This window comes from Euphorbia lathyris, chromosome 2, assembly GCF_963576675.1.
Source record: "Euphorbia lathyris chromosome 2, ddEupLath1.1, whole genome shotgun sequence".
Classification (NCBI taxonomy): Eukaryota; Viridiplantae; Streptophyta; class Magnoliopsida; order Malpighiales; family Euphorbiaceae; genus Euphorbia; species Euphorbia lathyris.
The window spans coordinates 111,947-184,035 of NC_088911.1; the positions used below are offsets into that span (position 1 = coordinate 111,947).

The window sequence follows — 72,089 nt, forward strand, 5'->3', positions numbered from 1 at the left end:
TGTACACCAACCAAGTGTGTACTTTGGTTGATCCACCCGAAGGGATAAAACCCATTGGGTGCAGGTGGATCTTTAAAAAGAAGACTGACATGGATGGAAAGGTTAGCACCTACAAAGCTAGGTTAGTAGCGAAAGGATATCGTCAGAAGCAAGGAATTGATTATGACGAAACTTTCTCTCTTGTGGCTATGTCCAAATCAATTAGAATCATGCTTGCTATTGCCGCTCACTACGATTACGAGATTTGGCAAATGGATGTGAAAACAGCTTTCCTAAACGGAAACCTGCTTGAGGATGTATATATGATGCAACCTGAAGGTTTCATATCAAAGGATGCAAACAAAGTTTGCAAACTTCAGAGATCCATTTATGGACTCAAGCACGCATCAAGAAGCTGGAATAAGCGTTTTGACGAAACCATAAAACAATTTGGTTTCGAACAAAATTGCGAAGAAGCTTGCATTTACAAGAAAGCAAGTGGGAGCTCTGTAGCATTTCTAATATTATATGTGGACGATATATTACTAATGGGAAATGACATAGCTCTGCTACAGTCGGTAAAAGTATGGTTATCTGGTAACTTCTCAATGAAAGACCTTGGTGAAGCAGCTTATATACTTGGTATAAAGATCTACAGAGATAGATCAAGAAGACTGCTTGGTCTTTCACAGGCTACATATATCGAAAAGGTGCTAAAGCGGTTTAGCATGATTGAATCGAAACGAGGTAACTTACCCATGCTACATGGAGTAAAGTTAAACAATCATCAATGTCCTAAAACCGATGATGATAAGAAGCGCATGGCTGTAGTCCCGTACGCCAGTGCAATCGGTTCGATTATGTATGTTATGCTATGCACTAGACCTGACATAGCGTTCGCGTTATCTGTAACGATTCATCACCAAGGAAATCCGGGAGACGAGCACTGGATTGCCGTCAAGAACATTCTTAAGTACTTGAGAAGAACTAAAGATATGTTCCTAGTGTACGGAGAAGGGGATCTGAAAATAGAAGGATTTTCAGATGCAAGTCATCTCACAGATGAGAACGATTTTAAATACCAATCAGGATACCTGTTTATCTTGAATGGGGGCGCGGTCAGTTGGAAGAGTTCCAAGCAGGGAAGCGTAGCTTTCTCTACAACCGAGTCAGAGTATATCGCCGCTGCGGAAGCAGTAAAGGAAGAGGTTTGGATTAGAAAGTTCATTTCAGAACTTGGTGTGGTGCCTGACATTGTAAATCCCATTACACTGTATTGTGATAACGATGGAGCCATTGCGCAAGCAAAGGAACCACGGGCTCATAATGCATCCAAGCATTACCTTAAGCGATACCACATTATAAGAGAAATTGTGGCAAGAGGAGATGTGAGAATAGAAAGAGTACCTACAGAGGACAACGTTGCAGATCCGTTGACAAAGCCCTTAACCCAGAAAGCACATGATCGTCATCTAACTTCTACTAGGATAAGTTATAGAAACAATTGGCTTTAGTCCAAGTGGGAGTATGTTGGGGTTTAGTGTCCTATAGACAATTGTTCTAGGATACAAACTTAATATAAATGAATTGTTCTTTATATCATTTGTTTTAATGAGATATATGTTTTATAACTATATAAAGGCAATCCCTTTTAAGCACTAAATAAAGTCTGATAAAAGGAAATCCGTAAGTTTGTTTTAAAGTGATTATAAAGTGTTCATACCAGCATGAAGTGAGACAAAACTTTGTAATAAACTAATAAACTTAAAACCACCCCAAGTCAAGTGATATGTTTAGGATTGATATATCACTGTTGAGACTTGCATGTAACAATGTCTTCTGTCCGACAGAAAGCTGATCTCACAAGCTTCATATATACAGATATCTGGACAGTTACATGGATCCGATGAAAAGTAGTTCATTAGGATTGGGGACCCGACTTGAGATAACAGGATGGGTAGATTCATCCTTGTCACCTGTTAATCTCATTGGTATTAATATGTGTAAATAATCCTCAGACTCAAAGGAATGTTAACTGGTATTCTGGATTACGGCATGTGACGCTTTGACTCTGGTGTAACACGATCCTTAACAGAGATGACTCTAGGGTGTGAACAGCAGATGTTGGGTATCACAAGAAGTGATTGCGGGATCGTTATATATTGGATTGAGCATTTATCACTCCCGATAAATGGGAGATATGTCCATGGATCGCTTGTGGAAGACTCGACTCTAAATCCTTGCAAGGTGATAGCTTAAGACTTGAAATATAGATTTCACTTAACCTATCTATTTGAGTTGACTCGGCCTGTACAAGTAAAACGAACATCTCGCTATATGTGACTTGACATTACCTATAGTCATAAGATTCAGTTCAAGGACGTAGTTGATAAAGGATCGAATTATACCGTAACTAATACTGAAAGGTCAACGACAGAATCAACTTGTCTTCTTATAGCTCTAGGGGAATGATTACGGACTTGCTAATCACATACTCTGTACATCATTCCGTTATGCAAAGATTAAATATAATTCTTTGAAAATTAATTTTAATAGTTGCATACGGCTAGAAGCAATAAGAACCTAATGGGTCACACATAAGACTTGGAACCCAAAAGAGAGACAAATGTTAATTAATTGATGGAAGCCCAACTGAGCCCAGTAAGGCCCAGTAATAGAGGGGGTCGAAATTTATGTATATAAATACATAAATAATTAATTTGATTTTATCTATTCTAATTAGATTAGGATTATGAATTAAATTAAGGGTAAATTCCAAAAAAAACCCCTGTGGTTTGATGTTGTTCCAAAAAAACCCTTGTGGTTTGTTTTTACAAAAAAAAAGGACCGTGGTTTCACCGTTACCCGAAAAACGGAAAATGACTTAACACCGTTAAAAATGCTGACGTGGCAAGAAGTAGAGTTGGAAAATTATTTTTTTTTAATTTTTTTTTCTTTTTCTTCTTCTCCTTCTTCATCTCCTCCTCTTCTTCTTCTTCTTCTTCTTCTTCTCCTTCTTCCTCTCCTTCCTCCTCCTCCTCCTCCTCTTTTTCTTTTTCTTTTCTCTTTTTCTTCTCTTCTTCTTCCTCCTCTCCTCTTCTTCTTTTTCTTTTTTTAAATTTCTAAAATCCAGACGTTACGTCTGAAATTCAGACGTTGAACGTCTGGATTTCAGACGTTCAATGTTTGAAACCCAGACGTTAACGTATGGTTTTCAGACGTTCAACGTCTGGATTTCAGACATTGAACGTATGAAATCCAGACGTTCTTAAGAATGTCTGGATTTCAGACGTCCAGAATTCTGGAATTTTCCAAAAATTCTGGAAATTTTCCAGAATTCTGGAATTTTTTCAGAATTCTAGAATTTTCCAGAATTTCTGGAAAATTCTAGAATTATGGAAAATTCCAGAATTCTGGAATTTTTCTAGAATTCTGGAAATTAAAAAAAAGGAAAAAAATATGAAAAAAGAAGAAGAGAAGAGAGAGAGGAAGAAGAAGAAAAAAGAAGAAAAAGAGAAGAAAGAGAAGAAGAAGAAGAAGAAGAAGAAGAAGAAGAAGAAGAAGAAGAAGAAGAAGAAGAAGAAGAAGAAGAAGAAGAAGAAGAAGAAAAGGAGGAGGAGAGGAAGAAGAAGAAAAAGAAAAAGAAAAAAGAAAAATTAAAAAAAAAATAAAAAAATATTTTTCCAACTCTACCCATTGCCACGTCAGCACTTTTAACGGTGTTAAGTCATTTTCCGTTTTTAGGGTAACGGTGAAACCACGGTCCTTTTTTTGTAAAAACAAACCACAGGGGTTTTTTTGGAACAACATCAAACCATATGAGTTTTTTTTGGAATTTACCCTTAAATTAATTAAAGGATAAATAAGTTAGGAGTTTTAATTAGATTAAATTACTCCTATTATTATCCAATAAGGTTATTATTATTATCCTTTATATATTAGATATATTAATGGATAATGATTATGAATTCTATTCCGAATTGAATTCTTATTTCAATAACCTAATTCTATCTAACTAGGGATTAGATACAAGAGATTATAAATAACCCCCTCTATAGGATTTTCGAAATCCATCTAAGCAAATCCCTACTGGAATTTTCGAAATACACAGTGCAACCGGGAGAGAGAATTTCGACACCCCTTGTTGAGGACGAAACAATCCACCGCTTCCTACCGATTCAATTGATTTCATCTTTCTTTCTTTATCCTTGATCTTGTGTTGATTAATTAGAGGCAATCTACTTTGGTTGCTATTCAACGGTTGATTCTAACTTGATCTTATATTTGTTTTGTTCTGTGCTCGGGAACTCGAAGTAAGAGTTGTGGGAACTTCGTTTACAACGGTAGATAGAACATCAAAATGTATTTCTTCTTATCCCTCTTTATATGAAATAACGGTTAACGGATCTTATGGTTTATGGAAATAGGTTAAAATTTTTATATTTCCGCTGCTATACGTTAGCCTATTTTTCCAACAGAAACTTTCCCAGTTCAAAGACGCAACCGTACAGGCTTACTACGAAGAGCTGGCTAAGCTTGAATTCGGACCCATCCGAACAGTTTGTTGGGAAACCCTAAGGCGGCTAAAGCTTGATGCTCGTGTGCGCGCACTCATGGAGGCATGCCACTTTGGATGCTTCTTTCAGATGAAGGAACCTACCTATCGGGAACTGACACTCGAGTTCTTGGCCACTTTTAAGCACAACGTGGAGATAACCGATCCTGAGGAAGAGGGAAAGTTCAGCTTCCGACTCATGGGTCACTCCCAGAGGCCTTCGCTCAACTTGTTCAACCAGATGTTAGGTGCTGCCGATGATGATGACCTTAAATCTGAAAGCTACAAAAAAGCATTCACCAAGATGCCAGATGTCTTTGACCCTACGGCTTTCTGGGAGTCGATTTCGGGACAGAAATACTATGACGGTAGCGTGTCTAAGGCTTCTAATGTTGATGACTATGCAATCCGCTATTTGCACAAGCTAATTTCCGGCACAATATTTTCCCGAGAAAATCAAGCCACCATGCCACATGCAGATCTCACCGCTTTGTGGAGTATGGCAGTTGGGCCAAGAATGAATCTAGGCTACTGGTTCGGAGAATACATCAGCGCTTTCTACAAGAAGAACTCTTCACTCATCTGCTGTGGGAGCATCGTCACCAGGATTGCTGAATCTATCAGAGTTTTTAAACCCGAAGACCACTCTCGTCTCACGATTGTGAACCACCCGGACCAGATTGACCTCCGGAGCCTACAGAAGATGCTTTTCGAAAAGATGGTAAATGGGAAGTGGATGTGGATGTCGGACTTTGTTACATCAAGGCGAACAGAAAGCCGTAAAAGGAAAAGAGAACCAATAGTGTCGGTCTCATCGGATTCGGAACAGGTCGAGAAACCAAAGGACCTGGCCTTCTATCAGAAGTGTGCAAAGCTTTCCAGTGAGGATATAATGGATCGATTCAATGCCCTGTTTGCCCAAAATCAGGAAAACCGCGAAAAGATATTCGCCCTAGAGCAAAAATACGAGTCACAACAGGGGGTCGATCGACATGCTCAAAACCATTTGTATTGAGGAGCATGGCAAGGAAAGTCCTTCTGGTTTTTCTGAAAAGAGTCTGGTAAGAAAAATGCCTGAAACACCTGCTAGTGCTAATGTTAATGCTAATGCTGGTACGTCCTCGAAAGAGGAGGGCATTCCTGCCACTGTGGATAGAGAGGTTAACTCCTCTCTCTCCCAACCCGCCTGATTTGTCCAGATAGTCGCTATCCTAGCATCTAGTAACTTCTAACACCCTTACTTTATCATGTTATGATCTGCCTGTATTATTATGCTTTCATTTATCTACAATCTGCTGCCGTGTTAATAACATTGAGGACAATGTTTTGTTTTCATTTGGGGGTGGGGATTGTGTATCACAATTTATGCGGGCATGACATGATAAATGCTTTAAATTCTGTTTGTTTAAATTAGTGATTTGATGTAGAACAAATATCCCTTGAGAATCTCTGTTGCATATGTCCTTGGTAATTATTGTGATGTTCATTTTCATTTTCTCTCCCACCTGTTCATTCACCATCTAGTGAATTTTTTTGTGTTCAGTGGGAATCAAAGTACAGACTGTGCATGTTTTGATGTAGTGGTTTAGTGTTACTTGCTTGTTTGCATTTTATATCCCCAAATCAGGAAGTTCCAAAAATTTTCAAATTTTTAATTCCTCTTTCAAATTTAGTAACCCTTGCCTTACTGCATTTTTCCCAAATATAGTGAGAACTTGAGCCTAAGAATGCATCTATGGTATGCATTGTTTCTTTTCTGAGTGGGCCAGCGCTCACTATCTTTAGGGAGAATTTGCCTTGGTGCCCTGTTGAAATGGTGATTGGTTCTGACTTTCATAGGAGGAAAAAGGCATTTAGTTACCCTCTCCGCTACACAAAAAGACACATGTGCTTTGCACCCCAATGATTAGGATAACCAAGTCAAGCCATGACATGCTCTTTCTGAAAAACCACGAATGATAGCCCTCTCCCTTCACTTATAACTCTAAAACACCCTAAGTTCTGTCTTGTGCTTCAAAAAGCCAATTGTTTAAAATAAAATCACGTGCTTAAGTTATGCAAATATAAGCGGTTGAGCAAATATTGCTTAGGAAAAGACTGAAAGGACTTGGGAATATAATGTGGGGAGGAAGGAACCTTAATGACTGTTCAAAAATAATAAAAAAGAGTATTGGGTTATGAGGAAACAGGTTGTGTAGATAAGCAAAAAGGGTGAATAACAGTAATCATTGTAGGCTGTGTAGGTTAAATAAATTGCAAAAAGACAGAGTTCATACACGGAAATAGCCTTTCACTGTCAAACCAGAACCTAAGCCCAACATTACAACCTTTATAAAGTCCTTTGGACTATGTCTGGAGGAACTTTGACCATTAGATTTGGGACCAATAGGCAAACTCGCACCCTAAGGGTGTGGTGTCTGAGCTGAGGAGTGAAATCACATTCTTTTTTCCTATGGTAAGTAAATGCCATGCGAGAGTGAGTGAATTATTCCATTCCTTAGTGAGGCATGTTTGGCAAGTAGGTAACTCCTTATGAAAGAGGAAGTCTAAATTTTAAGATTTAAGGAAGTTCTCGAGCAAAAAGGACACAATGTTTAAAGACAAGCTTTAACTCTTCGATGAAATCTTAGCATGCATCTGTTCATTTCCTCATTATGCCAAACAATCTTTGTTCCCCTTTCTCATTCTCTGAAACAAATTTCATTCCTAACTCTTTTTCTGATTCCTTCTTACAATTTGTTGCTTGAGGACAAGCAAATGTTCAATTTGGGGGTATTTGTTAGGCATGAAATTGACTAAGTTTAACATGATATTTATAAGGGAATTTGGGTGTTATTTATGCTATATTGCAAAGAATAAGGACTGATTAGTGTCTTTATGCAGATTAGTAAAGATAAATGCTAAACACGTTGGAAACAGCTTGTTTCGCTACTGCCAAAAGAGGAGTGGAGCCTTTCTTAAGTCCAGCGGTCAAACGCCGGATTATCCAATGACGGACAACGACAGATCAGAGGTGGCAGAGGCAGAGACAAGGCAGCAGGTGGAGAAGTGTAGAGGTGGCATTACTCAAAGAAGCATGATGACATGAAATATCGACCCTTTAGTGTTCAAGGGTCAAAAAGGATCTTTAATCATTTCAGTTTATTTTGTTTTAGTTTTTAGTTGACTTAATTTCTGAAAGGGTACTCGGGTTGTACCAATTTTGTCCCTGTCTTTCTCCTTTAAGTAGGCATAGCAAAGGAAAGATAGAGAGTTCAGAACTTTAGTAGTTTTAGAGATAGAATAGTTGTTTTAGAAAGGAAGAAAAAAGAGAGCTCGAATGGAGTCTCTGAAGGTTTCAAGAACGACCGATTACTCACTGCTCGGTACGAGTGAGTAGTTCATTTTGAATGGGCACGGCCAGGCCGAGCCGGTAATGTAAGTTTTATATCATTTTTAATGAATATTTAGTATTTTGCCAATGCTCTGATTGAAGAGGATTTAACTTTCATGCCTCGAAATTTATGCATGTGTTAGATGGATGTTAGGACACTGCTTGCATCTTCACCGATATCTCTATTAATCTCCCAACCTCGAAGCTGGCCAGTTAGATGGTTGTGTCAAGGGTTTTCTTAATCAGAAATGTAGTTCGTTCTTAATGCAAGAAAGAACTTATCTTTAGGACGCTAAAGGTTCTAGTAAATCTTAGGAACTTAAGAACACACGAAAGTTGACCTAAGCTCGCATTAAAACTAATACTTTGGCTTCATTGGCATTATCTTGTATTCATTGGAATGTTGTAAGGCTTAGCACAACCTGTTCGGCAGTGTCGAGCCTGTTCTATCTTCTAAATCATTACCAAGTTATCATATTTCTTACTGCGTTAGATCTCTTTTATCTTACGTAACCAACATCACACAATCAAATTAAAAAGGAGAAACATGTTTGACCCACACGTTGTTTAGCAAAAATTTCTGATATAGATTTGAATCTCAATCCCTGTGGAGACGATACTTAACTTATCACTTTATTACTTGTATCTAGTGCACTTGCTAGAGTCTCATTTGAGGACAACATATGCTATGTCTTCCTCATATTCGCTTGAGCTTCAATGAAACAGATAAAGAACACGTCGTGACGCCTCTAGGAAGAAATGAGATTCCCAGCACATGCACATTAGGAATGAACCAAGCCTCTCACTTGGTAAATTCGGAACTTGCTATTTTGTTCTTGATTGAGATGCATGTGTTGGGATATATGTTATGTTTGTTGAGGGGACATCAACCATATGAGGAGTCAATGAGGAGTGATGTGATGATGAAGAGAGTGAGCTTCAAAGAGTATTTGGTGAATGGGAATGGTCGTCCGGATGATGTAGAGAGAATGGAAGAGATTCTAGAATGGTGGGATAGTGGCCAAGTTAGTGATGAGGCGACTCGAGAAGCCGCGAGATTGTTGACCCAACACAAAGAAGGAGTCAATATAAGTGTTCTTGGGATCACTGCGAAGTGGGTTGACAAGTGTCGTCGGGACATCCCATTTGATGTCGGCTATGAGCGGAATAAAGTTGTGATTAATGTCTATGTTCGTGAAGTGGAGAAAGAGGAGATCCGGGGTTGGTCGATTAGACATGTCGTGGGAGTGTGGAGGAGCTTCCAAGACATTGAGACGGATTGGTTTGATCAATTTCATCGAGATATTCTGTTTGATGTCAGTCGGATATTGAGGCGAGTCTTATAGGGGATGAGCACCGAGGGCAAGACACGAGTTGAGGTGTGGGAGGAGTTCATAAAGAGAAGGAGAAGCCGAAAATATATGGGGTGGCTAACCCCTACCGAGCACAAGTCTTGTTCTATAGTTGAGTTGGGGGCCAACTCTTTTGAAGAAGAGGAGTATGATGAGGGCATCTTGTCCCCGGACGCGGGGCGTGAGAGAGAACACGCGGAGCGTGAATCCGGAGCTAAGAGAGAGAAAGAAAACCACGCGAAAGAGGGATCACTAGGGCATTCCACGCGAAGCGTGTCGTCTGGTGCGCGGGGCGTGGATCAAACTTTCAAAGAGAACCAGTCCAGGAGCTTATGGACGCGGAACATGCCTCCTCATATGCGGGGCGTAATACCAGGGACACCACGCGTTGACCCTCATCAACGAGACGCATCAAGTTCAGGAGTTTCACCACGCGGGGCGTAACCAGGCCTACGCGGGGCGTGTCACGACTATAGAATACTTCTTCACCAAGTTCTCTATGTTTGGGGACCACTCCTTAATTACACCTTTGCCACTCCCTAATTACAACTCTACCACTCCTTATTTACAACCATGCCACCCCTTTACCATTAACCCAATTTACCCTTTAGATTTGTATTTTAATTAGTAGATAGTTTACCCTTTTTGTAATTTGGCAATTAAGTTTTTGAGATGATATAAATTCATCTCTTTCTCTTGTAATAGGTTAACGTTTTTATCAATCAATATTATATCTTCTTCCTTGTGAAGTTTGTTAAGGTTTTCACCTTCAACAATGGGGATTTCACTATTCTTATGGATTTAGTCCATGAAACTTGGGATTCACTCCTTCTAGTTTAGCTAGAGAAGTTGGTATTCTTTGTAAGTTTACGATTAAAACTTTCAGTGGAAACCGATCTATATCACCTTGTGGTGGTGTGTGGAAGTTTGAGATTTTTTATATAGAATTGAGTTGCCTCTTTTTTATTTAGATTGATTCACTTGTAGTGGTGTGCGGAAGTTTGAGGTGTCTTGATTGACAAATATGAATCACTTATTGCTTTGCAGCACTCATAACAAAATTTTAGTGTGTTACTAAAATAACTAGAAATAATTAGACATGTCCACGGATCCGGGTACCCGCTCGGTCCATCCAGATCCGTGTCTTTTGGGCCGGGCTTGGACAATAAAAAATGATCTTAGGCCCAGGCCCGCTAAAGTCCGCCTATTTTTTTGGCGGGTTTGGAATTAATAAAAATAAAACGGGCCGATCCAGTCCGGCCTACCTATAAATATTAATTAATAAATTTATAAATTTATATATTAAATATTTATTTTTAAATATAATGTTTATTTTTTATAATTAATAATTATATATATATATATATATATATATAAGTGAGTTTATATGGGTTGAGCTTGAGATTTGATTTTTAAGCTCGAGCCCAGCCCGGTCCGAGCCCATCTAAATTAATAGTAGGCTCGACTGGGCTTGGACTAAGCATTTTTACCTAAAAGCTCGATAGATCCGGTCCGAACCTGGCCCAACCCGACCCATGTACAGATCTAGAAATAATCAATAGATATTTAAAATATATGATATGCTAGTCAGATAACTTGATCCTAGAAATTTCTATTTTAGATTTATTGACCATTCAAATGAGTTTCTCAAAAAAAATTATAATAACACAACACTAAATCTTTTATTTTTTTTCTATTAACATTTTAAAATCATTTACTATTCTATTCTTGAATTATTTTAATTTATGCAATTTCTGTTATTTTTCAGTAGGTGGAATGCCGACTTATTTCCTTAATTATAATTTATTACAACCATAAAAGAAAATAATGAATGGCTGTGAAACAATATTGAGGAGGGTCTATGGAAATTTCATCACTTGTCAATTCACGAGAAAAATAGGCATAATGAATGGCTGTGAAACAATATCCTGAAATTATAGATTTCTTGGTATGGAATTGAGGGTCCATGTAAATCTTATCACTTGTCAATTCATGAGAAAAATATGCAAGTGTGAGTAATTGGGTACAAATTGACTACAATGAATCACTAATTACTATTATTTTGCAAGTAAAATGTGTTATTAAAAACGGGTTAATTATAAATTTGAGCCAGTTTAAAAGCTCATTTATATATTAAATCTAGTTCTCAAACTTCATACTAATCTAGACACTTTAACTCATTTGGACAAAAATATCCTCACCTTTAACGCGACAACGCAACATAGTTTAGCTTATGTTATCTGTGGTGTTATATGAAAACGTGACAACGCGACAAAGAATAGTTTATATAGTATGTCGTGTTATATGAAAACGCGACATCGTGACAACGCGACAATGCGACATAGTTTAGTTTATGTTATTTGTCGCGTTATATGAAAACGTGACAACGCAACAAAGAATAGTTTATATATTATGTCGCGTTATATGAAAATGCGACAACGCGCATTATATATGCAGTATGATCAGAAAGTAGCAGAAAAGAACAAAAAGAAACGAGAAGAGAAGCGGTAACTTGAGATACTTAACCAACATCATTGTTGTCGTAGCAAAAGCAAAGGACGCTTGTAAATCCATTGATTTCAACATATAGGCCTATATTTATAATTAACCCTTTTCACAATCACAAATTGAATATTTCAAAATCCCTTGAAATTAGAAGGAATATTTCAAAATCACCCAAAATCAAAAAGGAAATCAGTCCAAATCGAAACAGAATTCTTCGAAACACGAAGCCAGTCATAATCTAGTAGTTTTGGGCAGTTAACGACGAATGCGACAGTGTGTAAGGTTGGAGATAGTAATGTTATAGTTATGAAGAAAGTGATAGTATTTTGGTCTAAATCAAGTGAAAGTGTTTAGATTTGTAAGAAGTGAGAGAATTAGTCTTAATATGTAAATAGGCCCAGATTTGTAATTAAGTAATTAACAGAAAATGTACAAAACCACGTCAATTTGTCTATAAATTTGTTTGGAATGTCAGCTATGCTAATCAGATAATTGTCAAATCAGTCCGTTCAAACTTTCTATTAAATATGGATAAAATTGATGTTGCTTAAAAACTTTAGGGTTAAACTTATATAATTTCTTATGTTAGAGACAAACTTATACTCCTAGAGAACATTAGTGACACATATATCTGCTCATACATTAAGTATTTTGTAAATCATATTATCGTATCAAAAATTAGATTTTTTTTTATTTTTGGTGATATTAAGCTTAATTATATTTCTCGAATTAGCTAGTCGTGAACATAAGATTTGGTTAATAGATAACTACTACTCATTCAATCTATGTTTGAAATTATATATGTTTTACAGTTTAAAATAAAGTTTTATAGTTTTTCCATAACCATATCACATGTATAAAAAATTACTTTCGAATTACAAAAATACAAATTGTGAATGAAGGTGAAATGAATAAAGCTATATTGACCGAGTTCTATATTAAAAACTGATTTTTCTAGTCATCGATGATATAGTGTGTCCAAAAATAAAAGGTGAGATGACAAATTAATATTATGTGTGGAAATGATATAATGTATCCTGTTAATGCGTTGAAATGAGAAATTATGAGCTCAATACACTAAAATCGAAATAATGATTTTATAATAAATTATTTGTTGATTATATTTAAAAGGGTAAATAATTTATTAATTCTTTCCTTTTTATCTAACACACCGTTTAAGTCCCTATTTTGAAAAACACATTATAAGGTCCCTATCTTTTGTCAATATTAACATTTTGGTCCTTCTGTCTATTTTTTTAGATTTATAACCGTTGTATTTGGCATAAACAGACAGACAGAAAATACAGAGTAACATACTCATTTTGTATCGTACTATGGCAGTATTTAAAGCTAAGATATATTCGGTTAAAAATCCAAAAAATACAGATAAAGGGACTAAAGGGTTAATATTGATAAAAGATAGGGACCTTATAATGTGTTTTTCAAAATAGAAGGATTAAACAATGTGTTAGGTAAAAAGGTGGGGACTAATAAATTATTTACCCTATTTAAAATGGTAAATAATTTATTAGTCCCCATTTTGTTATGCAACACACTATTTAGTCCTTTTATAGTAAAAAAAACACACTTTAAAGTCTTTATCTTTTGTTAGTATTAACCATTTGGTCATTATTTAATTTTTTTAGATTTTTAACCAAACATATCTTAACTTTTAAGGCAGCTATAGTATAATACAAAATGACCATATTACTTTGTTATTGTCTGTTTGTCAGTTTATGCTAAATATAAGGATTAAAAATCTAAAAAAATAACAAAATGACCAAATGGTTAACATTGATAATGGATAGAAATTTTATAATATATTTTTCAAAATAAAAGACTAACCTCTAAAAACATAGAGGACTGATAAATTTATTCTAGATATTATATTTAAGAAATTAAAATCAATTTGTCTTCATGCACAGTTACAATGTATTATGCATATTCCAAACAATCCATAAATAAATGCTTGATATATTTAAATTAAATATTTTTAATTATTTTTATAGACTTTTTTTATTGGTCAAGTTTGCTCAAGCCGTGGGGTTAGGGAATAATTGAATTTTTAGACTAATACAGTGGCTATATATTTAGTTGCAAATGTTTTATTTATCACAATTCCTTAAAACTTTTCTTCAGATCAATGGAGAAAATAAATTCTTTCTTAGTGATAGTTATATTGTGTTTTATGTGTTTCCTCAAATGTTTAGATGAAATCAGAGCCATAAGTGATATTAATACGGATGGAGATGCATTGCTTGCCTTGAAAGCTCATATTATAAATGATCCAAAAAATTTGTTATCATCCAACTGGTCTAAGGATACATCAATCTGCAATTGGATTGGTATTACTTGTGGTATTCGTCATCACAGAGTTAGAGGCATTCGACTCACAAATATGTCTTTAACAGGGACCATTCCTCCACAAATTGGAAACCTTTCATTTCTAGTAAATTTTTCTCTACTCAATAACTCCTTTCATGGCTTTCTACCTATTGAACTTTCCAATTTACACCGATTGAAGTTCCTTAAATTGGGATTCAATTTTTTCAATGGAGTTATCCCTTCATGGATTGGATCTTTCTCCCAACTTCAATATCTTTCTCTCGACTTTAATAAGTTCAAAGGTTAATTTCTTCTTTCCTTTATTTTTACCTTTTTCTATGTTGTAAAAAAATTTCAATCTTTAAGTCTAACTTGGTGGATTTGGTCTCACGTACAAAACATTGCAAACCTATTTAATTTCAAGTTTCATTAATTGAAAATGTGTTTTTTTTAATATGTAATTTCATGTTCTGACCATCCTACAACATCTAACGTTCTCGCCATCCTATAAGGTATGAAATTGCATATCATCTATTAATGCAAAAAAATCATATGCCATTAACGAGGATTGAAATTACATTGTTTTATATATAGATGCTAAATTTATTCCCCAATAACCATAAAACTAAATCTGTTTTTTTTTTTCTAAACTAAGAATCACAAAAGAAATTAACACTTGAGTAATTTTATCTGATAAATTATAGTATATTTTTTAGAAGGCGGATGTTTAATTGTACTAAATTATTTGTCAAAAATCCGCATTATTTGCAGTTGAATTATTTGCAAAAATAATAAAATAAAATAAATACATACGCAGATAAAAATATTCTCAGTTTTAACATTATCTGAAAAAAAATGCTACCATAAAAAAACCACTCATATCATAATTGTCACAAAAACAATTCTACAATCCTCCAAATTTTAAAAGTGAAATCATAGTTGTTTTGATTTTTTTTTTTTAAATTTCCGTTGAAATAAATAAATATTAAACCATCATTTCATATGAGACTTAAACTAAAAATTTGGCTGTCAATTTATCCAAAATTTTATTATTGATTGGTGCAATTTCACCCAATTTAAATGGAGACTTAGCATAATTGTTATTTTATTAGCACGTGATAATATTTTGACACTTAAAATTGATAACGTTTAGTTTAGAGGTTTTTTCATTTATTTCTCTTTTTTAATCTAATTAATTATTTTGACATAAGAGAGTTTATGTTACAAATAAACTTCAAGACGTGTGACATGTCGAGCTCATATGTCAAAATATCATGGCAAAAAGCATCCTGAGGCCCCTGATCTTTCATTGTTTGGTGCATTAAGCCCTCGATCTTTTATTTAGACACATTGAGCCCCTGATCTTTCACCATTTGGTGCATTAAGCCCTCGATCTTTCATTTAGACACATTAAACCCTTGATCTTTCATATATGGGTGTATTAGGTCCTTTCATAAATCAATTAATATATAGGTTTATTAAGGGCATGTTTGGTGTGACAACAAATGATATTCTAAAAATAACAAATTCTAAAATAAAAAATATATTATACAAATTAATAAAAATAATTTAAATAAAAAATAAAAAATTTATTGAACACAATAAAACCTTGTTTTTCGATAATTATGTTCTAAAAATAAAAATAATGTTAAAATTGAAGCACATTTTGTGGAAATAAGAAGGGTAATTTTATCAATAATAAGTAACTACAAGCAACTGTTCATGAAAAGAGCTTTTCGTGAAAAGCTCCAAAATGTTGCAGTGTCCAGAGAAAATGCGAAACGCTACAGTTATATAAACCTAACCAAACATACCCTTAATAAACCTATATATTAATTGATTTACAGAAGGGCCTAATACACCCATATATAAAAGATCAAGGGCTCAATGTGTCTAAATGAAAGATCAAGGGCTTAATGCACCAAATGATGAAAGATCAGGGGCTTAATGTGTCTAAATAAAAGATCGAGGGCTTAATGCATCAAACAATGAAAGATCAGGGGCCTCAGGATGCTTTTTGCCAAATATCATTACATATAAGGGGTAATAAAGTTTTTGTCAAATTTCCATCTAAATTATGTGAAATTTCATCAATTGGGATATTTCATAGGCCAAATATGACCGAATAACATATAAGGGACCAAATGATAAAATTTTGAATAGGTCAGGAGCTTAATAACGCCTTAAGACTTTCATATATTAATTTTAATGCATTGATACAGGTGGAATTCCACTACAAATATGTAACTTAACAAATCTCCGTCGTCTTTACTTGGGAAGTAATAATCTTGAAGGTCAGTATGTCTAATATGAAATTATTATTTATATTACTCATAATTATTATCTTCACTTCGATTATTGGACTTTTTCATAAATGATCTAACATATGTAATCTTTCATCAAATATGTTTACTCGTATTCGTACTTTAGAATTCTTGTATTTGAGTGTCAACTCATTCACTGGTCCATGCTCATCACACCAATGACGAGATGTTGGGATCTAAACAGTCATTTGCCTTTGTATGTTGTACCTGTGTTGGAAGCACTGCTTAGGATACACTCTGACGGTCAAGTTAGTAATAAACTGGTATAAAGAGTATAGTAGTAAAGTAGAGGGAAAAAATCGGATCTTTTATTCTGAAGTAAGATTCTCTTATTTATATGACTAGAACAGGGACGAGAAAATTCCTTACTCTCCCTAGTCTTTCTCAGGCCTCGATCATGTTAGCTTGCCTCAAGGCGACTGCGTAAGATGCAAACTTTTACATATTTTAAGCTTGTTTTTCAAGCATTTTCAAAACTTATATTTTGGCTTTAACAATTTTAAAGGTAATTATAACATTATAGCATTCATTTTCTCTTAGAATTTGATCGAAGATAATTATTATGGAAAAAAACATCTTGAGGTTCCCAATCATTCTAATTTTGATGTACTAAGTTCTCAAACTTTTATTTTTGGTCATGTTAAGCCCTTGATAACCAAAAAGTCATCTTTTATATAAAACCCGATTAATGGAGCATTATTCAATTTATATGCATTCAAATTTTTATTTATAATAGTTCAAAGTTTTTTTATATGTGTGATGTGGTTGTAGAAAAACTATAAAGCTTTTATTTTAATTTGTAAAAAATATAATTTCAGACACAAATAATTAACTAATTTGACAACTAAGGGACTTAATGTGATTTTTTTTTCAAAAAATTGAGGGCTTAATGTGAAAAACTTAAAGGCAAGTTGACATACAATATGAATCTCCTTTAACGTTTTCTTATACATCAGTATATTAAAAATACACTAATTGGCCTAAAAAGATTTTGAATTTTTATTCAGAATCTAGAAAAGAAAATATAGCACATGAAGGGGAAATAGAAGCTAACTAAAGAAGCATATTCCATCAATATATATGTTATATTTGGTCTCTACAATTACCTTTTTTAGTTGACCATAGATTTCACTAAGCAAAATAATTAGACAAGGATATATATTTTATCTCCAACAAAAGTTTCTAAAGCGATAAAATGTTTTTGCAGAAATCAATAAAATTAAATTTCTATAGTCTTAAGAACTAAGAATGACTAATTTTAAATTTAATGGAATTGCATAAATTACTAAAGGAATCGGGTTCTCCAAAATAGAGGATTTTCTATACAAAAGTTGACATGTGCTGTATAGCTCACAACACATTGACAAGTTAAAAAATCATTTCATTTCATTTATTTATATATCAATTTTTATGTGGACGGTCCCTCATTTATGTTAGAAGACCCGATACCTTTAATAACTTATCATATAACAGAGTCAAATTTATCATATCAATTCTCTTATTTCATTACAAAAATATATACTCCCTCTATTCTAATTGTAATACACTCAGCTAAATGTGTTTTAGCAATATGCATATACTGTTTTTAGTACAAAATTGGATCCAACTATCAATCCACATGTGAAAGATTTGACTGACATGTTGTAGATAACATAGTTTCTATGACTATGAATAAAAAAAATTGAATAAATATTTTAAATTCATACATAAACTATAACTCCGCATATATATATATACACTTGCAGTTACATATTCTACTTACAATCACATATATTATTTAAATAAATGAATTAGACTAGTTAGTTATAAATTTATTCTTTGTTTCATTATTACAGGAGAAATTCCAAAATCCATTGGTAATCTTATAAATTTGGAGATATTATCTATAAGAAGAAATTTCATTGGTGGTAAAATTCCTTTATCTATTGGAAATCTTACCAAGCTAAGGGCTATTGACTTCGATGAAAACAAGTTGGCAGGTATATATTCATACTCATATGTTAAATTAGAATTAATCTAAATACAATCTTTACTATTTTTTCAATGCAAGAAATTTCTATTAGTAAAACTTGGCTATCAAATTACTATTTTATATCAAAGTATTAAATCTTCATACATACTTGCATTTACATACTTAAAAGGTTTCATACATCTTTAACCCTTTATACTTGTCCAAAAAAGTTAATTATCTCATGTACTTTGAAAAAAGTTCTATTTAATCTTTAAACTTGCTTAAAGTGAAAATTGACGCTCTGAAAATTACCTACTAGACTGCTAAACTTTCTTAAAATTATTTAAAGGTGCGTTCAACCAGTTGCTTTTGTGATTTACATTTTTTCAACACACACACACACACACATATATATATATATATATATAGGGGTGAGATCCAGTGAGACAATGAGTTGTGGTATGGCAAGGAATTTATGATGTGACTTAATAAAACTACGTAGTTTTTATGATAATTGAAAATGATAAGGTGTCAAATTTGTAAATAAAAAGAAACACAGGAGAGAGAAAATTATTTTATTTCTTTTCTTTAAAATATATTTTCCCAACCCTCCTAACATCGTTTTTCAAAAAATTTTATACTGTTAGACCCGTCTAAATTAGACGGTCATTTTGAGATCCCTGAAGCTCAGGTAAAAATATTTCCGGTGAACGGAATCTGACGATTAGGTGGCGTTTTTCGGTGAGAAAACAAAAAGTATCCAGAAAATTCTCAAAACGTTCCAAAAAATGCAAAACATTATTCTGAGAAACTTTAATTCTTGAGTCAACATGGGCTTTCCTACGGTTTAGTCCCAATAAAACGTTTTTCTTAATTTTATCCAATTTACATGTTTCAACAATTTATTGGGTCAAAACCGTAATGAATCTTGCTTTGAGCCAAGAATTAAAGTTTCTTAAAATTATGTTTTACATGTTTTCGAATTTTTTGATAATTTTATGGATAGGTATCTGGTCTTTCCTTTCAGTACTATGTGTTGGAAAAACCAGCACATACCGCTGGACGCCAGCACGTTGTTCTAAACCAGTGCACAAATTGTTCTAATTAGTGTACCAATTGTTTCAAATCAGTGTATCAATTGTTCCAATAAAATAATTATATTGTTCCAACAGAATTCTTAAATTATTCCAACAAAATACTTATATAGTTTCGACAGTGTACGAAATTGTTCCAAATCAGTATACCATTTATTTCAACATAATACTTATATTGTTCCAACAGAATAAATCAGGGTGTCAATTGTTCCAATAAAATAGTTATATTGTTCTATCATAATACTTATATTATTCCAAATCAATTTTATTATCTATTGTCTTCAATTTCATTTTTGTTTTTTAGTATTTAATATAGTATTTTCAAATTTATATTAGTTATATTATTTAGAAAATAATTTTAATCCTTAAAAGTTATTGAAAATAAAAAATTACCCTTAAAAATCAATAAATAATTTTCCTTAATTTTATCTATTTTACATATTTCAATAATTTATTAGGACTAAACCGTAAGGAATCTCACTTTGACCCAAGAATTAAAGTTTCTCATAATAATGTTTTACATTTTTTGGAACTCTTTGAGAATTTTTGGGACACTTTTGTTTTCTCACCGAAAAACGCTCACCTAATCGTCGGATTCCGTTGATTTAGGACTAAACCGTAAGGAATATCACTTTAAGTTAAGAATTAAAGTTTATCAGAATGATGTTTTACATTTTCTGTAATTTTTTAAAAATTTTCTGGGCATTTTGTTTTCTCACAGAAAAACAAATCGCCGAAATTTTTTTTACCTAAGCTTCTGGGATCTTAAAATGACCGTATAATTAAGACGAGTCTAATGGTATAATTTTTTTTTGAAAAACGATGTTGGAAAATTCGGAAAAATGCATTTTAAAGAAATGAAATAAACACAATTTTGTTTTTCATTTTATTTACAATACTTAATTACAAACTTGGTATTTGTTCACACCATAAGACTTGTCTCACCATAAGAAATCTGTCACACTAGATCTCTCTCTCTATATATATATATATAAACAGAACAAGCCATTTTCTTCGAAGAAAAGAATAAGCCCTACGCAATTAATTTTGGGAAAATTACAGGAAAATGACAATTTTAAAAAGTATCTACAACTTTGTCAATCACCTATTTTAATTTTGTCAAACATAGGCAGTTAAAGGAAAACTTTTTTTCTCTCCGCCAATTCATAACCCATTTAAAATATTAATTTGACATTTTTAAGATAAAGATTCATACTTTTGATATATTAAGAATAAAATTACCAACATAGATAAAACAATAATATTATTATAATTTATGATTTTCATGTAAAGAACCCATTAATTTTCAAGTCCGTAATTTAAAAAATTGTCTTTATGATTTACATTTTTCCAAATTATATATATATAATATAAATAAGAAGATATTATAACATATATAATTTAGCTTATATGTTAATTAACCAACACAAGATCAAAGAGAAAAGGAGATGAATGAAATTAATCAATCGACGGAAGCCGTATGAATTCTTGTCCACGAACTAGGGGATGCGAATTCTTTTTCTCTCTCTAGATGTAGGTTTCGAAAATCACATAGAGGAGAGGGTTAGGGCTTAGTCGAAATTCACACATTAGGGGGTATATATAATAACTTGTATCTAAACCCTAGTTAGATAGGAATATGTTACTTAATAGGAATTCAATTCGGAATAGGATTCCTAATTATTATCTTATAATATATCTAATATATTTAGGATAATAATAAATAACCTAATTGGATAATAATAGGAGTATATTAATCTAATTAAAACTCCTAATTTAATTATCTCTCTTAATTAATTTAATTCACAAACCTAATCAAATTAGGATTAAGGGTATTAAAATAATTCCTAACTTATTATATACAAATTTCGGCCTCCCCTAATTAAATGGGCCTTACTGGGCTCATTTGGGCTTCCATCTATTAATGACATCCATCTCTCTTTTGGTTCCAAGTCTTATGTGTGATCCATTAGGTTCTTACTACTTCTGGCCGTATGCAACTATTAAATTAATTTCTTTAAGAATTATATTTAATCCTTGCATAACGGAATGATGCACTGAGTATGTTATTGGCAAGTCTGTAATCATTCCCCCAGAGTCCGTTAAGAAGACAGGTTGATTCTGTCGTTAACCCTTCCGTATTAGTTACAGTATAATTCGATCCTTTATCAACTATATCCTTGAACTGAATCTTATGACTATGGATGATGTCAAGTCACATATAGCGAGACGTTCGTTTTACTTGTTAAGGCCGAGTCAACTCAAAAAGACAGGTTAAGTGAAATCTGTATTTCAAGTCTTAAGCTATCACCTTGCAAGGATTTAGAGTCGAGTCTTCCACAAGCGATCCTTGGATATATCTCCCATTAATCGGGAGTGATAAATGCTCAATCCAATGTATAACTACCCTGACATTACTTCCTGTGACACCCAATCTTTGCAGTTCACACCCCAGAGTCATCTCTGTTAAGGATCGTGGGACCGTAGGATCAAAGTCTCACATTCAGTAATTCAGGATGACCAATTAACATTCCTTTGAGTCTAAGGATTACTTATACCTATTAATACCAATGAGATGAACATGTGACAAGGATGAATCTATCCATCCTGTTATCTCAAATCGGATCCCCAATCCTAATGAACGACGTTTCATCGGATCTATGTAACTGTCCAGATATCTATATATATGAAGCTTGTGAGATCAGCTTTCTGTCCGACAGAAGACATTGTTACATACAAGTCTCAACAGTGATATATCAATCCTAAACATATCACTTGACTTGGGGTGGTTTTAAGTTTATTAGTTTATTATAAAGTTTTGTCTCACTTCATGCTTGTATGAACACTTTATAATCACTTTAAACAAACTTACGGATTTCCTTTTATTAGACTTTATTTAGTGCTTAAAAGGGATTGCCTTTATATAGTTATGAAACATATATCTCATTAAAACAAATGATATAAAGAACAATTCATTTACATTAAGTTTGTATCCTGCAACAATTGTCTATAGGACACTAAACCCAACATTAGCTTGTACTCTTCCTATGTACTAGGCTTGGTTGTATTTCATCTAATCACTTTCCATATTTATAATTTATGATTTATAATCTCTATTTCCCTTTATGTGTTAATGTTTTTTGCTTGTTTTGATATTGATAATTGATTATTGTGTAGGAGAACGCGATTACCGCCGCCATTCGGGCTATCTTTAGGGAGTTATATAGGTGTTGCCTTACCGAAAGTGACAAACCGAAAACCGTAGGAATTGACAAGCCACGGAACTTACGGGCCCTAGTTTCTAATTCCCCCACATTAGACACGCCTTTACTAGGAATCACGTAGTCTAAGTGCTTCACGGGTCGGTTCCACTACACTTGGTCGTCTTTGCAAGAGTAAACTATTATCCGTATACATTTAGAGTCATTATTTATCATGGTTATAACTTATCATATTCATCCCACTTCATAGAGTTTTAGCTACATAAATCTGTGTCGCCAATAGTGAGAAATAGTGTGTAGTTGTGTCTTACTTAACCCCAAAGTAATTACCGCTTAAATAACATACGAAACCGAGTCGTCTAATACTTGTAGTTATAAATCCCGTGGATTCGATACCCGGTCTTAACCGGATTATTACTTGATACGACGGGGTACACTTGCCCCTAATTATTTCTTACAATATCAGAAAGCAAGAAGGCCAAGGAAAGAAAAAAGCTACCTTTCCATGGAGTAGAAAAGTTTAGCCGATAAAATCTCAATCCTTACGGTATACCTATTTATCAATTTACACATGCTTTTCATGAATCTTCTTGTTCCCTCTGTGTATAATCATGTTACTAATTAGTTTATTACTCACTTAATTATGTATTAGGATAAATAATTAAATTTTAGTTAGAGCTTACAATTTGCGAACTACTTTGCTCTGGTGAAATGTTCCCTTTTTATTTTGTGTCTTTTTCTTAGATCTAGCTGGTCACTATCAGTGGCGGATCCAAGAATCGACATCCAAGGGGGCTGATTTTAGTCTGATTATTGGGAGTAATTTTTCGAAGTCGAGTCTGTTAGGGGTGGAAATTTTTTTTTTAGCTTTTAGCACACTTAAACTTTATGGTTTTGGTATGTTAGCTAAAAATTGTAACATTTTCACATTTTTTTTTATTTTTAGCTATAATTTTTTTATAATTTTCATAAAATTTAATTTAGAAATTAAGTTAAATTGAATCTCAAAATAAGAAATTGATTTGTTTTATAGAAAAGAGATAATAAATTCTTAAAAAAAGAGATATAATAAAAATAACCTCATATCAAAACAAAAAATGAGTTTGGTGTGGTTTAAACCCATGACCTCTCACCTTAAAACAAGGCTCTTAACCAACTCAACTATTTTAAACTTTTGAGATAATACTACATAGGTTAAATATATACTAATATTTTGAGGGGCTACACGGGACAAAAATAACGATACTCAAGGGCGGAGCCGATGGCCGGGGGCTTCAGCCCCCGGGCTCTGGGCTGGATCTGCACCTGGTCACTGTAGCACTAACCGGGTATCTGATGCCTAGAATTAGGATTATAAATTAATAAAATTTAATTAGTTCCAACAAAATCTTCTGATTAATTTAATTAAGACTTATGAAAAAGTTAATTAGTGAATTATCATAGCATAGGATGGAATATGAGTTGGAATAAGGCACAATGGTTTGAAATCATAAAAATAACATAAAAAGACTTACATTTGAAGACATGTTTTAAAGTGTCATAGATGCAAGAAATCAATTGTGTGGCTGAAACTTCCTGCTGGTCCTGCCTGAAAATTCAATCCTATATTCATATTTTTGATTGTTGTGTCTTGCTTAAGAGATGGAATAGAGGTTCTAGCCGTTGCAGTATGCAATTCAATGTTAGGATGCAGTAGGTCTTGTGGTTTAATCTATTTGGCCACTAGGAGCTTATTGATACTGCAAAAGCTCACTTTGTGCTCCTTGTGAATTTGATTTATGTTAGGAGGACAGATGATATATTTGCTAACATATAGGTAAGAGGAAGGCAGGAAGCTAACCTGTGAACCTATGTTGCACGCAAACTCTCCTTCATTAGCGTTTCTCTTTCCATTTTCGTTTCTTTTTAGTTTTCTAGCTATATTTTCTAGAAATAACGATTTCCTGGTGTCATTTTCTAGTTTGGGTTTGGGTTTGGGTTTCCATGCAATATAGATATGAACATTAGGATGGAATATGCATTTTTTGCGAAAAGATAAAGCAATAAAATATATTCCTGAGTTAGAATTCAAAGTTATGTATGTATCAATTTGAGGTGCAGCGGTCTATGCAAATTTTGATTTTAGAAAGTCTGGGTATTTCTCATCTTTTCTTAATTGTGTTAAAAGGAATGGATTACTAAAACCTGGAGATAATATATCCTTATTTCCTTTTCAGAGTAACCTATAATGGAAGAGGTAAATCACATGCCTGGTGAAGCCTACAATGACCGACCTGAGAGACCTTTCAATCGTGGCCCTCCTTTGCCACGTCCGCCTCGGCACCCTGCAATGCTGGAGGATAAACTAGAAATGCAGAGGGTTGAAATTCACAGTCTCGTTGTTGACAACGGTAGGCTGATGAAAGATCGGATGGCTCTTCAGCAAGAACTTGGTGTTGCTAAAAAGGAACTTATTGAGAAAGGCTTGAAGCTAGAAGCTGATCTTCCGAAAATTGAGGGCGTGAAGAATGAAGCTGCACAACTCCGTGCAGAAGTTGAGAAAGCAAATAGTTTGAAGCAAGAGCTGCTTGGGAAAATTCAGTCACTCAAACAAGATCTTGCAAGATCGCAAGCTGATAATCAGCAGATTCCTCATTTGCAGGGTGAGATTGAGAGCCTGCACCAGGAGCTTATGTATGCTAGGTTTGTGTTTGGATTGCTTTTTAATTCATATTAGTCTAATACATTTTGCTCAAAGAATTTTTTCATTGCAATCCTTTATCAGAACTTTAAAAAGTCATCATAATAAATCTGAAAATTGAACTTTGTGTTTCAGAAATGCTATGGATTATGAAAAGAAAGCAAACATTGGGTTTATGGAGCAGATACAAGCAATGGAGATGAACATGGTTTCCATGGCTCGTGAAGTTGAAAGTCTACGGGCAGAACTTGCGAGTATAACTATCACACATTTCCTTTTAGAAGATTAATTTTAAATGTGAGTTCCTTTTGATTGCTTTGCATGTTAATTGATTTCTGCTATTTATTTTATGATTTAAGGCAGAAATTATGGGATGATATATGGTAACCCTGAGGGATCTCCTGCTCCTTATCGGGCTTACATGGTATGATCACTAATTGTTTTCAATTTGGCTTCTGTTTTTTATATTTTGTATTATCATTATGCTCCATATTTCTCTTCACAGGGTGCTCATGGTCCTGCTTGGTGGGGGTATGGCCCGCAAGTCTGGCGGTTGAGATAGTTTCTGCTTGGTGGGCATATCTAAATGTTGGAGAATTACCTTAAGGCATTTTTTACAGTAGTACATGATTTCGTTGCTCTTGGTTAGAGCTTTAATTTTTAATTATCTATACTCTATTAAATGAGTGTCTAATGGAAACTTATCAGTTATGCCCAACAATGCATATCAAGTGATTAGCAGAACAAATTTATATAAGCTGACATTTTTAAAGAGTGGAGTGTTTGTGGTGTTTGTATTATTGCATAGATACTTCCTCAAAATATTGGACATCTAAGTTAGTGGAGGTTTCTCTTCTCTTTTTCTGTGAAGTGGAGGTTTCTTCAGTATCAAACTTTGTTGACATGCTAGAAAAAGAAAGAGTATCTAAGTCTGGTGTTTGTTCTCTGCAACATCTCTATTTTCAGTTTAAGGAAATAAAAAGATGACATTGAATTTCCGCTCTTCCAAACTTCTATCTTGTCCGTTTTTGGCATCCTAATAGTTAATGGTGTTTCTCATTTCTACCATTAAGCTTGTTTTTTAAGGTTCATGAAATTATGTTTATTACCCACATAGGAATATATGGACTTTTGGAATATTTGATGGTTGGATTAGTTTGTTCCAACATCACATATATATTTAATAGGCCTAAAACTCATTTGACTCTCAACCTAAGGTTTCAAAATCAATTAGGACTTTAAATTATCAATGATGATCTTAAATTAAGCAAAAAAAATCATCAATGGAGTATCAATCTTAAATAAAAATCATCAATGAAGTCTCACAGATCATTACATTTCTAATCAGATAGTCATAATTTTTGATTTTAGGATAGGATAGAGACTCAATTAATAATTTTTTTAATACAGAGATATAATTGATGACTTTCATAGTTTAACGTTAACTTTGGAACTTTAATTTAGAGACTCAAATGAGTGCTATGTCTATTAAATAGTTCAATTCTTTATGTTGTTTTATCAGGTCATCAAATACTCCTAAATGAAAAGAGTGGATGGGAGAGTTCATTAAGCTTTTCAACACAAGCATATGGTCACAAATTTTGTTCATTATGTATATTGATAAAACAATGGGAAAATATAAAATCAAACCTTGTGGATTTAAAAGTTTACAAACAGACGTATCTAATTTATGAATTTTGCAGTTAAAGGATATATGAGTCAATTTTTCGACAAAACAATTTGTGATTTAGTTGATTTATAAAATTAGACCGTGTATTTTCGATAATTTGTAAAGTAAATCTTTTCAATTGCTCATAATTATTCATTTTCAGTTAAATAGTCACGATACTAATTTTTCCCACCGTTAAAAATGGATAGATAAACTAAAGGCTTAATATATACGCATCTCCCTGAACTTGTCCCTTTTTTCATTTTACCCCCTAAACTTAAGGGACAACCTATTGACCCCTTAAACTTCCATAAAACCACCCAATTTACTCATTCTCTCCGACGTGGCGCTGACCTGGCAAAGTACAAAGCTGCAATAATCCAAGTGCCACGTCGGAGAGGAGGGGCAAATTGGGTGGCTTTTTGGAAGATTATGGGGCCAATAGGTTGTCCCTTAAGTTTAGAGGGTAAAATAAAAAAAAATGACAAGTTCAGGGGGCTGCGTATGTATTAGCCTAAATTAAACAAATTACAAATCTTATAGAACAGAAATTTAATAAACCATACAAAAATTTAACAAGCATTCTAAATTTAGACATTCTAAATTATTTAAATCAAGAAAATAAAATAGACTAAAATAAAAATAAAAAGTTCATTTTGCAACAATGATCTTCATTTTTTTCACTTTATTGTCCACATTCATCGTACTTGTCGCGTATAACGTTTTACACCCTATATTCTTTTACAAAGGATTCGAGTAATCCCATTAGGATCGGGTAGTACCGGGTACACATAAACCCATAAGTATTGTAATCCCTAACTGCAACTCAATTTTATATTGTACAAAGTATTAAGAGATAATATACAAAAATACTCCTAAAATTTACAGTAAGGAGTAATTTTACCCCTAACGTTTACAGTCGGGAGCAATTTTACCCCTATCGTCTAAAATGGTGCAATTTTACCCCTAAGTTTGGTGGTGAAGAGCAATTAAAGTTGACAAATTGGGTCAATTTGAGAAATAATTCATGAAAATGTCTTCTCGGTCGTTTTATATCACTCACTAGTAACAGTTCATAAACATATTATTAGACGTGAAAAAATTTAAAAAATATACTGTCTTTTGTATGAGCTGGATAAAAAAATCAAATATTTCGCTAATTTATAAATATTAACTTCCAATTCTATTATTAAATCACAAAAAATATGAAATCTTTTCTTTAGAACCAACTCACATGCAATTGGTGCAGAATGTTAGGGGTAAATTTACTCTTAGCTGTCAATGTTAGAGCTAAAATCGTATCATTTTAGACGTTAAGGGTAAAATTACTATTGTTTATAAACATTAAGAGTCCGTTTGGTATGGCGTAATTCAATGTAATGTAATCAAACTTGTAATGTAATCAATCTTGTAATGTAATGGAATGAAATAGTGATTCCATTACCATGTTTGGTTGACAAACTAAAAGAATGATAAAATTTAATTATCGTTACAATACTTATATTTGTTTAGTGAAAATGTAATCATAGAGTTTTATTTATATAGTTAAAATCATTGAAAATATGAAAATGTGAAAAACGCGAAAAATGGAAAACACAAAAAACATGAAAAAATGCAATAAAAAAGACGAGCTATATTTCATCATGTTTTTTGGGTTTTTCATTTTTCGTGTTTTCCAATTTTAACGTTTTTTTTTATTTTTCATGTTTTTCTAGTTTTTTGTTTTATCGGTTAATAAGAATTGTGCATAATAAATATTAACAATAAAAATGAAAGAGTTAGTCGTAATGAGATGTATATTCTTTATGTAATGTTCATTACATAAATTTGTAAAGAAAACTTGAGTGATGTATTTGTGATCCTATTACAACAAAAACAATGTGACTAATACAAAGAGCCTCTATTGTAATGGGCATTCCATTACGATGCTCATTACGGCGTACCAAACGGGACCTAAGGGTATTTTTATACCTTAGGTTTCTATGAATTATTATTATTTTTTGTTTGTTTTATTTTTCTTAACATTATTCAGGTAAAAACACTTTGTAAAGATTAAGAACGGGAATAGTGAAACTAAAAAATATTAGTTAATGACAAATTGCTAGAATAAAGGGCAAAATAACTAAAATATTAGCACTATAAATTAACTTCATCAATATACTTTAATACATGGATGATTACATACTTATTAAACATGTTGAACATCGTTGAAAAGCTTAACTTTGATCTTTTTGAGAGCACTTAGAACATATTTGCTATTAATCCTCTCCTCAGGTACATCTACACAACACTTCATGGCTAAGTTCATAATCGAAGATGTGCAATCTATCTTAGCCAAATAGTGTTGCTCGTCCACCATAAGCAAATTGGGATCTACAAGTTGAGAAACTCCAGAAGGCAACAACTCTTTAACCCATTGCTTCATACTCATGTCTTCGTTAAACGTCTCATCCGTAGGCTTTTTTCTTGTGAAAGTTTCAATCAATAGAATGCCAAAACTGTATATATCGCCCTTTATAGAAACAAGTCCTTTTGATCCATACTCTGCATCAAAATTTGATTTACTTAGCCTGGAAAAAGCAATTACTATTTCATGTATAGTATATAGAAGATCAAACATCACCTGGTGCCATGTACCCAACAGTTGAAAGAGTTATAGTTTGTATGAAAGATTGATCTTCTCCGACGAGCTTTGCTATGCCAAAATCAGTTACATGAGCAACCATATCCTCATCTAAAAGGATATTACTAGGCTTCAAATCACAATGAACAACAGGATTCACAGAACCGTAATGAATATATTCAACTGCTGATGCAACATCAATCATTATGTTCAATCTCTGAAAAATGTCTAAAAAGTAGTTGTGAGAATACAACCACTTTTCTAGGCTCCAATTAGGCATGAACTCCATAACTAAAGCCTTAAATTCAGTGGTACAACAACTGGTGATTATTTTCACAAGGTTTCTATGTCGAATCCCACGCAGTACTTCACACTCCACATCAAAACTCTTGAATGCTGCTTCTGACTCCAAATTGAAAACCTTAACTGCTACGGACAACCCATTTGAAAGAGTCCCTCTATATACCGAACCAAAACTCCCTCTACCAAGCAAGTTCACATCATGAAATTTATTTGTTGCCTGTTGAAGCTCATGAATAGAAATTATTTGCCATATTGCTAAAGGTGGAAAATCCGCTTGGCAAGTCAACAATCTTGTTTTCCTTTTCCAATACCAAATTATGGTGACAATAACAATTCCAAATGCCAAAATTGTTATTCCAATTACAATCGGTGCTATTTTGATTTTCTTTGAATGGTTTTGATTGCTAGTTCCACATAGATTGACTTGGAATTTAGGTGCCCCACAAAGTGCTTTAATTCCTAGAAATGATTGGGCTGATAAGTTCATAAATGGTCCTCCATTGGGAATTTCTCCTTGTAATTCATTAAATGACACATTAAAATCCTTGAGATATTTTAATTTCTCTAGGGACTTTGGAATTTTTCCTGAAAGATTATTGAATGATAAATCCATGAATTCCAAGCTTATCACATCACCAAATGATTCAGGAATGGAACCCCCCAATCTATTATTAGATAAAGAGAGAAGGTTTAGAGATTGGAGGCCTCCAAAGGTGGGTGGAATACTACCTGAAAATTGATTTCTAGACAAATCAAGTAATATAATGGCTCTCAAATTGCCAATATCTATTGGAAGATCACCGCTCAAGGAATTTGATGATAAGTTGAGTTCAAGGACATCTTTAAGTCTCCACAGGGTTGACGAAACAGTAGAATTAAGTTTGTTGGATTCTAAATAGAGCTTTCTAAGAGAAGTGAGATTACCCAAACAAGAAGGAATATTTCCGTGGAGTTCATTTTCTCCAAAATGTATCTCACTCAAACTCTGTAAACCACATAATTCAGAAGGTATGTGCCCTTGGATTCCATTTAAGTGAAGATCTAATGCTTGAAGCTTCCTCATTTTTCTAATTGTCCTAGGAATGGATCCTTTTAAATTGTTATGTCCTAGATCCAATGATATCAAGCTAGTTAAGTTGCCAATTTCCTTGGGAATGGTTCCTGTTAATCCAGAACCATACATACGGAAATATTGAAGGGAAGAAGATAGGTTTCCTATAGAAATTGGTAGAGTATCATTCAATAGATTTTCACTCAAAGCTAAATATGTCAAAATTTTGCAATTTGCCAATGAGGAAAATAAAGTCAATAAAGATTGACTAGTGAGTTGATTCCTCCATAAATTGAGATATTGAAGATTTCTTAAATTGCCAAGAGCAAAGGGAATAAATCCAGAGAACATGTTTGTATCCAAGTCTATATTAATGAGTTTAGAGGAATTAGAGATAGATATGGGAATATGACCATGAAACTTATTTCCTCTAATATAAATTTCCTCAAGATTGGGAAGATGGAGACCAAAGTTTGGAGGAAGACGACCTGTGAGATGATTATCATCCAATACCAAATCTCTTAATGTTGAAACATTAAAAATGTTGGAAGGAAGCATTCCATCAAGATTGTTAAGTCCGAGATATAATCCCTCCAAGTAAACAATGCTACCCATTTCAAAGGGAATGCTACCTACAATCACAATTCATTTGAAAAATTCTAAATTAAAATTGTGTTTATAAAAAAAATTCAACTTAATTTTGAAGAAAGATATTTAAACCTAATAACATAAGTGAAGATATATTATAAACATGTCATCATATCATATAAATGATCTATAAATGAATACAAATTTAACGTCTCACAGTCGTATAAATATATATTTGTCATTTTTTAACCTAGTTTCTACAAAGCTAAGAATTCTTAGGCGATTTAGATTTCTTATTGATGAAGGAACATTACTATATAAGAACCTACTTGAATTACTTTTCAATAATAAAACAAGTTTTAATAATGTAAAACTTTGCAATTTAATTGTATATAAAATATATAATTTAAATGGGGAAAATGATAAACACAGTAAAAATTATTTTATAGAAAATAGAGTAAAAAAAGTAAGAGTAGTAAATGGCTGCAAATTTGCTTTTCCATTAATTACAATTATAATTTTGAATAAGAAATGAATTAAAACAGTGGCGGAGCCGGGACTCAAACCTTAGGGGGCTCCATTCTATGTAGAATTTTTGTTCTGTATTTTTTTTTTTTTTTGGTAGAAAAGGAAAAGAAAAACGAATAACAACAAACTACCCAGGAATTAGCCTAGGGAAGCTAACCCCAATCCTATCTTCTAAGAGAAGATGAGAGATGAAACTAGGGGAAACAGGAAGGGTAGTAACGCCTAACGTCCCTTCATGGCCCGCCGCCGCCAAGCGATCAGCAACACGATTCTGCTCTCTAAAAATGTGTCTGAACTCTACGAACTCAAAGGAGGAGCAAAGCCTTATAATAGCTTTGATGAGGTTGCGACTGTTAAGACCCATAGAATGATTCTCAGAAATCATTTTGATTGCTTCCAAATTATCAGACTCCACAGAGAGCCTCTTAACACCCAGCATTTTAGCAAGATTGATTCCAGTAAGAATAGCCCAGAGCTCCGCAGAAAAGGAAGAACCCAACCCTAAATTCTGGGAGAACCCAGAAAGCCAGACGCCCCCTACATCTCTAAGCACACCTCCAGCCGCAATCTTACCGTTACTGAGGCAGGAACCATCAGTATTCAGCTTCACAACCCCCTCTCTTGGCCTGCTCCATCCCACGAGATGGACATCACAACACTGAGAGGCTTTGGCAAGGGACTCTCCTTTGAAACTATCGATAATAGAGAAAAGTTTTTTCGAGAAGAAATCAGCTAAGTTTGTCATAAAAACAGTTTTATCTCCAAAAATCTCCTCGTTTCTCCATTTCCAAACTTGGTGACAGATAATAGCAAAGAAAATGTCACCATGCTCCATGTATGGAAGCAACTTTCCTCTAACACCATCAGAGAACCAGTCGACCTCAGAATGTGCCATGAAGGAAGAGAAAATATGGTGTGGGAGAATTTTCCTCCAAACCTCTTTACTATTAGAGCAATCTCTAAGAGCATGGCACAAAGTCTCAACATGACCTCTGCATCTACTGCAAGCTCCAGAATCAGTCAAGTGCCTTCTGTGCCTATCCGAATTAGTAAGAAGCCTGTACTTAACACCCAGCCACAGGAAACTCCTAATACGGAAAGGAACTTTAAGGGTCCAAATCGACTTCCACACATCCGAGGGAGGATCAGATCTAAAGAGAGAGAAAGCTTCAAAGGCCGATTTGCAAGAATAAACTCCATTGTTAGTCAGCGCCCAACAGTGCCTATCCAAGTCTTCCTCTTGATTACTCACCTTCACTCCCCGCATTCTAAGGAGAGTCTCAAGGCTAAAGAAAGTATCAAACTTTGACCAGATCCAGTCCCCTTCCGAGTCAACCACATCGGCAATCCTCCAGTTGCGTATATCACTAGGCGGGGGGGGGGGGGGGGGGGGGAAGAACACACCTCAATTAACGGTTTATCCCCAATCCAGTTATCAAACCAGAAACTAATGGACTTACCATTCCCCACCTCCAGGCCAACTCCCGAGCAGAACTCATCAAACACAGCACTAAGTCCTTTCCAGAGGAAGGAACAATTAGCAACTCTCTCTTTCGGGCCCCCGAAGATTTTGTCTTTCCGATACTTACCACAAAGGAGGCGAACCCAAAGAGAGGAGGGGTTTTGCCACATACGCCAAAGGAGTTTCATTAATAAAACTTTATTATTGTCCTTTGCTTTCCTAATACCCAGACCCCCAGAATCTTTAGGCTGGCAAACCTCACTCCAAGGCACAAGATGGATCTTCCTGCCCTCCGCAGCTTCCCCCCACAGGAACCTACGGTTAATCTTGTCAAGATCATTAAGCACAGGATCCGGAAGCTTACAAGCCTGCATGATGTGATTGGGAGCAGCACAATTAACAGATTGAATTAACGTGAGGCGGCCAGCGAGAGACAGAGTCTTGGCTTTCCAAGTGGCACACTTCGAATTAGCTTTATCCAAAGTCTCTTTGAAGGAGCCTTTAGACACACGCTCACTATGGAGGGGAACGCCCAGATACTTCCCAAGAGAATCAGTAAGAGGAATACTTGAGAGATCACTTAATCTCTTACAGACTCTCTGATTCATATTCTTAGAGCACATCATCCTAGATTTCTGGATATTAAGCTTCTGCCCAGAGGCCGAACAAAAACAATCCAGAATATCCATAATGACTCTCAACTGCTCCTCATTACCCTCAAGAAAGATAAGGACATCATCTGCAAAGAATAAGTGAGTCACCTGGGGACAGAAGCTGTTGATCGCCACAGGGTGGAAACTCCCATTATCAATCGCATCCTGAATCAGGTGAGAGAGCCTCTCCATACCAATAACAAAAAGGAAAGGGCTCATAGGATCCCCCTGACGGATTCCTCTGCCCGGGGAAAATTCCTCCGACATATCCCCATTGACCATAACTTGAAACACAGGAGAAGAAATACATACCTTAATTAAACTTCTCCAGCTGTCCGGGATTCTAGCTCTCTCAAGGCTCTCCATCAAGAAATCCCAATTAATTCGATCATAGGCCTTCTCTAAATCCAGCTTCAGAGCCACAATGCCTTTCCTCCCCTTCCTAATCTTCATCGTGTGGACCATCTCTTGGGCGATCACCACATTATCCATCATTTGTCTACCAGGCACAAAGCTACCCTGATTCTGACAAATGATCGCAGGAAGAATGCCACGGATTCTATTAGCCACAATCTTTGTAACAGTTTTGTAAAGAACATTACAAAGACTGATAGGTCTCATATGCAAAAAGGAAGAAGGCTTATCAATCTTAGGAATCAGAACCAGGAGGGTTCTATTAACCAGCTCAATATCCTTCGAACCACTGAACACCCCCAAGACAAAATTATAGATGCCTTCCTTCACTACATCCCAATGCTTATGGTAAAAGCCCGCCGGAAGACCATCAATCCCAGGAGCTTTAGAAGCCCCAATGCTGAAGATAGCTTGGTCAATCTCTTTTCGGGAAATAGGTTGAAAGGCCTCCTGACTACAATCCTCACTGATTAAAGGAAATGTAGCAATAGAGTGAGCCCTCTCCAAAAGAACAGGTTCCTCTTTGAACAGCTCTCTGTAGAAATCCAGGGCTAAGTTCCGAATAACCTCATCTTCATAAACCCAATCACCATTAGAATCCTTAATGGCCTCAATTCTATTTCTCTGCCTTCTGATCAGGGTAGAGAGATGGAAGTATTTGGTATTACGATCCCCATCTCTAATCCAGGACTTCCGAGACTTCTGGAACCAAAGGAACTCCTCCTGCCTAAGCACAGCCTCCAGCTCCTTCTGAAGGGTTCTGAGGAGGCCCTCAAGGCTATGATCAAACCTCCCCTCCAACCTGCGTTGAATGCCCTCCATCCTCTTTAATAACTTGTTCTTCCTTCTGATAATATGCCCAAACACATTCCTATTCCACCCCTGCACCTTATTCCTGAACCCTTCAGCAGCTTGCAGTACATACGAATGAGGTCTCCAACTCTCATGAACGAACTCTTTAAACTTAGGATGGGACTCCCAAGCTAACTGATACCGGAACGGTCTCTTACCCCTAGGATGCTTACCTCTCAAAAGTCTAAACAAAATAGGACAATGATCCGAATGACGGAACGGGAGGTTCAACACAGAGCACTCGGGGAAGGAAGTTAGAGCTAAAACATTAGCGTAGACTTTGTCCAATCGAACAAAAGTATTATTACGCTTCCAAGTGAATTTATGACCAGAAGCCCCCAGATCGGAAAGCCCACATAAATCCATACTATTCTTGTGATGCAGACAGCGATTAACATAATGATTGGATCCCCCTCTCTGATCACTCATAAAGGCGATATCATTGAAGTCACCCGCCACAAACCAGGGCTCCGAAATGCTGACACTCATAGAATAGAGAACCTCCCAGAGCCGTTTTCGATTAGACAAGATAGGGTCAGCATACACAAGGGTAATAAAAAAGGAAGTATTGCCGGAAATACTCACTTTACAATGAATGAACTGCTTATCCATGCTAAGAATATCAAAATGAATCCGATCTGGCCTCCAAAAAAGCCAAATCCCCCCAGCCCGGCCAGTTGCCTCCGATCTAACACAGTGCCAGTTCTTAAACTTCTTAACCACCTCATCTGCTTTCTCACCACTAATCTTAGTTTCCAAAAGAGCAAAACAAGATGGATTAAACTGCTTAATAAGATCATTAATATGGATACGGGTAGCCTTGCTAGCCGCACCCCTAACATTCCAAAATAACAAATCCATAGAAAGGAGGACAACTGACCACACCCCTACCCTAAGCTAGGTATTTACTAGGGGCTCCTGAGAGCCTTACCGAGGTACCCCCGGGCCCCCTCTTATCTGGAAACGCCAAAGTGTTAAGGCCACTTTTTTGTTTTCCTTTAAGCTTTTTCATATTAGTTTTGTTAACTCCCATAGATTTCCCAATCCCAGGATCAATACCATGAACAGGAATACTAACCTCATTTGAATTCTTCATCCTTCTAGCTGCAAGGGTCAGGGTCCCCCCCTGGGCTTCATCCTTAGAGACAAAAAGCGGGTTCACAGATTCAACCACCTTCTCGACTGGATCTACAGACTCTAATCCTGGATTACTCTCATCCATATGATTCTCATCTTGGTCTGACTCTTGAACTTCCTCAATCATCAGGGCCCCAAATCTGGACCCAGGCAAGGCTACTGAAGAAACCCCAGCCTCCTTTCTAGCTTTGAGGACAGGCTTCTCCTTGACATTTGGAATAACAGTAGCTTTAGGAGAAAGGGACTTAGAATTTGTGTTGATATCAGGAGGACGATTGTGAAAGACTGCATGTTGATTCCTACGTCTAGCGGGCCTCTTTGCCACCATCCAGGGACCAAAGTTCCCTTCATACCCCTGGTTCCCTCCAGTAATCCGCACACTACTCTCAACCCTCTCTATAACAACCCTCTCCCTTTTAGGGCAACCCTCCTGAGAATGACCATACATGCCACAATCATAACAGATGTTATGTAAACCTTCATACTCAATAAAGAACACTTTATCCTGAAAACAGAACTTAGAAAGTAAAGGTTTAGCCAGATCAACATCTATACATACCCTAGCAAACTTACCCCTAATGGCCCCAATTGTAGTCTTGTCCACATGGTGGACCTTACCAACCAAACCTCCTATTTTACTCAGAAAGTTTTCACTGTAGTACTCAATGGGAAGGCCCGGGAATCTTACCCAAGTCAAGATCCTGTTAACCGAACAGTCGTGAGGATTAAAATTAGGAACCCAAGGCCTTAAGGCCAAAACATGATTGGAAATGATATATGGGCCTCCCTTGATAACCGAATTATAATCCTCAACCCTAGTAAATTTAATGACATAGTAGTCATTTTCCAGGTCAGTAATACTGACTTTACCTTTCCTTGCCCACTGCGCTTGTATTCTTTGGGCAAAATAGTTAAAACTAATTCGCTTACCCAGGACAGTAACAATCAAAGACACCTTCCACTTCTCTCTAAGCTCACGCTTCTCTGCAGCGGAAAGTCTAATGACCGGACAGAGAGGATCCTCCTGGCCATTATCTTCCTCATCAGAATCCGAGAACATATCATCAGAATCTCCCACCATTAAAACTTCCTCTAAAACCGGCTCTTCCTCAGCCACCCCCATGACCGTGTCCTTCCAAGAGTTTTTACCAATCTCGCTCATCTGAACCCTACGTCTGGGGGAGACCGTCTTCCCATGAGCTACTCCTACAACACCCACCCTTCCCGAATTATTAGAAACATCCAGACCCGAGGCAGCCTGCCTCCTCGTCGTAGCCCCTGCCTGCCCCTCACAGCCCGGAGGAGAGGATCCCGTGCAAGGCACTGCGCCGACAGCCCCAGCCCACTGCCCGACCGAGGAGCCGGCAGCGCCTAGGCAGTGCCCGGCACTATCGGCGCATAGCCCTGCGCCAGGCACCCCCGGCCCCACTTCTCCCCTCGAGATTGGGGGAGCCTTGCCCCCGGCATCAGAAAACCCAGCCGCCCGTATCTCCCATTGATCCGCACCCAGCCGCGACAACCTTGTCGAATCTGCCGCCTGTGGATCGCAAAGATCCGTCCCCAGCCGCACGGGCGGCGCCCGCGAGAACCCTGCCGACGCACCATCCATGCCCACGAGATCGCTACCGACGCCCCTGGATTCCCCTGCCTCCACCCCGCCAAGCGCCCCGCCCCGATCTACACCAGGTGCACGCTCGCCGCCAACAAAACTTGCCTCACCCTTCTCGCCCCAAACCACCAGGCCACCGCCCCCTTCCTTGCCGCAAATCCCCTCCAGATCCGACCCCCCCTCGCCGGCCACAGCCCCCCTCTCCCTAGATCTATCCCTAACACGCTTTACCATGAACCCTAGCCGAGAGAGAGAGAGAGAGAGAGGAGATAGATCTAAAAGAGAGAAAAAGATCTAAAAGAGAGAAAAAGATATAAAAGAGAGAAATAGATCTGAGAGAGAGAGGATAGATCTAAAAGAGAGAAAAAAGATCTAAAAGAGAGAAATAGATCTGAGAGAGAGAAGATAGATCTCAAAATTCTCCATCTTCATAAAAATTCTTCACCATGACAACAGATCTGAGAGAGAGAAGCCAGATCTGAAAAAGAGAAGATAGATCTAAAAGAGAAAGAAAGATCTAAAAGAGAAGAGATAGATCTCAAAACTCTCAATCTTCATAAAAATTCTTCACCATGACAACAGATCACGACTCAAGCATTTGATTCCTACTAAAAATGTATTTATATATAAAAATTGTTCTTGAATTTTTACCCCTAATGTCTAAAATGGTGCAATTTTATCCTAATGTCTAAAATGGTGCAATTTTACCCCTAACGTTGGCATCCAAGAACAATTTTACCCTAACGAAATATTTGATTTTTTTGTCCAACTCATACAAAATACGGTATATTTTAAAATTTTTTAATTTTACGTCTAATCATATGTTTTTGATTTGTTACTAATTAGTGATAAAATGACGCACATATGAAGTGTAAATGAGGAGATTCATGACCGAGAAAATAATTTAATGAATTATTTCTCAAATTGATCTAATTTATCAATGTTAGGAGTAAAATTGCTCTTAGCTGCCAACGTTATGGGTAAAATTGCAGCATTTTAAACGTTAGGAGTAAAATTACTGCTGACTGTGAAAGTTAGGGAGTATTTTTGCACCTTATCCCTTAATTTTATATCATTTGGTTATAATATGATTTTATTTAGTTAAATTTAAAAACCTCTAAAATTAAAAATCCCTAAATTAAAAATTTCTATATTAAACCTTGGACTAGAAATTCTTTAACATAATCCTAATTTGAAAATATCTAATTTAACTGAGAAATTATAAAATAAATAACAGAAAGAAAAATAAAAAACTTACTTAAAATAAAAAGAAAAGAGTTGGGTGAGAATGGAGATTTTAAAGAACTTTCTTAAAATTATTTTGGATTTTATGCCTTATAGGTCGAATGAGCAAAGAGTGAAAGAGAAGATTAAAAAAAAGGAAAAGAAAAAGGCAATTTAGCCCATGAGCTTTCTTGTGGATGGAAAGGGCATTTTTGCCCGTTCCATCCCTTATATTTTTAACCTACAGCAGCACAAAATGAAGTCGTTTTGTGTTATTGTAGGTTAAAAATATAAGCAGAAGATGGGATACAAAATCCCATCTTCTGCAAATATGTCGCAGCCTCCATGGCTGGAGGGTCTCCAGCCATGGCGTCCCCTGGCTCTGCCAGGAAGGAAAACCCCTATCTGGGTTATAAAACCAAGAATTTTTCTTAAAATTATATGTTCAAATTACAACATGCCACCAAGTCTTCGTATTCAAGACAACTTGATGCCAATATATTAAACTTGGTCCTTACTTTTAGTCTTTAAGATTTTAACTAATGCACTTAGGGTCCGTTTGGTATGCTGTAATGCAATGTAATTAAAGTTGTAATATAATCAAATTTATAATGTAATGTAATGGAATGATGATTCTATTATAATGTTTGGTTGACAAATAAAAACAAAATGATAGAATGTAATGACAATTACAATACTTATGTTTTCCTAATTAAATGTAATTATAAAATTTTATTTACATAATTATAATAAACGAACAACATGAAAACATGAAAAATGAAAAAAAAAATTGAATCGAAATCAAATACAAAATTATATTAACTGAAATCAATAAATTAATTAATAGTTTTTCGTTTTTTAGTTTCCATTTTCAACATTTTCACCGGTTTTTGTTTTTTCTTTCCGGTTTCCCGTTTTTTTTTTTCATTTTTTGCGTTTTTTTTTCCGTTTTCAATTTTTCATGTTTTTTTGTGTGTTTTTAATAATGATAAGATGTGAGATTTGATAAATGAGAGGTTAGATTGAGCTTTAAAAATAGAAATTAGAATTACATGCTTTGGATGTAATGGGAATTCAAATCATTTTTCTATGTAATGGGGATTACAAGAGTTGTTGAACAAAATTTAAATAACGTTTTCTCATTCCATTACAACAAATTTGCAACATGCAATCAAACATTGTAATGGACCTTGAATGTAATGATCATTCCATTACGAAGTCCATTACATCTTACCAAACGGGGCCTTAGAGTTCATATTAACAAATTAGTTAGTTAAGTTCTAATGATTAAAAATATGTAAATCCAAATAGCTGTCAAGATTTAATACTTTGATATCAAATATTACTAATAAAAATTTCTTGCATTCACAAATTAATAAATATTTTATTTAAATTAATTCTAATTTAATACATGAGTATGAATATATACCTGTCAACTTGTTTTCTTCGAAGTCAAGAAGTCTTAGCATGGTTAGATTTCCAATAGATAAAGGAATTTTACCATCAATGGAATTTCTCCACATGTTTAATATCTCCAAATTTATAAGATTGCCAATGGACTTTGGAATTTCTCCTATGATAATCAAATAAAGGGTTGTAAATGATTAATTTAATTCATTTGTTATATATATATATATATATATATATATATATATATATATGTATGTATGGGGTAAGTATAATATGTAACAATACGTAGTCGTTAGCTTAATGATTATAATATTTATTTATTTATTTTAGGCAAAAAGTATAATTAAACCCCTAAACTTTGCATGTTTTAAGGATCAAGCCTCTCAATTATTTTTTCACATTGAACCATTGATCATTGATTTTGTTATGGATTCGACCCTTATTTATGTTTTTCATCGAGTTCGGGAAAGGAGAACCTATTGTAATTTGATTTCTGTAATTTCTTTTTATTTTTTACTCTCTAGTCAATAAACTCTTATTTTTTTGTCCATGTCAATATACCGAATTGGCCTAACAATGCGTGCCATCCAAACTCGAAGAAGAAGTTAAATAAGGGTCAAATCCATAACAAAATCAATAATAAAAAGTTCAATGTGGAAAAATAATTGATTAGAAGCTTGTTTTTTAAAACAGATAAAGTTTCAGGAGGTTAATTATGTTTTTTTTTCCTTTATTTTACTTGAAACAGTTTTATAACAAAATTATCAACTAAACTCAATGGTATCTATTGTTAATTATATTTATTGATTAAAGCAAAATATCCATGCTTGTTAAGATATAAATGTAAATAAAGAAGCAAAATATGCATGTTTATTTATTTTCTCAATTTAGTGATGGAATTAAAATACTAAACATAATAATTATGACATTATAAATTATGAATGATTTTAATATCGATTTGGCAACGATACATGTCAAGGTTCAATTAACCTAACAATTTTAGAATTTGATATTAGATTCTATTTTATCGTGGATACAATAGAGTGTTCCGTATGCGAATGTCTCTTGAATATAAAATGTATATAATACAAACTCATCTTGTTATATATTGAAATTCAACTTTAATAAATGTTAGTTATTAGGATTTGAACATTTGACTATTTGGTTAAATAGACTATTACGATGATAAATTTAGGCCTAATTTACTCCCAAAAGATATATTGAAAGGAGGTTATTTTCTAACACTTATAGTTGATTAAATAACCTTTATAGATAGCCAATGTGGCATACTTAACACATGTATCGAAGGCATGACATTAAGATTGTGAAGTTTGCACGACTGGACATCTACAGGTGGCTCAATATTGACTATAATAAAATTTCAAAACATAAAAACATAGTAAGATGGTTCTTTGTTCTACACATTTAAGCCAATTAATATATTTATAATATACTGACTTAGAAGAAAATGTTGAAGGAGATTCATGTTATAGGTCAACTTGCCTGTGTTTTTCACGTTTATGTAAACTAGGAGAAAAAAAGTATTATAGTTAAAAGTAATTGACAAACATCATCAGGAGCCCTATGATTGCTTATATTTTGGTGCATTGAATCCCTAATATTTTCATTTGAAGACATTAAGGCTTCGTTTATTCATCGAAAAATATTGGACAAAAGAAAATTTTGTATTAGAAAATAAATTTTTTTCCAGTTTTTGGCTAGAACGCCGAAAAACGGGAAGACGTGATAGGTGACTATTATTTTCAAATTGTTAAGAAGGAATCAACTAAAGTTACAAAAGTTTAGAAAAATATTTTACTCTGATTCAAAATGGTAAAACATTTTCTCCAGTTTTTTCATATAATTTTTATGTTGACTAACCTAAAACATTTTGTTGACTTATTTTCCTAAGCAAGCAAACACCAGAAAGTTAGGAACATGTTTTCCTGTACAATATTTTCTAACAAACAAAAGGAGCCTAAGCCCTTGATTTTTTTTCACATTAAGTCTTTGCTCACCAAATTAGTGCGTCACTCATTTTATTTGTTTCTAAAAATATATTTTTTTTACAAATTGAAATAAGATTTTTACAGTTTCTTTATAACCACATAACAACATAACAACATAACTTAATTTTAAGCTATTATAAATGAAAATTCAATCAGATATGAATCGAACAACATTCCGTTAACTGTAAAAGATGACTTTTTGCTTATCAGGGGCTTAATACGACAAAAAAATCAGGAACTTAATACATCATGATCAGGGAACAAATCATACTTTTTTCCATAGCAATTATATCTAATAATATTTGAAGATCAAATGAATATTACATATACCTTCGAAATTTTACTTGTGTCTAATAAAAATTATAAAAAAAAGACTTTTACATAAAAAGCGCAATATTTAATCCAACAACCGTTTAGTCTTTAAGAATGGCTTAAAAATCAATTTGGCCGAGAATAAATTTTTGGTGTCAATTACTCCATAATGCTTTTAAGTAGAATTAGTTAAGAAAAATACATTTCTTTTACAATATAATTAGCACTTCTTTACATGTGTTAATTTTATATATTGACATATGTCATTTGAACTAATTTAATATAAATATCAAGTTGAAAATCAAATTAAAATCAAATTTTATTTTAGACAAAATTAATCATATACTTTATCTAAATCCCAATAAATAGACTTGTATTCATATTTTGTGAAACACACAAACATCTTCATAAACCAAAAATAAGTTTCATGTCATGCATCCTATATAATCAGTTCGTACATTAATATTAGGTTGGTTTCATTGATTTTTTTATACGAATTGAATTAAATTGCATATAATAAAATTTGACATGAAATTCAGTAGGCTCAGATAAATTTCAAACAGCATAATGACAGTTGCTTGGTACATGAAATTTATCCCCATAGTAAATTGACAAAAGTTAACACGACTTCCTTTCTTGACAACTCTATAGAATTTTGCAATAACACTTGATACTTTGACACTTTGTTTTATAAAATTTCTACATAAAAACAAATGAATAAAAATGAGATCTACTTATTTAATAGAGTATCACTCATTTTATTTATGTCTTGAATTTTTTTTTTTTACAAGTTGAAATAAGATTTTTTAGAGTTTTCTCTATAACCACATCACACATATAAATGAAAATTGAATAACGCTTTAATCGATTTTTATGTAAAAGTTGACTCTTTTGGTTACCAGTGGCTTAACATAACCAAAAATAAAAGATCCGAAACTTAATACTTCAAAATCAGAATAATCAGAGACATCGTGCTTGTTCTTTCTATAGTAATTATCTTCGATGAAATTTCAAGAAGAAATGAATGTTCCATGTACCTTTGAAATTGTTATCCGCAAGATATAATTCTTGAAGCATGGTGAGATTCCCTACATCCCTATGTAAATCTCCTCCAAAATTGTTGAAAGATAAGCCTAAAATTTGTAACCTCTTGCATGCGAACAAAGTGGAAGGAATTGGGTCACTGAATGAGTTTTTACTCAAATCCAATATCTCTAGATCATGAAGTTTGGCAAACATAATTGACGGAAGAGCACCTGTCAAATTATTTGTTAAAAATCCAAAATTGAAGTGAAGAAAATATGAGTATAAAAATTAACATAGGAAATGATTCTCATTCTTAAAATATTTAATATATGTCATCTTCATATTAAAATGCATGTATAATAATTTGAAGGAAATTGGTAATATATATTTTTTTAATAAAAGGGCATACATCATTTTATAGATAAGAAATATCAAGTACAACAAGAAAAGTAAGGAATAAAACCTTACATAAGTACAGATTATGCCTTCTACAAAATCCATAAAAGTAAAAAAAAAAAAAAACAAATTGGTAATATCTTAACCATTAAAAAAGATGCAGTTTTCAAATAATTAACATATAAGCTAAATTATATATGTTATAATATCTTCTTATTTATATTATATATATATAATTTGGAAAAATGTAAATCATAAAGACAATTTTTTAAATTACGGACTTGAAAATTAATGGGTTCTTTACATGAAAATCATAAATTATAATAATATTATTGTTTTATCTATGTTGGTAATTTTATTCTTAATATATCAAAAGTATGAATCTTTATCTTAAAAATGTCAAATTAATATTTTAAATGGGTTATGAATTGGCGGAGAGAAAAAAAGTTTTCCTTTAACTGCCTATGTTTGACAAAATTAAAATAGGTGATTGACAAAGTTGTAGATACTTTTTAAAATTGTCATTTTCCTGTAATTTTCCCAAAATTAATTGCGTAGGGCTTATTCTTTTCTTCGAAGAAAATGGCTTGTTCTGTTTATATATATATATATAGAGAGAGAGATCTAGTGTGACAGATTTCTTATGGTGAGACAAGTCTTATGGTGTGAACAAATACCAAGTTTGTAATTAAGTATTGTAAATAAAATGAAAAACAAAATTGTGTTTATTTCATTTCTTTAAAATGCATTTTTCCGAATTTTCCAACATCGTTTTTCAAAAAAAAATTATACCATTAGACTCGTCTTAATTATACGGTCATTTTAAGATCCCAGAAGCTTAGGTAAAAAAAATTTCGGCGATTTGTTTTTCTGTGAGAAAACAAAATGCCCAGAAAATTTTTAAAAAATTACAGAAAATGTAAAACATCATTCTGATAAACTTTAATTCTTAACTTAAAGTGATATTCCTTACGGTTTAGTCCTAAATCAACGGAATCCGACGATTAGGTGAGCGTTTTTCGGTGAGAAAACAAAAGTGTCCCAAAAATTCTCAAAGAGTTCCAAAAAATGTAAAACATTATTATGAGAAACTTTAATTCTTGGGTCAAAGTGAGATTCCTTACGGTTTAGTCCTAATAAATTATTGAAATATGTAAAATAGATAAAATTAAGGAAAATTATTTATTGATTTTTAAGGGTAATTTTTTATTTTCAATAACTTTTAAGGATTAAAATTATTTTCTAAATAATATAACTAATATAAATTTGAAAATACTATATTAAATACTAAAAAACAAAAATGAAATTGAAGACAATAGATAATAAAATTGATTTGGAATAATATAAGTATTATGATAGAACAATATAACTATTTTATTGGAACAATTGACACCCTGATTTATTCTGTTGGAACAATATAAGTATTATGTTGAAATAAATGGTATACTGATTTGGAACAATTTCGTACACTGTCGAAACTATATAAGTATTTTGTTGGAATAATTTAAGAATTCTGTTGGAACAATATAATTATTTTATTGGAACAATTGATACACTGATTTGAAACAATTGGTACACTAATTAGAACAATTTGTGCACTGGTTTAGAACAACGTGCTGGCGTCCAGCGGTATGTGCTGGTTTTTCCAACACATAGTGCTGAAAGGAAAGACCAGATACCTATCCATAAAATTATCAAAAAATTCGAAAACATGTAAAACATAATTTTAAGAAACTTTAATTCTTGGCTCAAAGCAAGATTCATTACGGTTTTGACCCAATAAATTGTTGAAACATGTAAATTGGATAAAATTAAGAAAAACGTTTTATTGGGACTAAACCGTAGGAAAGCCCATGTTGACTCAAGAATTAAAGTTTCTCAGAATAATGTTTTGCATTTTTTGGAACGTTTTGAGAATTTTCTGGATACTTTTTGTTTTCTCACCGAAAAACGCCACCTAATCGTCAGATTCCGTTCACCGGAAATATTTTTACCTGAGCTTCAGGGATCTCAAAATGACCGTCTAATTTAGACGGGTCTAACAGTATAAAATTTTTTGAAAAACGATGTTAGGAGGGTTGGGAAAATATATTTTAAAGAAAAGAAATAAAATAATTTTCTCTCTCCTGTGTTTCTTTTTATTTACAAATTTGACACCTTATCATTTTCAATTATCATAAAAACTACGTAGTTTTATTAAGTCACATCATAAATTCCTTGCCATACCACAACTCATTGTCTCACTGGATCTCACCCCTATATATATATATATATATGTGTGTGTGTGTGTGTGTGTTGAAAAAATGTAAATCACAAAAGCAACTGGTTGAACGCACCTTTAAATAATTTTAAGAAAGTTTAGCAGTCTAGTAGGTAATTTTCAGAGCGTCAATTTTCACTTTAAGCAAGTTTAAAGATTAAATAGAACTTTTTTCAAAGTACATGAGATAATTAACTTTTTTGGACAAGTATAAAGGGTTAAAGATGTATGAAACCTTTTAAGTATGTAAATGCAAGTATGTATGAAGATTTAATACTTTGATATAAAATAGTAATTTGATAGCCAAGTTTTACTAATAGAAATTTCTTGCATTGAAAAAATAGTAAAGATTGTATTTAGATTAATTCTAATTTAACATATGAGTATGAATATATACCTGCCAACTTGTTTTCATCGAAGTCAATAGCCCTTAGCTTGGTAAGATTTCCAATAGATAAAGAAATTTTACCACCAATGGAATTTCTTCCCATAGATAATATCTCCAAATTTATAAGATTACCAATGGATTTTGGAATTTCTCCTGTAATAATGAAACAAAGAATAAATTTATAACTAACTAGTCTAATTCATTTATTTAAATAATATATGTGATTGTAAGTAGAATATGTAACTGCAAGTATATATATATATATGCGGAGTTATAGTTTATGTATGAATTTAAAATATTTATTCAATTTTTTTTATTCATAGTCATAGAAACTATGTTATCTACAACATGTCAGTCAAATCTTTCACATGTGGATTGATAGTTGGATCCAATTTTGTACTAAAAACAGTATATGCATATTGCTAAAACACATTTAGCTGAGTGTATTACAATTAGAATAGAGGGAGTATATATTTTTGTAATGAAATAAGAGAATTGATATGATAAATTTGACTCTGTTATATGATAAGTTATTAAAGGTATCGGGTCTTCTAACATAAATGAGGGACCGTCCACATAAAAATTGATATATAAATAAATGAAATGAAATGATTTTTTAACTTGTCAATGTGTTGTGAGCTATACAGCACATGTCAACTTTTGTATAGAAAATCCTCTATTTTGGAGAACCCGATTCCTTTAGTAATTTATGCAATTCCATTAAATTTAAAATTAGTCATTCTTAGTTCTTAAGACTATAGAAATTTAATTTTATTGATTTCTGTAAAAACATTTTATCGCTTTAGAAACTTTTGTTGGAGATAAAATATATATCCTTGTCTAATTATTTTGCTTAGTGAAATCTATGGTCAACTAAAAAAGGTAATTGTAGAGACCAAATATAACATATATATTGATGGAATATGCTTCTTTAGTTAGCTTCTATTTCCCCTTCATGTGCTATATTTTCTTTTCTAGATTCTAAATAAAAATTCAAAATCTTTTTAGGCCAATTAGTGTATTTTTAATATACTGATGTATAAGAAAACGTTAAAGGAGATTCATATTGTATGTCAACTTGCCTTTAAGTTTTTCACATTAAGCCCTCAATTTTTTGAAAAAAAAATCACATTAAGTCCCTTAGTTGTCAAATTAGTTAATTATTTGTGTCTGAAATTATATTTTTTACAAATTAAAATAAAAGCTTTATAGTTTTTCTACAACCACATCACACATATAAAAAAACTTTGAACTATTATAAATAAAAATTTGAATGCATATAAATTGAATAATGCTCCATTAATCGGGTTTTATATAAAAGATGACTTTTTGGTTATCAAGGGCTTAACATGACCAAAAATAAAAGTTTGAGAACTTAGTACATCAAAATTAGAATGATTGGGAACCTCAAGATGTTTTTTTCCATAATAATTATCTTCGATCAAATTCTAAGAGAAAATGAATGCTATAATGTTATAATTACCTTTAAAATTGTTAAAGCCAAAATATAAGTTTTGAAAATGCTTGAAAAACAAGCTTAAAATATGTAAAAGTTTGCATCTTACGCAGTCGCCTTGAGGCAAGCTAACATGATCGAGGCCTGAGAAAGACTAGGGAGAGTAAGGAATTTTCTCGTCCCTGTTCTAGTCATATAAATAAGAGAATCTTACTTCAGAATAAAAGATCCGATTTTTTCCCTCTACTTTACTACTATACTCTTTATACCAGTTTATTACTAACTTGACCGTCAGAGTGTATCCTAAGCAGTGCTTCCAACACAGGTACAACATACAAAGGCAAATGACTGTTTAGATCCCAACATCTCGTCATTGGTGTGATGAGCATGGACCAGTGAATGAGTTGACACTCAAATACAAGAATTCTAAAGTACGAATACGAGTAAACATATTTGATGAAAGATTACATATGTTAGATCATTTATGAAAAAGTCCAATAATCGAAGTGAAGATAATAATTATGAGTAATATAAATAATAATTTCATATTAGACATACTGACCTTCAAGATTATTACTTCCCAAGTAAAGACGACGGAGATTTGTTAAGTTACATATTTGTAGTGGAATTCCACCTGTATCAATACATGAAAATTAATATATGAAAGTCTTAAGGCGTTATTAAGCTCCTGACCTATTCAAAATTTTATCATTTGGTCCCTTATATGTTATTCGGTCATATTTGGCCTATGAAATATCCCAATTGATGAAATTTCACATAATTTAGATGGAAATTTGACAAAAACTTTATTACCCCTTATATGTAATGATATTTGGCAAAAAGCATCCTGAGGCCCCTGATCTTTCATTGTTTGATGCATTAAGCCCTCGATCTTTTATTTAGACACATTAAGCCCCTGATCTTTCATCATTTGGTGCATTAAGCCCTTGATCTTTCATTTAGACACATTGAGCCCTTGATCTTTTATATATGGGTGTATTAGGCCCTTCTGTAAATCAATTAATATATAGGTTTATTAAGGGTATGTTTGGTTAGGTTTATATAACTGTAGCGTTTCGCATTTTCTCTGGACACTGCAACATTTTGGAGCTTTTCACGAAAAGCTCTTTTCATGAACAGTTGCTTGTAGTTACTTATTATTGATAAAATTACCCTTCTTATTTCCACAAAATGTGCTTCAATTTTAACATTATTTTTATTTTTAGAACATAATTATCGAAAAACAAGGTTTTATTGTGTTCAATAAATTTTTTATTTTTTATTTAAATTATTTTTATTAATTTGTATAATATATTTTTTATTTTAGAATTTGTTATTTTTAGAATATCATTTGTTGTCACACCAAACATGCCCTTAATAAACCTATATATTAATTGATTTATGAAAGGACCTAATACACCCATATATGAAAGATCAAGGGTTTAATGTGTCTAAATGAAAGATCGAGGGCTTAATGCACCAAATGGTGAAAGATCAGGGGCTCAATGTGTCTAAATAAAAGATCGAGGGCTTAATGCACCAAACAATGAAAGATCAGGGGCCTCAGGATGCTTTTTGCCATGATATTTTGACATATGAGCTCGACATGTCACACGTCTTGAAGTTTATTTGTAACATAAACTCTCTTATGTCAAAATAATTAATTAGATTAAAAAAGAGAAATAAATGAAAAAACCTCTAAACTAAACGTTATCAATTTTAAGTGTCAAAATATTATCACGTGCTAATAAAATAACAATTATGCTAAGTCTCCATTTAAATTGGGTGAAATTGCACCAATCAATAATAAAATTTTGGATAAATTGACAGCCAAATTTTTAGTTTAAGTCTCATATGAAATGATGGTTTAATATTTATTTATTTCAACGGAAATTTAAAAAAAAAAATCAAAACAACTATGATTTCACTTTTAAAATTTGGAGGATTGTAGAATTGTTTTTGTGACAATTATGATATGAGTGGTTTTTTTATGGTAGCATTTTTTTTCAGATAATGTTAAAACTGAGAATATTTTTATCTGCGTATGTATTTATTTTATTTTATTATTTTTGCAAATAATTCAACTGCAAATAATGCGGATTTTTGACAAATAATTTAGTACAATTAAACATCCGCCTTCTAAAAAATATACTATAATTTATCAGATAAAATTACTCAAGTGTTAATTTCTTTTGTGATTCTTAGTTTAGAAAAAAAAAACAGATTTAGTTTTATGGTTATTGGGGAATAAATTTAGCATCTATATATAAAACAATGTAATTTCAATCCTCGTTAATGGCATATGATTTTTTTGCATTAATAGATGATATGCAATTTCATACCTTATAGGATGGCGAGAACGTTAGATGTTGTAGGATGGTCAGAACATGAAATTACATATTAAAAAAAACACATTTTCAATTAATGAAACTTGAAATTAAATAGGATTGCAATGTTTTGTACGTGAGACCAAATCCACCAAGTTAGACTTAAAGATTGAAATTTTTTTACAACATAGAAAAAGGTAAAAATAAAGGAAAGAAGAAATTAACCTTTGAACTTATTAAAGTCGAGAGAAAGATATTGAAGTTGGGAGAAAGATCCAATCCATGAAGGGATAACTCCATTGAAAAAATTGAATCCCAATTTAAGGAACTTCAATCGGTGTAAATTGAAAAGTTCAATAGGTAGAAAGCCATGAAAGGAGTTATTGAGTAGAGAAAAATTTACTAGAAATGAAAGGTTTCCAATTTGTGGAGGAATGGTCCCTGTTAAAGACATATTTGTGAGTCGAATGCCTCTAACTCTGTGATGACGAATACCACAAGTAATACCAATCCAATTGCAGATTGATGTATCCTTAGACCAGTTGGATGATAACAAATTTTTTGGATCATTTATAATATGAGCTTTCAAGGCAAGCAATGCATCTCCATCCGTATTAATATCACTTATGGCTCTGATTTCATCTAAACATTTGAGGAAACACATAAAACACAATATAACTATCACTAAGAAAGAATTTATTTTCTCCATTGATCTGAAGAAAAGTTTTAAGGAATTGTGATAAATAAAACATTTGCAACTAAATATATAGCCACTATATTAGTCTAAAAATTCAATTATTCCCTAACCCCACGGCTTGAGCAAACTTGACCAATAAAAAAAGTCTATAAAAATAATTAAAAATATTTAATTTAAATATATCAAGCATTTATTTATGGATTGTTTGGAATATGCATAATACATTGTAACTGTGCATGAAGACAAATTGATTTTAATTTCTTAAATATAATATCTAGAATAAATTTATCAGTCCTCTATGTTTTTAGAGGTTAGTCTTTTATTTTGAAAAATATATTATAAAATTTCTATCCATTATCAATGTTAACCATTTGGTCATTTTGTTATTTTTTTAGATTTTTAATCCTTATATTTAGCATAAATTGACAAACAGACAATAACAGAGTAATATGGTCATTTTGTATTATACTATAGCTGCCTTAAAAGTTAAGATATGTTTGGTTAAAAATCTAAAAAAATTAAATAATGACCAAATGGTTAATACTAACAAAAGATAAAGACTTTAAAGTGTGTTTTTTTTACTATAAAAGGACTAAATAGTGTGTTGCATAACAAAATGGGGACTAATAAATTATTTACCATTTTAAATAGGGTAAATAATTTATTAGTCCCCACCTTTTTACCTAACACATTGTTTAATCCTTCTATTTTGAAAAACACATTATAAGGTCCCTATCTTTTATCAATATTAACCCTTTAGTCCCTTTATCTGTATTTTTTGGATTTTTAACCGAATATATCTTAGCTTTAAATACTGCCATAGTACGATACAAAATGAGTATGTTACTCTGTATTTTCTGTCTGTCTGTTTATGCCAAATACAACGGTTATAAATCTAAAAAAATAGACAGAAGGACCAAAATGTTAATATTGACAAAAGATAGGGACCTTATAATGTGTTTTTCAAAATAGGGACTTAAACGGTGTGTTAGATAAAAAGGAAAGACTTAATAAATTATTTACCCTTTTAAATATAATCAACAAATAATTTATTATAAAATCATTATTTCGATTTTAGTGTATTGAGCTCATAATTTCTCATTTCAACGCATTAACAGGATACATTATATCATTTCCACACATAATATTAATTTGTCATCTCACCTTTTATTTTTGGACACACTATATCATCGATGACTAGAAAAATCAGTTTTTAATATAGAACTCGGTCAATATAGCTTTATTCATTTCACCTTCATTCACAATTTGTATTTTTGTAATTCGAAAGTAATTTTTTATACATGTGATATGGTTATGGAAAAACTATAAAACTTTATTTTAAACTGTAAAACATATATAATTTCAAACATAGATTGAATGAGTAGTAGTTATCTATTAACCAAATCTTATGTTCACGACTAGCTAATTCGAGAAATATAATTAAGCTTAATATCACCAAAAATAAAAAAAAATCTAATTTTTGATACGATAATATGATTTACAAAATACTTAATGTATGAGCAGATATATGTGTCACTAATGTTCTCTAGGAGTATAAGTTTGTCTCTAACATAAGAAATTATATAAGTTTAACCCTAAAGTTTTTAAGCAACATCAATTTTATCCATATTTAATAGAAAGTTTGAACGGACTGATTTGACAATTATCTGATTAGCATAGCTGACATTCCAAACAAATTTATAGACAAATTGACGTGGTTTTGTACATTTTCTGTTAATTACTTAATTACAAATCTGGGCTTATTTACATATTAAGACTAATTCTCTCACTTCTTACAAATCTAAACACTTTCACTTGATTTAGACCAAAATACTATCACTTTCTTCATAACTATAACATTACTATCTCCAACCTTACACACTGTCGCATTCGTCGTTAACTGCCCAAAACTACTAGATTATGACTGGCTTCGTGTTTCGAAGAATTCTGTTTCGATTTGGACTGATTTCCTTTTTGATTTTGGGTGATTTTGAAATATTCCTTCTAATTTCAAGGGATTTTGAAATATTCAATTTGTGATTGTGAAAAGGGTTAATTATAAATATAGGCCTATATGTTGAAATCAATGGATTTACAAGCGTCCTTTGCTTTTGCTACGACAACAATGATGTTGGTTAAGTATCTCAAGTTACCGCTTCTCTTCTCGTTTCTTTTTGTTCTTTTCTGCTACTTTCTGATCATACTGCATATATAATGCGCGTTGTCGCATTTTCATATAACGCGACATAATATATAAACTATTCTTTGTTGCGTTGTCACGTTTTCATATAACGCGACAAATAACATAAACTAAACTATGTCGCATTGTCGCGTTGTCACGATGTCGCGTTTTCATATAACACGACATACTATATAAACTATTCTTTGTCGCGTTGTCACGTTTTCATATAACACCACAGATAACATAAGCTAAACTATGTTGCGTTGTCGCGTTAAAGGTGAGGATATTTTTGTCCAAATGAGTTAAAGTGTCTAGATTAGTATGAAGTTTGAGAACTAGATTTAATATATAAATGAGCTTTTAAACTGGCTCAAATTTATAATTAACCCGTTTTTAATAACACATTTTACTTGCAAAATAATAGTAATTAGTGATTCATTGTAGTCAATTTGTACCCAATTACTCACACTTGCATATTTTTCTCATGAATTGACAAGTGATAAGATTTACATGGACCCTCAATTCCATACCAAGAAATCTATAATTTCAGGATATTGTTTCACAGCCATTCATTATGCCTATTTTTCTCGTGAATTGACAAGTGATGAAATTTCCATAGACCCTCCTCAATATTGTTTCACAGCCATTCATTATTTTCTTTTATGGTTGTAATAAATTATAATTAAGGAAATAAGTCGGCATTCCACCTACTGAAAAATAACAGAAATTGCATAAATTAAAATAATTCAAGAATAGAATAGTAAATGATTTTAAAATGTTAATAGAAAAAAAATAAAAGATTTAGTGTTGTGTTATTATAATTTTTTTTGAGAAACTCATTTGAATGGTCAATAAATCTAAAATAGAAATTTCTAGGATCAAGTTATCTGACTAGCATATCATATATTTTAAATATCTATTGATTATTTCTAGATCTGTACATGGGTCGGGTTGGGCCAGGTTCGGACCGGATCTATCGAGCTTTTAGGTAAAAATGCTTAGTCCAAGCCCAGTCGAGCCTACTATTAATTTAGATGGGCTCGGACCGGGCTGGGCTCGAGCTTAAAAATCAAATCTCAAGCTCAACCCATATAAACTCACTTATATATATATATATATATATATATATAATTATTAATTATAAAAAATAAACATTATATTTAAAAATAAATATTTAATATATAAATTTATAAATTTATTAATTAATATTTATAGGTAGGCCGGACTGGATCGGCCCGTTTTATTTTTATTAATTCCAAACCCGCCAAAAAAATAGGCGGACTTTAGCGGGCCTGGGCCTAAGATCATTTTTTATTGTCCAAGCCCGGCCCAAAAGACACGGATCTGGATGGACCGAGCGGGTACCCGGATCCGTGGACATGTCTAATTATTTCTAGTTATTTTAGTAACACACTAAAATTTTGTTATGAGTGCTGCAAAGCAATAAGTGATTCATATTTGTCAATCAAGACACCTCAAACTTCCACACACCACTACAAGTGAATCAATCTAAATAAAAAAGAGGCAACTCAATTCTATATAAAAAATCTCAAACTTCCACACACCACCACAAGGTGATATAGATCGGTTTCCACTGAAAGTTTTAATCGTAAACTTACAAAGAATACCAACTTCTCTAGCTAAACTAGAAGGAGTGAATCCCAAGTTTCATGGACTAAATCCATAAGAATAGTGAAATCCCCATTGTTGAAGGTGAAAACCTTAACAAACTTCACAAGGAAGAAGATATAATATTGATTGATAAAAACGTTAACCTATTACAAGAGAAAGAGATGAATTTATATCATCTCAAAAACTTAATTGCCAAATTACAAAAAGGGTAAACTATCTACTAATTAAAATACAAATCTAAAGGGTAAATTGGGTTAATGGTAAAGGGGTGGCATGGTTGTAAATAAGGAGTGGTAGAGTTGTAATTAGGGAGTGGCAAAGGTGTAATTAAGGAGTGGTCCCCAAACATAGAGAACTTGGTGAAGAAGTATTCTATAGTCGTGACACGCCCCGCGTAGGCCTGGTTACGCCCCGCGTGGTGAAACTCCTGAACTTGATGCGTCTCGTTGATGAGGGTCAACGCGTGGTGTCCCTGGTATTACGCCCCGCATATGAGGAGGCATGTTCCGCGTCCATAAGCTCCTGGACTGGTTCTCTTTGAAAGTTTGATCCACGCCCCGCGCACCAGACGACACGCTTCGCGTGGAATGCCCTAGTGATCCCTCTTTCGCGTGGTTTTCTTTCTCTCTCTTAGCTCCGGATTCACGCTCCGCGTGTTCTCTCTCACGCCCCGCGTCCGGGGACAAGATGCCCTCATCATACTCCTCTTCTTCAAAAGAGTTGGCCCCCAACTCAACTATAGAACAAGACTTGTGCTCGGTAGGGGTTAGCCACCCCATATATTTTCGGCTTCTCCTTCTCTTTATGAACTCCTCCCACACCTCAACTCGTGTCTTGCCCTCGGTGCTCATCCCCTATAAGACTCGCCTCAATATCCGACTGACATCAAACAGAATATCTCGATGAAATTGATCAAACCAATCCGTCTCAATGTCTTGGAAGCTCCTCCACACTCCCACGACATGTCTAATCGACCAACCCCGGATCTCCTCTTTCTCCACTTCACGAACATAGACATTAATCACAACTTTATTCCGCTCATAGCCGACATCAAATGGGATGTCCCGACGACACTTGTCAACCCACTTCGCAGTGATCCCAAGAACACTTATATTGACTCCTTCTTTGTGTTGGGTCAACAATCTCGCGGCTTCTCGAGTCGCCTCATCACTAACTTGGCCACTATCCCACCATTCTAGAATCTCTTCCATTCTCTCTACATCATCCGGACGACCATTCCCATTCACCAAATACTCTTTGAAGCTCACTCTCTTCATCATCACATCACTCCTCATTGACTCCTCATATGGTTGATGTCCCCTCAACAAACATAACATATATCCCAACACATGCATCTCAATCAAGAACAAAATAGCAAGTTCCGAATTTACCAAGTGAGAGGCTCGGTTCATTCCTAATGTGCATGTGCTGGGAATCTCATTTCTTCCTAGAGGCGTCACGACGTGTTCTTTATCTGTTTCATTGAAGCTCAAGCGAATATGAGGAAGACATAGCATATGTTGTCCTCAAATGAGACTCTAGCAAGTGCACTAGATACAAGTAATAAAGTGATAAGTTAAGTATCGTCTCCACAGGGATTGAGATTCAAATCTATATCAGAAATTTTTGCTAAACAACGTGTGGGTCAAACATGTTTCTCCTTTTTAATTTGATTGTGTGATGTTGGTTACGTAAGATAAAAGAGATCTAACGCAGTAAGAAATATGATAACTTGGTAATGATTTAGAAGATAGAACAGGCTCGACACTGCCGAACAGGTTGTGCTAAGCCTTACAACATTCCAATGAATACAAGATAATGCCAATGAAGCCAAAGTATTAGTTTTAATGCGAGCTTAGGTCAACTTTCGTGTGTTCTTAAGTTCCTAAGATTTACTAGAACCTTTAGCGTCCTAAAGATAAGTTCTTTCTTGCATTAAGAACGAACTACATTTCTGATTAAGAAAACCCTTGACACAACCATCTAACTGGCCAGCTTCGAGGTTGGGAGATTAATAGAGATATCGGTGAAGATGCAAGCAGTGTCCTAACATCCATCTAACACATGCATAAATTCCGAGGCATGAAAGTTAAATCCTCTTCAATCAGAGCATTGGCAAAATACTAAATATTCATTAAAAATGATATAAAACTTACATTACCGGCTCGGCCTGGCCGTGCCCATTCAAAATGAACTACTCACTCGTACCGAGCAGTGAGTAATCGGTCGTTCTTGAAACCTTCAGAGACTCCATTCGAGCTCTCTTTTTTCTTCCTTTCTAAAACAACTATTCTATCTCTAAAACTACTAAAGTTCTGAACTCTCTATCTTTCCTTTGCTATGCCTACTTAAAGGAGAAAGACAGGGACAAAATTGGTACAACCCGAGTACCCTTTCAGAAATTAAGTCAACTAAAAACTAAAACAAAATAAACTGAAATGATCAAAGATCCTTTTTGACCCTTGAACACTAAAGGGTCGATATTTCATGTCATCATGCTTCTTTGAGTAATGCCACCTCTACACTTCTCCACCTGCTGCCTTGTCTCTGCCTCTGCCACCTCTGATCTGTCGTTGTCCGTCATTGGATAATCCGGCGTTTGACCGCTGGACTTAAGAAAGGCTCCACTCCTCTTTTGGCAGTAGCGAAACAAGCTGTTTCCAACGTGTTTAGCATTTATCTTTACTAATCTGCATAAAGACACTAATCAGTCCTTATTCTTTGCAATATAGCATAAATAACACCCAAATTCCCTTATAAATATCATGTTAAACTTAGTCAATTTCATGCCTAACAAATACCCCCAAATTGAACATTTGCTTGTCCTCAAGCAACAAATTGTAAGAAGGAATCAGAAAAAGAGTTAGGAATGAAATTTGTTTCAGAGAATGAGAAAGGGGAACAAAGATTGTTTGGCATAATGAGGAAATGAACAGATGCATGCTAAGATTTCATCGAAGAGTTAAAGCTTGTCTTTAAACATTGTGTCCTTTTTGCTCGAGAACTTCCTTAAATCTTAAAATTTAGACTTCCTCTTTCATAAGGAGTTACCTACTTGCCAAACATGCCTCACTAAGGAATGGAATAATTCACTCACTCTCGCATGGCATTTACTTACCATAGGAAAAAAGAATGTGATTTCACTCCTCAGCTCAGACACCACACCCTTAGGGTGCGAGTTTGCCTATTGGTCCCAAATCTAATGGTCAAAGTTCCTCCAGACATAGTCCAAAGGACTTTATAAAGGTTGTAATATTGGGCTTAGGTTCTGGTTTGACAGTGAAAGGCTATTTCCGTGTATGAACTCTGTCTTTTTGCAATTTATTTAACCTACACAGCCTACAATGATTACTGTTATTCACCCTTTTTGCTTATCTACACAACCTGTTTCCTCATAACCCAATACTCTTTTTTATTATTTTTGAACAGTCATTAAGGTTCCTTCCTCCCCACATTATATTCCCAAGTCCTTTCAGTCTTTTCCTAAGCAATATTTGCTCAACCGCTTATATTTGCATAACTTAAGCACGTGATTTTATTTTAAACAATTGGCTTTTTGAAGCACAAGACAGAACTTAGGGTGTTTTAGAGTTATAAGTGAAGGGAGAGGGCTATCATTCGTGGTTTTTCAGAAAGAGCATGTCATGGCTTGACTTGGTTATCCTAATCATTGGGGTGCAAAGCACATGTGTCTTTTTGTGTAGCGGAGAGGGTAACTAAATGCCTTTTTCCTCCTATGAAAGTCAGAACCAATCACCATTTCAACAGGGCACCAAGGCAAATTCTCCCTAAAGATAGTGAGCGCTGGCCCACTCAGAAAAGAAACAATGCATACCATAGATGCATTCTTAGGCTCAAGTTCTCACTATATTTGGGAAAAATGCAGTAAGGCAAGGGTTACTAAATTTGAAAGAGGAATTAAAAATTTGAAAATTTTTGGAACTTCCTGATTTGGGGATATAAAATGCAAACAAGCAAGTAACACTAAACCACTACATCAAAACATGCACAGTCTGTACTTTGATTCCCACTGAACACAAAAAAATTCACTAGATGGTGAATGAACAGGTGGGAGAGAAAATGAAAATGAACATCACAATAATTACCAAGGACATATGCAACAGAGATTCTCAAGGGATATTTGTTCTACATCAAATCACTAATTTAAACAAACAGAATTTAAAGCATTTATCATGTCATGCCCGCATAAATTGTGATACACAATCCCCACCCCCAAATGAAAACAAAACATTGTCCTCAATGTTATTAACACGGCAGCAGATTGTAGATAAATGAAAGCATAATAATACAGGCAGATCATAACATGATAAAGTAAGGGTGTTAGAAGTTACTAGATGCTAGGATAGCGACTATCTGGACAAATCAGGCGGGTTGGGAGAGAGAGGAGTTAACCTCTCTATCCACAGTGGCAGGAATGCCAGCATTAACATTAGCACTAGCAGGTGTTTCAGGCATTTTTCTTACCAGACTCTTTTCAGAAAAACCAGAAGGACTTTCCTTGCCATGCTCCTCAATACAAATGGTTTTGAGCATGTCGATCGACCCCCTGTTGTGACTCGTATTTTTGCTCTAGGGCGAATATCTTTTCGCGGTTTTCCTGATTTTGGGCAAACAGGGCATTGAATCGATCCATTATATCCTCACTGGAAAGCTTTGCACACTTCTGATAGAAGGCCAGGTCCTTTGGTTTCTCGACCTGTTCAGAATCCGATGAGACCGACACTATTGGTTCTCTTTTCCTTTTACGGCTTTCTGTTCGCCTTGATGTAACAAAGTCCGACATCCACATCCACTTCCCATTTACCATCTTTTCGAAAAGCATCTTCTGTAGGCTCCGGAGGTCAATCTGGTCCGGGTGGTTCACAATTGTGAGACGAGAGTGGTCTTCGGGTTTAAAAACTCTGATAGATTCAGCAATCCTGGTGACGATGCTCCCACAGCAGATGAGTGAAGAGTTCTTCTTGTAGAAAGCGCTGATGTATTCTCCGAACCAGTAGCCTAGATTCATTCTTGGCCCAACTGCCATACTCCACAAAGCGGTGAGATCTGCATGTGGCATGGTGGCTTGATTTTCTCGGGAAAATATTGTGCCGGAAATTAGCTTGTGCAAATAGCGGATTGCATAGTCATCAACATTAGAAGCCTTAGACACGCTACCGTCATAGTATTTCTGTCCCGAAATCGACTCCCAGAAAGCCGTAGGGTCAAAGACATCTGGCATCTTGGTGAATGCTTTTTTGTAGCTTTCAGATTTAAGGTCATCATCATCGGCAGCACCTAACATCTGGTTGAACAAGTTGAGCGAAGGCCTCTGGGAGTGACCCATGAGTCGGAAGCTGAACTTTCCCTCTTCCTCAGGATCGGTTAACTCCACGTTGTGCTTAAAAGTGGCCAAGAACTCGAGTGTCAGTTCCCGATAGGTAGGTTCCTTCATCTGAAAGAAGCATCCAAAGTGGCATGCCTCCATGAGTGCGCGCACACGAGCATCAAGCTTTAGCCGCCTTAGGGTTTCCCAACAAACTGTTCGGATGGGTCCGAATTCAAGCTTAGCCAGCTCTTCGTAGTAAGCCTGTACGGTTGCGTCTTTGAACTGGGAAAGTTTCTGTTGGAAAAATAGGCTAACGTATAGCAGCGGAAATATAAAAATTTTAACCTATTTCCATAAACCATAAGATCCGTTAACCGTTATTTCATATAAAGAGGGATAAGAAGAAATACATTTTGATGTTCTATCTACCGTTGTAAACGAAGTGCCCACAACTCTTACTTCGAGTTCCCGAGCACAGAACAAAACAAATATAAGATCAAGTTAGAATCAACCGTTGAATAGCAACCAAAGTAGATTGCCTCTAATTAATCAACACAAGATCAAGGATAAAGAAAGAAAGATGAAATCAATTGAATCGGTAGGAAGCGGTGGATTGTTTCGTCCTCAACAAGGGGTGTCGAAATTCTCTCTCCCGGTTGCACTGTGTATTTCGAAAATTCCAGTAGGGATTTGCTTAGATGGATTTCGAAAATCCTATAGAGGGGGTTATTTATAATCTCTTGTATCTAATCCCTAGTTAGATAGAATTAGGTTATTGAAATAAGAATTCAATTCGGAATAGAATTCATAATCATTATCCATTAATATATCTAATATATAAAGGATAATAATAATAACCTTATTGGATAATAATAGGAGTAATTTAATCTAATTAAAACTCCTAACTTATTTATCCTTTAATTAATTTAAGGGTAAATTCCAAAAAAAACTCATATGGTTTGATGTTGTTCCAAAAAAACCCCTGTGGTTTGTTTTTACAAAAAAAGGACCGTGGTTTCATCGTTACCCTAAAAACGGAAAATGACTTAACACCGTTAAAAGTGCTGACGTGGCAATGGGTAGAGTTGGAAAAATATTTTTTTATTTTTTTTTTAATATTTCTTTTTTCTTTTTCTTTTTCTTCTTCTTCCTCTCCTCCTCCTTTTCTTCTTCTTCTTCTTCTTCTTCTTCTTCTTCTTCTTCTTCTTCTTCTTCTTCTTCTTCTTCTCTTTCTTCTATTTTTCTTCTTTTTTCTTCTTCTTCCTCTCTCTCTTCTCTTCTTCTTTTTTCATATTTTTTTCCTTTTTTTTAATTTCCAGAATTCTAGAAAAATTCCAGAATTCTGGAATTTTCCATAATTCTAGAATTTTCCAGAAATTCTGGAAAATTCCAGAATTCTGGAAAATTTCCAGAATTTTTGGAAAATTCCAGAATTCTGGACGTCTGAAATCCAGACATTCTTAAGAACGTCTGGATTTCATACGTTCAATGTCTGAAATCCAGACGTTGAACGTCTGAAAACCATACGTTAACGTCTGGGTTTCAGACATTGAACGTCTGAAATCCAGACGTTCAACGTCTGAATTTCAGACGTAACGTTTGGATTTTAGAAATTTAAAAAAAGAAAAAGAAGAAGAGGAGAGGAGGAAGAAGAAGAGAAGAAAAAGAGAAAAGAAAAAGAAAAAGAGGAGGAGGAGGAGGAGGAAGGAGAGGAAGAAGGAGAAGAAGAAGAAGAAGAAGAAGAAGAAGAGGAGGAGGAGATGAAGAAGGAGAAGAAGAAAAAGAAAAAAAAATTAAAAAAAAATAATTTTCCAACTCTACTTCTTGCCACGTCAGCATTTTTAACGGTGTTAAGTCATTTTCCATTTTTCGGGTAACGGTGAAACCACGGTCCTTTTTTTTTTTGTAAAAACAAACCACAAGGGTTTTTTTGGAACAACATCAAACCACATGGGTTTTTTTTGGAATTTACCCTTAATTTAATTCATAATCCTAATCTAATTAGAATAGATAAAATCAAATTAATTATTTATGTATTTATATACATAAATTTCGACCCCCTCTATTACTGGGCCTTACTGGGCTCAGTTGGGCTTCCATCAATTAATTAACATTTGTCTCTCTTTTGGGTTCCAAGTCTTATGTGTGACCCATTAGGTTCTTATTGCTTCTAGCCGTATGCAACTATTAAAATTAATTTTCAAAGAATTATATTTAATCTTTGCATAACGGAATGATGTACAGAGTATGTGATTAGCAAGTCCGTAATCATTCCCCTAGAGCTATAAGAAGACAAGTTGATTCTGTCGTTGACCTTTCAGTATTAGTTACGGTATAATTCGATCCTTTATCAACTACGTCCTTGAACTGAATCTTATGACTATAGGTAATGTCAAGTCACATATAGCGAGATGTTCGTTTTACTTGTACAGGCCGAGTCAACTCAAATAGATAGGTTAAGTGAAATCTATATTTCAAGTCTTAAGCTATCACCTTGCAAGGATTTAGAGTCGAGTCTTCCACAAGCGATCCATGGACATATCTCCCATTTATCGGGAGTGATAAATGCTCAATCCAATATATAACGATCCCGCAATCACTTCTTGTGATACCCAACATCTGCTGTTCACACCCTAGAGTCATCTCTGTTAAGGATCGTGTTACACCAGAGTCAAAGCGTCACATGCCGTAATCCAGAATACCAGTTAACATTCCTTTGAGTCTGAGGATTATTTACACATATTAATACCAATGAGATTAACAGGTGACAAGGATGAATCTACCCATCCTGTTATCTCAAGTCGGGTCCCCAATCCTAATGAACTACTTTTCATCGGATCCATGTAACTGTCCAGATATCTGTATATATGAAGCTTGTGAGATCAGCTTTCTGTCGGACAGAAGACATTGTTACATGCAAGTCTCAACAGTGATATATCAATCCTAAACATATCACTTGACTTGGGGTGGTTTTAAGTTTATTAGTTTATTACAAAGTTTTGTCTCACTTCATGCTGGTATGAACACTTTATAATCACTTTAAAACAAACTTACGGATTTCCTTTTATCAGACTTTATTTAGTGCTTAAAAGGGATTGCCTTTATATAGTTATAAAACATATATCTCATTAAAACAAATGATATAAAGAACAATTCATTTATATTAAGTTTGTATCCTAGAACAATTGTCTATAGGACACTAAACCCCAACATACTCCCACTTGGACTAAAGCCAATTGTTTCTATAACTTATCCTAGTAGAAGTTAGATGACGATCATGTGCTTTCTGGGTTAAGGGCTTTGTCAACGGATCTGCAACGTTGTCCTCTGTAGGTACTCTTTCTATTCTCACATCTCCTCTTGCCACAATTTCTCTTATAATGTGGTATCGCTTAAGGTAATGCTTGGATGCATTATGAGCCCGTGGTTCCTTTGCTTGCGCAATGGCTCCATCGTTATCACAATACAGTGTAATGGGATTTACAATGTCAGGCACCACACCAAGTTCTGAAATGAACTTTCTAATCCAAACCTCTTCCTTTACTGCTTCCGCAGCGGCGATATACTCTGACTCGGTTGTAGAGAAAGCTACGCTTCCCTGCTTGGAACTCTTCCAACTGACCGCGCCCCCATTCAAGATAAACAGGTATCCTGATTGGTATTTAAAATCGTTCTCATCTGTGAGATGACTTGCATCTGAAAATCCTTCTATTTTCAGATCCCCTTCTCCGTACACTAGGAACATATCTTTAGTTCTTCTCAAGTACTTAAGAATGTTCTTGACGGCAATCGAGTGCTCGTCTCCCGGATTTCCTTGGTGATGAATCGTTACAGATAACGCGAACGCTATGTCAGGTCTAGTGCATAGCATAACATACATAATCGAACCGATTGCACTGGCGTACGGGACTACAGCCATGCGCTTCTTATCATCATCGGTTTTAGGACATTGATGATTGTTTAACTTTACTCCATGTAGCATGGGTAAGTTACCTCGTTTCGATTCAATCATGCTAAACCGCTTTAGCACCTTTTCGATATATGTAGCCTGTGAAAGACCAAGCAGTCTTCTTGATCTATCTCTGTAGATCTTTATACCAAGTATATAAGCTGCTTCACCAAGGTCTTTCATTGAGAAGTTACCAGATAACCATACTTTTACCGACTGTAGCAGAGCTATATCATTTCCCATTAGTAATATATCGTCCACATATAATATTAGAAATGCTACAGAGCTCCCACTTGCTTTCTTGTAAATGCAAGCTTCTTCGCAATTTTGTTCGAAACCAAATTGTTTTATGGTTTCGTCAAAACGCTTATTCCAGCTTCTTGATGCGTGCTTGAGTCCATAAATGGATCTCTGAAGTTTGCAAACTTTGTTTGCATCCTTTGATATGAAACCTTTAGGTTGCATCATATATACATCCTCAAGCAGGTTTCCGTTTAGGAAAGCTGTTTTCACATCCATTTGCCAAATCTCGTAATCGTAGTGAGCGGCAATAGCAAGCATGATTCTGATTGATTTGGACATAGCCACAAGAGAGAAAGTTTCGTCATAATCAATTCCTTGCTTCTGACGATATCCTTTCGCTACTAACCTAGCTTTGTAGGTGCTAACCTTTCCATCCATGTCAGTCTTCTTTTTAAAGATCCACCTGCACCCAATGGGTTTTATCCCTTCGGGTGGATCAACCAAAGTACACACTTGGTTGGTGTACATGGAATCCATTTCAGAATCCATGGCCTCAAGCCATGCTTTAAAATTTGGACCAGTAAGAGCCTCTTCGTAGTTTTCGGGTTCGTCGTCTAACACGAGAACCTCGTCATCGTCTCCCACTAGAAAACCATATCTAATTGGGAGTTCACGAACTCTTTGTGATCTACGAATAGGTGGCACTGTAGTCTCATCTAATGGGACTGCTTCGGGCACCTTAACCGCCTCTGTTGTTTCAGTCGGTGTTTCTTCTTCTTGAACTTCTTCAAGTTCAATCATGCTTCCCTTTTGTGTTTCTTCGAGAAACTCTTTCTCTAAGAAGGTTGTGTGTTTGGATACTATCACTTTCTGATCATCTGGATGATAGAAGTAATATCCCACAGTTTCCTTAGGGTATCCAATGAAGAAACATTTATCAGATTTAGAATCTAGTTTATCGGACGCAATGCGTTTGACAAAAGCTGAACAACCCCATACTCTCATGAATGAGAACACGGGTTTTCTACCAACGAACAATTCATATGGTGTGGAAGTAGCGGATTTAGTTGGTACTCGATTTAGGGTGAAGAGAGCAGTTTCTAAGGTATAGCCCCAGAATGTCTTTGGAAGTAATGCTATACTCATCATGGATCATACCATATCTAGTAGGGTACGGTTCCTCCTCTCGGATACACCATTGTGTTGTGGTGTATAGGGAGGTGTCCATTGTGAGCAAATCCCACATTTAGTTAGATAATTCAGAAAATCATCTGAAAGATATTCGCCACCTCGATCGGATCGAAATGTCTTTATTTTCTTTTCTAGTTGATTTTCCACTTCATTCTTGAAGTATTTGAATTTCTCAAAAGCTTCGGATTTGTGCTTCATCAAGTAGATATAACCATATCGGGTATGGTCGTCTATGAAGCTAATGAAGTATCTAAATCCTCCTCTTGCTTGGACTGACATAGGACCGCATACATCTGAATGAATGAGTCCTAGAGTGTCTGATACACGTTCACCTTTATTGTTAAAGGGTGTCTTTGTCATTTTTCCTTTTAAACATGCTTCGCATGTTTCCAATGATTCAGGATCAATTGAATTTATAAGCCCATCTTGATGTAGCTTAAGCATGCGTCTTTTGTTTATATGGCCTAAACGACAATGCCACAAGTAAGTTGAATTATCTATCTTATGTCTTTTGGTATCAATTGCGAAAACAGGAATTTTGTCATCTAACACATAAATCGCATTTTGTGATATTCCTGAAAAATAAAAGATCGAATCTTTATAAAAATTGCAACTCGTCTTTTATTGAAATATGAAAACCATCGTCAATAAGACGGCTAATAGAAATAATGTTACGAGACATTTGCGGAACGTACAAACAGTTCCTTAATTCTATTACAAGCCCAGAGGGCAAATTTAAAACATAATCTCCAATTGCGAGGGCGGCAACTCTTGCTCCATTTCCTACTCGCAAGTTTATGCTTCCTTTCTTCAATTCCTTAGTCTGATTTAGTTCCTGCATATTTGTACAAATATGAGATCCGCATTCGGTATCAAGTACCCAAGATTCAGACTGTGAAATTGTATTTATTTCAATATAAAACATACCAGATGTTGAAGTCCCGGCTTCTCCCTTCTTGAGGGTAGTTAGGTACAAAGAACCATTTCTCTTCCAATGCCCCACATCACCACAATAGTGGCACCTTCCTTTTGGCTTCTTCAATTCCTTTCCCATTATTTCGGTGAGCACAGCCTCCTTGCCTTTATCAGGATGGTTTGGATCGGGAGAGATCCATTTCCTCTTCTTTGATCCTTCAATAGCAAGGTCTGATATCTCCTTGTTTTCTTTTATATTGGGCTCGACTGTCTCGTGCATATTAGCAAGCTCTTCAAGAGAGGTTTGCAAGCCACTCATTTGGTAGTTGATGATGAACTATGAGTAACTCTCGGGGAGGGACTGAAGAAGTAAGTTCTCACTTAGTTCACGGTCCATCACATCTCCAATACTAGAAAACTTGGTGATAATGCTGATCATCTTGGCACAATGTGCCATTACAGATGTGCCCACCTGCATCTTGCATCTATATAGCTGCTTTGTTATTTCGAAGCGTTCGCACCGAGTTTCATTCACAAATAACTCTTTTAGGTGCTTGACCATGGAATAGGCATCCATATCTACATGCAATTTCCTTTTTACTTCCGGTGTCAAGGATGCAAGTATGATGTCTCCAACTTGATCGTCATCAGCCTTATGCTTCAAGTAAGCATAAAATTCTTGGTAGGGAGCATCATCCTTTGGGTAAGGGGGTATCGGCGTATCAAGTACATACCCTTTCTTCTCGAACTTCAAAACAATTTTAAGGTTGCGAAACCAGTCGGTGAAGTTTGAACCATTCAATTTGTTATCGGTAAGAATGTTTTGCAGATTGGTGTAAGTCATGATTTTAAGAGTGTGTTTAATTAAACCTGAGAGTGAGAAAGAGTAAACGTATGTTATTCATTTGCTTTAAAGTATATCAATCTAAAATTATAGGCCTTTTGTTTATTTTAGATTGCTCCCACTATTTTGCCAAATTAATAGCCCTCCATATTAATTCGAAGAATTTCACAAATCCTTTAGTGAGCTAGGATCCTAACTCCTGAGATTTCGCCTTGAGTTTGCTCAACAAGCTAGTCTCATTCGTTAGGTAGATTCATGTAATCAATCACATCTTTAATGTGATTCCTAGGTTATTGGGTTACTAACCACATTAGTAACTAATATTCTATTCATATTAATCCCAACCATATTGCCCATTAGTTTATGACAACATGAGTTTGCTCATCCAATTATCATAATCTAATTTAAGTATTATCCCATATTCATGAAAAGTAATTTTCGATAATTCAGGTGTTACCGTAAGACCCCGAGCTTGAGTTTGCTCAACAACCCAAAGGCCCCCAGTACTGCCGGCTGAATTATAATATTAGGGAGGGGCAACTGATTTTAATAACTTGTTTATTTACTTAACTTTTTAATGAGGGATTTTATTTTAGGTCTCATAATCTAACTTAGTCTTGATTTGCTTTAGCATACATCAGACACATACATTGGCGTTATGGACATATCATCTAAATTATTTCGTCGAGCCAGAGACGGAATAAAAGGCCAAACCTAAGGAAATACTAACTATTACATATTTCTCTTTAGGTCCTCCGTCTTCTCCATGGCGCCTTGAAATTACATATTAATTTCCATACTACTAAAGAAAACGTTAATTGAATTGAAGGGAATCAGATGAGAGGAGAAATTACAATAGATAGTAGAAAGGCAGGACGCGCAGGCCCTATTTCAAAAATACCAAAAGACTAAAAAGTAGGGGTGGGCAAAAAAACCGATCAAACCGGTAACCGAACTGAAAACCGATAATCCGAACCGAAAAAAACGGTTAACCGAACCGGTGGTTTTCTTAATGGTTAAAAAAATATATAGGTACCGGTTTCGGTTTCGGTTTCGGGTTAGAGTTTCAAAAACCGCGGTTAATGGTTAACCGAACCGTTTAATAAATATAACCAATTTTTTTTTAAAAAATTAATATATAATTATATAACATAGATTATAAGATTAAAAAAAAGTCTTTAACATAGATTATAACCTATATTAATATAAATATATAACATAGATTATACTTGAATGTAAACTTGATGGATTAATGTTGTAATAAGCACTTTGACGAAATATTATTTACATTTCTTTATGTTTTAAATGTAAATTTGATGGATTGTTTTTTAGTTTGGTACTTATGTTTGAATTTGAACTTTTATATGAATTCGTTTCGTTTGAATTTTTGAAATGTGTATTTTAATATTGTTTAAAAATTTAGGTTTGGGTAAAAATTATGGTTAACCATTGATTTTTGGTTAACTGGTGAGAATTGGTTAAAACCCGTTAACCGAAAAACCTAACCGAAATTAATGGTTAACCGGTTGTATGGTTAACCGGTTGATACGGACCGGTTTCGGTTTGGATGATTAAAAAACCGTTGATAACGGTTCGGTTAATTTTTTTACCTAATGGACCGGTTAACCGAACCGTGCCCACCCCTACTAAAAAGAGGGTCCAAATATGTCCATAACTCCAAACATGCACAGACTCAATTAAATAAATTTAATTGGTTGATTACATAACTATTTTATGTAATATTTATGTTAATCACATTAACTTATCAAATTAACTTTCATCCAATTTTACTTCTAATAGTTTCGTATCTTTTATATTAATCTTTAGATTAATACAACTATACAAAACTTTAATTATGCACGTCCCAATTATTTTGATTTTAATTCATTTAATACTTTTGATTTACAAAATACGTAAAACAAACTTTTAAATAAATTTTCATTCGATAACCAAAATAGAAAAATATCAATTTCTGAAACATATATATTTAAATATATATAAAAACCGATTTTACACAATTTAAAATTCAATTGGGTCTCGGGTCGGGCCCGAGGGTGGGCCGCTGCCGATTGGCAGCAGCCCTAGGGCGGCTGAACCGCCGCTGCCTTGCGTCACATATAGCGAGACGTTTGTTTTACTTGTACAGGCCGAGTCAACTTAAATAGATAGGTTAAGTGAAATCTGTATTTCAAGTCTTAAGCTATCACCTTGCAAGGATTTAGAGTCCAATCTTCCACAAGCGATCCATGGACATATCTCCCATTTATCGGGAGTGATAAATGCTCAATCCAATATATAACGATCCCGCAATCACTTCCTATGATACCCAACGTCTGCTGTTCACACCCAGAGTCATCTCTGTTAAGGATCGTGTTACACCAGAGTCAAAGCGTCACATTCCGTAATCCAGAATACCAATTAACATTTCTTTGAGTCTGAGGATTATTTACACCTATTAATACCAATGAGATGGACAGGTGACAAGGATGAATCTACCCATCCTGTTATCTCAAGTCGGGTTCCCAATCCTAATGAACTACTTTTCATCGGATCCATGTAACTGTCCAGATATCTGTATATATGAAGCTTGTGAGATCAGCTTTCTGTCGGACAGAAGAAATTGTTACATGCAAGTCTCAACAGTGATATATCAATCCTAAACATATCACTTGACTTGGGGTGGTTTTAAGTTTATTAGTTTATTACAGAGTTTTGTCTCACTTCATGCTTGTATGAACACTTTATAATCACTTTAAAACAAACTTACGGATTTCCTTTTATCAGACTTTATTTAGTGCTTAGAAAGGATTGCCTTTATATAGTTATAAAACATATATCTCATTAAAACAATTGATATAAAGAACAATTCATTTATATTAAGTTTGTATCCTAGAACAATTGTCTATAGGACACTAAACCCCAACAGTTTCTTCACCAGTTTTTCGTCTGGAACAAAAGCTACAGTATTGGGCTCCGTCATCTTCCCTTTCGCTTTTTCTTTCTTGGATGAGCCCTCAACTTTTACGTGTTTTCCTGAACCACGGGTTCTCATGCTATGCTCTAGTTTAAATAATGTTTCCCAGTGGTAAAGGGCACAGAGCATGGAATGTCTAAATGAAAAGAACGAACAAAGAAAAGAAAAAGAAAAGAAAGAAAAAATACAGTGAGCGAATGACCGTAATGAAATAGAGCTCTTAAGTAGGGAGAGAAGATACGTCTTGTTGCCAATCTGTCATTATGAGGTCGATTCAGAGGACGCCACCTGGACAGATTGGCAAAACGGCATGTTCATTCGAAATAGGAGCAGGGGTGATGAACGGTCACGATTTAAATTTCGAATTTATTGCTTCCTATCCGTTTGATTTCATCGAGGAAGACAGGCGAGATGAGTGCCTATGGGGATAGGATTGGACGTTTCTACTTTTTTTCTGACTTATACTTTTGCCGCCCAATTTCCCAAGGTACTACTCCCCTACTGAACAGGTACATTTGTAAAACTACACATTTAGGAAAAGGTTTGAGTTTTACCACTGTGCCTGTTCATGAGATACTCATTACGAATCACAGTTCTACGTTAAATGAATCTACTACAATTGACACTATTTAACCAAATTAAAATAATTAAAATGAAAAGTTACTTGTGCTACAATTGGTGTTTGTAGCGAACACCCTTTTTGTGCTTTTACTGGCTTGGGGGGTCTTGGAAATGAACAGTATCAATCTTCCTTGTGTGATCGTTCTCTAAATATGGTTTTAATCTCTGCCCGTTCACTTTGAAAGGTTCCTGACCTTCCCTGCCAATCTCAACTGCTCCATGACCAAACACCTTGTGTACCATATAAGGTCCCGTCCATCTTGACTTTAGCTTCCCAGGAAACAACATGAGTCTTGAGTTGTACAGGAGGACTCTCTGACCTTCGTGGAATGTTTTTGTCTGGATTTTTGATCATGCCACAACTTTGTCTTGTTTTTGTAATTCATGGAATTCTCATATGAGAACAACCTGAACTCTTCCATGTCACAGAGTTGAAGTCTTCTCTGATCTCCAACA

General features: G+C 34.3%; 2 protein-coding genes across 9 annotated transcripts; one reads left to right on the top strand and one right to left on the bottom strand.

Moving 5' to 3' along the window:
• Nucleotides 1-13,862: 13,862 nt before the first annotated feature.
• On the top strand, nucleotides 13,863-26,369 carry LOC136220706 (protein FLX-like 3). 8 transcript variants are annotated; one of them, XM_066008501.1, is made up of 8 exons: nucleotides 13,863-14,391; nucleotides 16,312-16,383; nucleotides 18,249-18,392; nucleotides 22,636-23,226; nucleotides 24,896-25,361; nucleotides 25,495-25,613; nucleotides 25,719-25,783; nucleotides 25,865-26,369. In XM_066008501.1, exons 5-8 carry the CDS (start codon nucleotides 24,907-24,909, stop codon nucleotides 25,919-25,921), a joined length of 696 nt encoding a protein of 231 aa, XP_065864573.1. In that variant the 5' UTR covers nucleotides 13,863-14,391; nucleotides 16,312-16,383; nucleotides 18,249-18,392; nucleotides 22,636-23,226; nucleotides 24,896-24,906; the 3' UTR covers nucleotides 25,922-26,369. The 8 variants fall into 8 exon arrangements, 7 of the variants coding, with proteins under 7 accessions (XP_065864573.1, XP_065864574.1, XP_065864572.1 ...); XM_066008502.1 differs by lacking the exon at nucleotides 22,636-23,226 and adding an exon at nucleotides 16,764-16,836 and having other exon boundaries at nucleotides 13,864-14,391; XM_066008500.1 differs by lacking the exon at nucleotides 22,636-23,226 and having other exon boundaries at nucleotides 13,865-14,391.
• Nucleotides 26,370-29,147: 2,778 nt separating this feature from the next.
• LOC136220714 (probable LRR receptor-like serine/threonine-protein kinase At3g47570) lies at nucleotides 29,148-51,788 on the bottom strand. Its single transcript, XM_066008508.1, has 7 exons — nucleotides 51,282-51,788; nucleotides 49,292-49,363; nucleotides 47,283-47,426; nucleotides 44,241-44,459; nucleotides 40,902-41,045; nucleotides 29,652-31,637; nucleotides 29,148-29,572 (listed from the first exon to the last, which is right to left on the bottom strand). The coding sequence occupies exons 1-7, from the start codon at nucleotides 51,763-51,765 to the stop codon at nucleotides 29,217-29,219; spliced, it is 3,405 nt and encodes a 1,134-aa protein (XP_065864580.1). The 5' UTR covers nucleotides 51,766-51,788; the 3' UTR covers nucleotides 29,148-29,216.
• Between the last annotated feature and the right edge of the window lie 20,301 nt (nucleotides 51,789-72,089).

Excerpts from the sequence above, each read along its gene's own strand:
- LOC136220706 (XM_066008499.1), top strand. The coding sequence starts at position 13,908 with ATGGAGAAAATAAATTCTTTCTTAGTGATAGTTATATTGTGTTTTATG. Across the intron at positions 14,392-16,311 it reads CGACTTTAATAAGTTCAAAG|GTGGAATTCCACTACAAATA; the intron begins GTTAATTTCTTC and ends GCATTGATACAG. Across the intron at positions 18,393-22,635 it reads CGATGAAAACAAGTTGGCAG|GAGAACGCGATTACCGCCGC; the intron begins GTATATATTCAT and ends ATTATTGTGTAG.
- LOC136220714 (XM_066008508.1), bottom strand. The coding sequence starts at position 51,765 with ATGGAGAAAATAAATTCTTTCTTAGTGATAGTTATATTGTGTTTTATG. Across the intron at positions 47,427-49,291 it reads GGGAAGTAATAATCTTGAAG|GAGAAATTCCAAAATCCATT; the intron begins GTCAGTATGTCT and ends TCATTATTACAG. Across the intron at positions 31,638-40,901 it reads CGAAGAAAACAAGTTGACAG|GTAGCATTCCCTTTGAAATG; the intron begins GTATATATTCAT and ends TTGTGATTGTAG.